Genomic DNA, 72,089 nt, shown 5'->3' with positions numbered 1-72,089 from the left:
ATATGTCCGAAGGAGAGCATGCTTCACGACTTGTGGGGTTGGCTTGCGTGAGTATGCTTGGGGAGGTAGATGATGGCTTCTGATTTGGAAAGCACTATGGACTTTCTAGTTGAGCTTATCAGCATCATTTTATTCTTAAATTACTATCTGATTAATCGCAATAAAAGTTTTTAAAAAACTCCATATCTGACAAAAAGTTTATTGCGCTCTTTGCTGATTCTTTGATGGCTTGAATTCTAGGGCTACAATAAAACAGGTCAAAAAGAAAGCAAAATATTGCCCAAAAATAAAAGAAAGCAAAATATATTATGAAAAATGGTTATCCATTTAGTTCCGTATGAGCTATTTTAATTTGTTTCATAATTATTTGTTAAAAAGGCAAAACAACAAATGGTAAAAAAAAAATCGTAATTGATTAAAAATAAATAAGAAATTAAAATGCAACATCCATGATAGAGGTACTCATAGATCTGGTTAAGGTGATGAAGACGTTTATAGCCCTTGTGGGGTGCTTGTAATGAAATGTCTTGGCTGGGTGTGATTATCACACTAAGGCCATGGATACGAGTCTGTCGAAGACTCTTTCATTAATAAACTCATAATCTGATGGATAAAAAAACAAAATTTAACTTAGATTAGTTGTGGACATGATTTTTTAGATTTGAGTCTGACTAACTTAAGTGTGGACATGATTTTTTAATTTTAAACTCGACTCGACCCTAGACTGTTATTAAATTAATAATTAATATAAAATTTTTATTTTTAATTTTAAAGTGTATTTAAAAATATAAAATATTAATATAATTTTTTTAATATTTTAAACATAAATAGTCAAATTGGGCTGAAATTTTAATTTTTTTCAATATGTCAAGCGGGCACAACCAGCACATAAACATCTCTAAATTTCATTGCAAAACTACTTCGCAACATCTAATTATTAACTTTAGAGTAACTCGTTTTCCTTTCTAATGAAATTCAGCTTCGTATAAAAGAATCATCCATTTTATTTTCTGAAAGATTATAATTAATTTTTAACTATTCAAAATTATTATTTATTTTTTCAAATCTAAACGTCTTTTTGTGTTTTTATTTATTGAAACAAAAATAAAAAATGATAGATTAAACCAAACAGAATTAATAATTTCCTTTAATATATTATTTTGTAACCAAGGCAGACCCTTAGTGATCATAAGAAAGGTAGTGATTGTTTCCATTCTTCCAGATGTTCTCTTTCTTTGTTTTCATGTTTGTCACCTAAAAGGACTCGCACTTTGGGATGGATGTGATGTTGGGGACAAAACCCTTCAAAATTAATCCAAAGGCAATGAGAACAAATTACCTTCGCAAGCACTATAAGAACTCTTTACAAAATATCAGTCAAAAGTTAAAAGCTAAAGCCAAATAAGTATTGACACAATAATAAAAAAATGAATCGTATCATAAGTTGTGGAAATTAGGACAGACAATGGGGAAGAAGATTTGGTTTCACCTACTAAGGAGGTGTCTGATCCTCCAAGATAAGGATTCAAGTTCTCTTTTTCTTTACAAAAAGAAAGCACTATACCTTCATCACCATCTTCTCAGCAATCAATCAGAAATAGCTATACATTAATTAATAAACACATTTGTATAGCTTTTGACCGGCATGCCACACTGACATATATATTTTCTTTAAAATAATTTTATTAGCACTAAGTCATGATATCATCTAAAGTCTTTAAGTATTATTTGCTAAAGACATGTGACACTCACATGTTAACTAATCAATACGGAATGACAGGTCCCATTTATAAATGTATTTTTTAAACCTGAAAAGACAAGGTTGTGATTCGTTTTCCTTTATCAGGAAATTGTAGATTTGTAGACTTGACCTGCCTCAGATTGTTTTCTTTTTGTTTGTGCATTCAGATTTCTTTGTGGTTGTTACTTTTATTATCAGGAAGGAGCGTTAGGCCTTGGAAAGGTGATGATTGCTTTCGTTCCAAAGGATGTAATCTTTATCCTTGATTTTTTCCAATGGCGTCACTTAAGGAAGAATGATGTCATGTCAATGACATGTGTGGTTCTGTCTCATTTCGTGTCTGGATGCAAGAATGGTTTGGACGTGAATTTTTGAAGAGTTGCAATGGAATTAGGTGTGCAGCTTGGCCTTGGAATTAGGACAAGAGACGTTTCTTTGTATAGGTTTGAGCTGAAATTTATGGCTCTCCTTTTGATGAGTAACAATTAGTTGGATCTGTTAGTTTTATTGCAATTTCATTGAAGGAATGCCCAAATTTTTGTTGAGGGGGTTAGACAGATTTCTTTTGCTCTTTTGTGTAAATTGTCTTAGGTAGCTTTCTTTTGCTTTTTTGTGTAAATTGGTGTGACCAGTACCCAATAGCTTTTTGTGCAATGATCACCTTTTAAGTGTAAAGATTATCTATGTCATGATCAGAATTTTTATGTCATAGGGAGTCTTTGACAGACCAACTTGAAACTTACAATAGAATTTCCGTTGAGAGGTTTAATAAAATTATTTTTTTTAAAAAAATAACAAAATAAAATAAAAATATTGACAAATAACTTTTAGTAATATGCTCATCAATAGAGTATTATCAATCTATTTATTTTGTTGATTTTCAAGTTTAATTTTTTTAATTATTTTTAATTAGAAAAAAAAAGGCTAGTGCATGCAAAAGACTATGGTTTGACTTAATAGCTTATAAATAATAATCTTTGCCGACATTGCATTACCATTCTAAAATTCTCTTTGAACCAAAAACATGGGGTATTTACCAAGAGTCTGTCAGTTTCTTTGCCTTGTTTTATCTTTTCTAAATTTTCAAGCTACTCTTTTCTCTTCTTTATCCTCTTCCTCAACAACAACACCAATGTGCTCTCACCAAGATGGTGTTGCCTTGATCCACTTCAAGAACACCTTTTCCATCAACAAAACTGTTTCTGAAAAATGCAAATCACTTGGCACCAAATCTTACCCTAAAACAAATTTATGGAAGGAGGGAACAGACTGCTGCTTGTGGGATGGAGTCACTTGTGACCATTTAACAGGCCAAGTGATTGGTCTTGATCTAAGTTGCAGCTGGCTGTATGGTACCCTTGATTGCAATAGTAGTCTGTTCTTTCTTCCACACTTGCAGAAGCTCAACCTAGCCCATAATCATTTTAAGAAATCCATTATTTCATCTAAATTTGGTTTGTTTACAAGCTTGTCATATCTCAACCTTTCTATGTCAAATTTCTCGGGGCAAGTCCCGCCTGAAATCTCCAGATTGTCAAAATTGGTTTCACTTGATCTCTCCTTGAATGACAGTCCAGCACTCACTGAAAATACTTTCAGTGGACTTCTACAAAACCTAACAGAGGTAAGGGAACTTTTTCTTGCTAGTGTAGATATGTCTTCCATCCGTCCCGTTTCCCTAATGAATATGTCTTCTTCGTTAACATCCCTCAGTCTTAGAGGTTCTGATTTGCGAGGAAACTTCCCAATAACCATTTTCCGTCTACCAAACCTTAAGTTGCTTGATCTGAAGGAAAACAAAAACCTCATTGTCCATCTCCCAGAGTCCAATTGGAGTAGTCCCCTCCAGTATTTGAATCTTTTAGGAACATCTTCCGCTGGAAAATTACCTAATTCAATCGGTAATTTGGGGTCCTTGAAGCATTTGCAGCTTGGTCTATGTAACTTCTCCGGTCCAATTCCAAGATCATTGGGAAATCTGTCGCAACTTACTTATTTGGAACTTTCTAGAAATCATTTTAGTGGTCAGATACCTCCTTCACTCACAAACCTAAAACAACTCCAATTCTTGTACATTTTTGATAATCAACTAGATGGTTCCATTCCAGTTCAAGCAAGTGCTTTCCCTAATCTAATTGACCTAGACCTGTCTAACAACTTACTTAACGGACCACTACCAGCTTGGTTATATACCATTCCATCATTAAAATTCATAACTATCCACAATGACCAATTGACTGGTCATATCAATGAGTTCCAATACAAATCACTCACATGGATATCTTTGGGGAATAATAAACTTCAAGGTCAAATTCCAAAGTCGATATTCGAACTTGTGAACCTGACTGATCTTGATTTGTCATCAAATAACTTGAGTGGCATTGTGGAGTTGGACGCTTTTCTGAAACTCCAGAATCTTGAATGGCTTGATCTTTCATACAACAGCCTGTCGTCCATAAATTCTAATATCAGTGCCACGTATACCTTGCCCAATCTCCGGATTTTGTATCTGCCTTCTTTCAATATCGGTGAATTCCCAATTTTAAGTGGCTCGACAAACTTAGAAGCTTTAGACCTTTCCAACAATAGAATTTATGGTCAAATTCCCAAATGGATGTGGGATATAGGAAGGGACTCTTTGCTCTACTTGAATCTTTCCTACAACTTTCTGACAGATTTAGAACAAATTCCATGGAAGAACATTCAGACTCTTGACCTCAACTTCAACTTGATTCATGGTAATATCCCAACTTTGCCTATCAACTTGCTTTTCTTGTCAATCTCAAATAATTCCTTAACGGGAGAGGTCTCTTCTCATATTTGCAATTTGAGTTCCCTCATGGTTCTTGACTTGTCTCATAATGAATTGAGTGGGAAAATTCCACAATGTATTGGAAACTTCAGCAAATCGCTATTGGTGTTGAATCTAGAGAGGAATAATTTCCATGGAAAAATTCCTACAACGTTTGCAAAGAGCTGTGGATTGAAGAACATCAACTTGAATGGCAATCAATTTGATGGGCCTTTACCACAATCTTTGACAAACTGTAGGGATATAGAAGTTCTAGATTTTGGTGACAATAAAATAGATGGTACATTCCCCAATTGGTTGGAAACATTGCCAGTGTTACAAGTTCTCATTTTACGATCAAATAACTTACATGGCTTCATAAGCAATCCCAATACAAGTCACTCTTTCCCCAAGTTGCGAATATTAGACCTCTCCAACAATGAGTTCGGGAGTACCTTGCCAGCCAAGTTTATAAAAAATTTTGAGGCTTTGAAATATCTCAATGGAAGTCCTGGTTCTGTACAATATATGCAGGAAGCAAAACGTTATGAATGTTTTGTTAGCTTGACAATGAAAGCAGAGGAAATTGAGATCAAGATATCAACGATATTCACAAGCATTGATCTCTCTCTCAACAAGTTCGATGGAGAGATTCCGGAAGTTATTGGAGAGCTAATCTCACTTAGAGGACTCAATCTTTCCCATAATAATCTTGGTGGTCACATTCCGCCATCAATGGGATGTTTGATAAATCTTGAGTGGTTAGACCTCTCTTCAAACAAGTTAACCGGACAGATTCCCCAAGAACTAGAAAACTTGACTTTCCTATCCATCCTCAACCTTTCTCACAACCAACTTGAAGGACCAATTCCCTTAGGCAAACAGTTCAACACATTTGAAAACGAGTCATATGAAGGAAACTTGGGGTTATGTGGGTTCCCGATGTCAAAATCTTGCAGCAATGAAGGGACACAACCTCCTTCGTCAATGACCTTTCACGGTGATTCAAAGCTCACAAATGCCTTCAGCTGGAAAGTTGTGTTAATAGGATATGGATGTGGAATGACATTTGGTTTGGCCATGGGACATGTTGTCTTCAAAACCGGAAAACCTAAATGGTTTGTGATGTTGGTCGAGGGTAGACTACACCAAAAGGCAACACGGTCAAAGAAAAGAGCTCGTACAAGAAATGCAAGAAGATTTTAGACGGTTCAAACAAGTTCCATGTTTATGATAACTTCCATGTTTGGGGAAATGATTTGCTTGATGATAAGGTTACATAAAGCATGTTGTTTTTCTTTGTTGTAACATTGTTAATCCTCTGTACTTTAGTCTTCCCAAATAATAGAATTACATTGTTAGTCTTGTTATGTAGTGGATTGACTAGAATATAGAGAAGGGTTGGTTGGTTGATTGTCTATGGCCTTTGTGTACAATGAATGGAAATTCCATTACACCTGTTCATTCATTTTTTATATTGGATGTAATAGATTGTTATACATATATTCAAGATTGTTCGATTATGATTGTAAATTATATTTATTCATGTAATTTCATCAAAAAATTATCCAACAACAGTACTTTCGATTTGTGACTTTTCCCACAAAAATAATAAATTTACGTTTCTAATTAAAGTTCTAAAATAATAAAAATCTATCCAACATATTGATTTTCATCAATTCTTAAAAAACAAAACCAAACCTAGATTTAGAATTTTTAGATTTTCGATCCTTTTGAGATTTGGAAAAAAAAAAAAGAAGAAAGGACTTCAAGAAAAAATCTATTCCTGTTGAAGAAAAGAGGAGGAAAGGAATCCAAAATTTTCTTTAGGTAATTTTGGTGTCGATAGATGGCGTTGCCAACGACTGGCAAGGAAGCCAAGGGTTGAGGTTTGTCAAATTTTGGGTTTTAGTCACTCTGTTATCATGTGATTACATCGTCAAAACACATCATACATTAGGTGGATAAAAAATACAAGATGTTATTAAATTTTAAAACAATTAATAATTAATTTTCTGTTAAAGTTAAGAATTTATTTACAAATTAAAAATTAAAATTCAATCAGTAATTATTCTAACTAAAATAAGAAATCCTCATTCGACTGCGATTATCCCTTACGGTATCTTTTCATCATATTTTCAAAGAAGGCAACTCGTTCGCGAACTCACTGGCTAGATATCGAATTGAAAAATTAAAACTTCTTTTCTGCACGGAGATGATATCATTTGAAGGTGACCCCAACCTCCTTGGAAAAAGGTGTTCTTGTGCTCTTCACCCGTGTTTAATACTCTCGACTAGACCTAATCCATTCCCATGTGCATTTTTTCCTTGTAATTTACTCCTGCTTTTGTGGCTGGGAGCTGATGTACGACTTGTCTAGGCCTAGCTTTAACCGAGTCAACTAGTCAACAATGGGATATGGGACCTGCATGACAAAATTTTCTGCATGACAAAGAAGTCTCCCTAATCCTTAGCCTACGCTGGCGTGCTACATTCAGCGGGGCATCACCTCATTCAATACTCGTCCCTTTATCTTTTGTTCTTCACGGCTAGACTTGACCAGTGCAATTAAAGGTTACACTCTTAACATCAATGTGAATGATTATAGTTGCCTTCTTATTAATCAATGATCCTTATCATCTTTCGCTAGGGACCGTTGGATTAATATTAATTGAAAGTTATGTGATGTAGAAAATATTAAGTACAATATTGTTGATTGAATGTTGTGTTCCAGCAATTTGCGCGACAATTTCCTTGCAAGACTTTAGTTGACTTGGCAGCTTATAAATATTCATGTCTGCTTTATTCCTCCATATATATTATACCATTATTGATCTTCTCTGAATCAGAAAAATGGAGTGTTTACGTAGTTTCAATCAATTTCTCTGCCTTCTTTTGCTTTACTTGAATTTTCAAGCTACTCTTTCATCCTCCATATCTTCTTCTTTAGCAACACAAGTGTGTTCTCACGAAGAGAGTGCTGCCTTGATTCAATTCAAGAAGTCATTTTCCTTGGACAAAGATGCTTCTAAGGAATGTGGCCATAATGGCATCCTATCTTATCCTAAAACGGATTCATGGAAGGAAGGTACAGACTGCTGCTCATGGGATGGTATCAGTTGTGACAATGCAACAGGTCAAGTGATCGGCCTTGACCTCAGTTGCAGTTGGCTCTATGGTACCATTCCTTCCAATAGTAGCCTATTTCTCCTTCGACACCTGCAGAAGCTCAACCTTGCCTATAATTACTTCTACAATTCCATGATCTCACCTGACCAGTTTGGTCAATTGGAGAATCTACTGCATCTCAACCTCTCTAGCTCAAGCTTTTCAGGTCTGATTCCGAATTCAATATTCTATCTTGTGAACCTTACTTATCTTGATTTATCATCCAATAACCTAAGTGGTTCTCTGGAGTTGAATATGTTATCGAAACTTCACAGTCTTGAAGGTCTTGATCTTTCATACAACACTCTATCACTGAACTCTGATATTGATGTTGATTATACCTTGCCTAATCTTCAGTATTTGCAGCTGGCTTCTTGCAACATTAGTGAATTTCCCCACTTCTTAAGTAGATTTGAAGTTTTGCAGCATTTAGATCTTTCATATAACAAGCTATCACTGAACTCTGATATTGATCTTGATTATGCCTTACCTAATCTTCAATATTTGCGTTTGTCTTCTTGCAACATTAGTGAATTTCCCCACTTTTTAAGTAGATCTGAAGGTTTGCAGCATTTAGATCTTTCCAACAATAGAATTTCTGGTCAGATTCCCAAATGGATGTGGGATGTAGGGAAAGACTCTTTGGCCTTGTTAAACCTTTCTCTTAACTCCCTTACATATTTAGAGCAACTTCCATGGAAGAATATGAAAATTCTTGACCTTCATTCCAACTTGATCCAAGGATCACTTCCAATTCTTCCTCTTGACACAAGATACTTTTCAATCTCAAATAATAAATTGACCGGAGAGATCAATTCTTTCATATGCAATGTAAAATTTCTATCAGTTCTCGATTTGTCTCACAACTCTTTGGTTGGAACCATTCCAAAATGCCTTGTGAAGTTGAGCAATCTTTTAGTGTTGAACCTGGGGATGAATAAGCTTAATGGAACCATTCCTTCAACATTTGCCAAAGATTGTGCACTAAGGTATCTCAATTTGAATGGAAATCTATTGGAAGGGCCATTGACGGAGTCTATCAAAGATTGTAGAAGCCTGGAACTGTTTGATCTTGGCAACAACAACATAAATGATACATTTCCCCATTGGCTGGGAGCACTACCGGGATTACGAGTTCTTATATTACATTCAAATAGCTTCCATGGTTCCATTTATGGTTCAAGGACCAATCATTCTTTTCAAAACTTGCAGATTCTTGATCTTTCCAACAATAATTTTTGTGGCCCTTTACCGGCTAGTTATATCAATAGTTTGAAGCAAATGATGCATCTAGATGAAAACTTTGTGCCGTATATGGAGGAACAAATTAATAACTACAGCGTCATTTATAATTATTCTACTGGTCCTATAAGGGTTAAAGGGTTTGATATGATTGGATCTGCCAAATTTTTGACCATGTACACAGGCATTGATCTATCAAGTAACAAGTTTGAAGGAGAGATTCCAAAAATTTTTGGAGAGCTTAGTTCGCTCAGAGGGCTTAACCTTTCTCATAACAGACTGAGTGGTCATATCCCGTTATCATTGGGAAATTTGATCAGTCTTGAATGGTTAGATCTTTCCTCAAACAAGTTAACTGGGATGATTCCAGAGGAATTGGTAGGTTTGTCATTTCTTGAAGTTTTAAACGTTTCCAATAATCAACTTGTTGGACCTGTCCCATTAGAAAAGCAATTCGCCACTTTTGACAGTAGTTCCTATGAAGGAAATGAAGGACTATGTGGTTCTCCACTCTCTAGACCTTGCATGAATCCTGAGCCACGATCACCACCATCACCTCCACCACCATCACCGACACTGATGAACTCCAACAAAATCAATGGTTACAAAATTGGATTTGGCTGGTTGGACAAAGCTGTCTTCGTTGGTTATGCATGTGGATTTCTATTTGGAGTGCCTGTGGGATACATTGTTTTCCGTAAACCACAATTGATTGTGCCGTCATGATCAATTTCGAGTTGAAGGTGAATATTTTAGAAAGGCAAAAAGGACTGCTTAGAAAAAGTGGTGTAAGAAAGAATTAGCCAGAAATAAGACAGTATCGGAGGGATATCGTTTTATGTATGAGTTTATTGAGCATTTGAGCTTGTAAGTTGTAAGGAAAGAACTTATCCTTGAATGTAACAATACCATTTGTTTCTTCTTCTTTTCTAGGGACTCTTTGATTGCATGTTTCTAGTAAGCTTTGCCAATGGCCTGCTGAAATCAAGTATGTGGGCTTAATTAGGCATCCCAAATCAGATAGCATTCTTTCCAAATCATGTAGTTGACAGCAATTACTAGCTTAACTAGTTTCCAATTCAAATTAATTCAAGTATCAGCTTGGGGGAAGATCTTTACCTTCATCCTTTCTTAATCTTAGACTAGGAGAAAGGCTTGATTTAGTGTGTCAAATATTTAGCATATTATTAGGGTAAAATACCTACATCCCATTAAGTTTTAACAAAAATTTCACGCAGGTCCATTAGTTTTCGAAAAAGATAATAAAATCCAAAAAGTGCAAATACCATTAACAGAAAATATAAAACAATTAAAATACCCTTTTTTTCTATCTCTATTTTTTCTCTCAAACAATGTGGTCAGTCAGTGCGCTCCCATTCGCCAGCCAACCACCTTACGGTAGGTGCTCCCCAAGGGAAGGGATCATCAATCTGGTGCTCTCCATGGGAGGGGAGCACCCTTGGGAGCACCAATATGATGATCCTTCCCTTGGGGAGCACCGATCTTTTTTTTTTGCAAAAAGAATTAAAATTTAAAAAATATAATTTATATAATAGTAATTTTTAAAATTAATATATAGTAAAATTATCTTTTCGATATTATCACATCATCAAATTAACAAAAATATTAACGATTGATTAATGACTAGACCTACGTGTCCAGCAAAAGATTTTTTTTGGACTAACTGTTTATTTCAAAAACTAATAGAACCGCGTGAAATTATGATTAAGACTTAAGAAGTTCTTAATATTTTACCCTATTTATTAGCCTCGAAAATCAGTATGTCATTCTAAGTTTATTGCTTAATCGGCAAGAGACTTTCCATGGCATAAGGACAAAGTATGGACAAAGAAAACCTATACAATTACAAAAGACAATTATCGCTCAAAAAGCTGTTGGCAGTTTTGCTCAAAATCCTATCTAGCTGTCTCAAAAAATAATTTGCAGCTTGCTGCCCCTAAAACAAAAACTCGAGCATTGATCAATTTAGAATAATACCCATGTTAACCTGATCACACTATTATAATTACAAAACCACATTCCTACGTATTCCTAAGAGCCATTTCTTTGCAATCATTTTGCTCACATCACATAGAATATTATTTTCTTTTCAGTTATTTACCCTCACTCAATAAAAGTTATTTTTTTTGTTTATTATATTCATTTTATAACTTATGATTTGGATTAATAAAGTTGAGCTGTTTAGTTTTTATCCGTTAAAAATAAATTAAAATATTATCAAATAGTTTTTTTAAAATGTATTTCTACATTAAGTTTGTCAAATACTAATTTGACTTATTTTTATGAATAAGTATACAAGCACAATACTTCTGATGGAAACCCCAATTGAGGGACACATGAAGTGCCATGTTGAGTTACATGAAGTTGCAGAGAAACTCACAGAAGAATAGAGAGAAAAATCTTTGATGAAAGAATAGGGACTCAAGAAATTTTCAATATATGGGTTTCCCTCTCAACACCAATTCAATTTCCATTTCAATTTTTATACAAGAATTTGAAAAAACTAAAAACAACTGAGCTTAGATCTAACCTCAGTATAAGTACATTGAAAAATAGGATCTAATGAATAGCAAAGATACCAAACATAGTTTCTTGTGCATTTGCAAGGGTAACAATAACAAAAAATTGAAGTAGCTGTTAAGCTAGAAGAAAATGAAGCTCAAAACAACATTGGGCTAAAACGTACTGAAAACTAAAAATAAAACGACACAACCATATGCCGTATAACAAGACTTTATTTAAAAGATTCATTGTCTTACATTTAAGACTCTCTAAACTGACAATGATGAAATGACACAGTATTGCTTCCACCTCTGAGTCTTTTATCTTCCAATGATGGGTAACTCCTGCCAAACAACCTTTCTTCCATAATAGCCTTTCATCCAGATTTCAATCACTCTTTTAACACCTTAATCTTTTCTCCTACAGCAACTTGACATTCAACATTTGTTTTCTTAGCCTTATACGCTTTTTCTACATGTGCTAGCTAATGACAAGCCCTGCACTTCACATTAAGGCAGTACCAATAATACTTGCTGGTATGATTTCTTTTCTTGCAATAAGGACAAGGATTAAACCTATCTCCCTGCTCTTAATTTGAGCTAAAGTAGGATTAGCGTGCCTCTGTACAGGAACTTCTCTAGATTCAACGACCTCCTACATATCAAATGCCTTAAGATAAGACCTCATCTTCACTACCCAAATCTAATAGTTTGAGCTAGTAAAAATAGGTGGTGTCGAAGTAAAGAAACCAACAGTTGCCATTTGACTGCAAAAAAAATGAAGTTTGAAAAAATTTTGGAGAAGAAGATTGAGTCATAGATCCCTCAAGACACTTGCTTTGATACCATGCTCTGTTATATAAAGCTGTAGAGAAACTCAAAGAAGAATAGAGAGAAAAATCTTTGATGAAAGAATTTGGCCTCAAGAAATTTTCAGGATATAGGTTTCCCTCTCAACACCAATTCAATTTCCATTTCAGTTTTTATACAGGAATTTTGAAAAAAAACTAAAAACAAAATGAGCTTAGATCTAGCCTTGGTATGAGTACACTGGAAATAAGATCCAACAAATAGCACAGATACCAAGCATAGGTTTTGTGCATTTATTTAAACGACTCATTGTCCTGCGTTTAAGACTCTCCAAACTGACAATGATGAAATGACACATATTGCTTCCACCTCCGAGTCTTCTATCTTCAAATGATGGTTAAACTCCCACCAAACAACCTTTCTTCTGTAGCACCGTTTCATTCGGATTTCAATCACTCTTCCAACATATCCCCATGATTGAATACTTGGAAAACTCCCAAGCTTGACCTCAAAAACTCAAACTTTTCTCAATTGAGTCCCTTAGTAAAGATATCAGCAAACTAGACATCTATTGGACAATAAATGAGTTGAACTGCTTCTACCTTAACAGCTTCTCTAAGAGCATGACACTTCACTCTAATATGCTTGGTCTTCCCATGCTGCATAGGATTTTTAGCAATAGCAATCAATGACTGGTTGTCCACATAGATTACTGTTCCTTTTTGCTATTTAAAACTAAGATCAGATAGAAATTTCCACAACCACACAGCTTGATTAGTTGCAGCAATTATAGCTATATACTCAGCTTCAGTTGAAAACTGAGCTACTATATCCTACTTCTTAAAGTTCTACATAAAACACCACTAACAAAAGAAAAACAATATCCTCTAGTGCTTTTTGAATCTTCAAAGGACCTTGCTCAGTCACTGTCACTATATCCCACCAATTTACTGCTTTCAGCTCTTGTATATTTCAAACTAAAATCCACAGCACCTCTCACATATCTAAGTATTCTTTTAATGGTAGTAAAATGTAAATTTGATGAAGATTGCATGAACCTTGAAAGAAGACTTGTAGCAAACATGATATCAGGCCTAGTGGCTAACAAATATAGCAAAGATCCTACCATACTTCTGTAAAGTTTTCCATCAGCCTTTTCTGATTCATCTTCTTTGCTCAGCTTACATCCAATTGTTAAAGGTATGTCCACAGACTTGCAAGAATCCAGATTGAATTTCTTTAGTCTATCTCTTGCATACTTTGTCTGATGCAGGACAATCTCTTCAAGTAGCTGTAATATCTTCATTCCTAGAAAGTAAAACATAAGCCCCAAATTTGTCATTTCAAACACACTCATCATCTGTGTTTTGAAATCTTTAAGGTAAATAGTATCAGGTCTAGTAATTAACATATCATCAACATACAAAGCCACAATAAGAATTATTAAGTCTTTTGATTTCTTAATGTAGAGTGTATGTTCATTCAAACTCTTGACAAAACCTTGATCTTTAAAATACTCATCTATTCTCTCATGCAACGCTTTAAGAGCCTGTTTCAGACCATAGAGAGCCTTGACAAGCTTACAAACCTTACTTTCTGTACCCTTCTTCACATAGCTTTTAGGCTGTTCTATATAGATATCTTCATATAGCACCGCTATTTAAGATAGCAGATTTCACATCTACGTGAAAAATTTTCTAGTATTTTTAGTAGACAGAGTAACAAGTAACCTGATACTGTCATGCCTAGCAACTAGAGTAAAAGTCTCAAAACAATAATGCCATACACTTGAGCATAACCTTTTACAACTTACCTGGCTTTATACTTGTTCATTGGCCCATCTGGATTCAGTTTTATCCTGAAAATCCACTTTACACCAATAACATGCTGATCAACTAGTCTGTCAACAAGAATCTAGGTGTTCTTTTCAATCATTTGCATTTCTGCATTCATAGTAGCCCTCCAATTCTTATCAAAATTGGCCTTAATGAAGCTTGAAGGTTCACATATAGCTATATTACGTCTGCTATATATGTCCTATAGTGTCTTGGTACCTTAAACAACATTTCTTTCATCTTTAATATCATAAGAACCATTAGATTCAGAATGCAACTGATCCTCTTTATCAGTGATTACCTTCTCATAACATTCAACTATAGATTTCCATTTCCAACTTTGTCCTTCATCAAACACAACATCTCTACAATTAAAACCTTTTTAACATCATCATCATATAATCTGTAGCCTTTGGAACAATCACTATATCTAAGAAAAACAGATAAGACTAACTTTGCATCCAACTTTGGCATCTTTTCATCTGGTACCTTGGCATAACAGACAAAACCAAAGGTTTTCAAATGAGCAATTGATGGTTTACAATCAAACCACATTTCATAAGGAGTCTTAAGGTTCAATGCCCTGGTATAGGTCCTATTAAGCAGATAATTTGTAGTGTTAACTGCTTCTACCCAAAATACCCTCGGTATGCTTTTCTAGAACAGTAAACAGCCTGCCATTCCAACTACTGTTCTATTTTTTCTTTCTGACACTTCATTCTGCTGAAGATAATAAGCCATAGTAAGCTGATGTTTAACTCTTAACTAAGACAAAAAAGCTTCAAACTTAGCAATAGTGAAAGCAGACCCATTATCACTTCCTAAGATCTTAATCTTCATCTTGGACTAATTTTCAGCTAAAGCTTTAAACTTAGCAAAGTGCTTTAAACCTTCAGACTTTTGCTTCATAAAGAAAGTCCAACAATATCTTGTCAGATCATCAATAAATAGAATACAGTACATCTTATTATTCAGTGACAAAGTCTTCATTTGGCCACAAATATCAGTATAAACCAATTCAAGCTTCTTTTTAGTTTTCCAACTTCTTTCTTTTGGAAAAGGCTTTCTACTGTACTTTTCATATTGGCAAACCTTATATAGCATATTTGGTTTAGTTATGATAGGCAAACCTTCAACCATCACCTTAGATGACATTTTTATCAGTGAACCATAATTTACATGTCCCATTCTTGTATGCCACACATCAGACATATCATGCTCAGTATACATAGCAAAATGTTCAGGATCTTTTAAGTTCAAAGGATAGCAATTATTTTTCATTTCAACTTTCATCATCTCACAATCTGCAAGATCAAACACTATGTAATACTTGTCCTTGAACAATAAAGCGTAATGACAATCTACTAACTGCCCAACACTTCGTAGATTTTGATCTGCATCTGGTACATACCTCTCATTAGATACATACTTTGTTCTTGAGAAAGTCACTACAACTACTCTACCAATTCCATTAATCATAAAAAAATCATCACTACCAATTTTAACTCTAGCTTTAAAGCTAATATCAAGATCAGTAAATAAGTTCTTGTTTCTAGTGATATGATGAGAACAGGCACTATCTAACAACCAAACATCTTTATTACTTGAACCATCAGCAGATTTGGCAACAAACAATAGCTTTTCACCTTCATCAGTCTTTTTTGCTACAGCAGCTTGATCTTTAGTATCTAGCTTCTTAGTCTTTACAAACTTTTTCTACATGTCGTAGCTGATGACATGCCCTGCACTTTACATTAAGGCAGTACCAACAGTACTTGCTGGTCTGATTTCTTTTCTTGTAGTAAAAACAAGGATTAAACCTGTCTCTCTACTTCTTTTGTTTTTCATCTCTAACTTTACTCCCTTTACGTTCATTTTTCTTTGAACAACTAGCTTTGACCTTCAAATTCTTAGTCTTGTCTACCAGTGCATTCTCAACAACATTTTGATTTCTCAAAGTTCTCCTTTACTCTTAAGCTGATACTGCATTTATCAACTCATTAACAGATATCTTTGTAAGATCTTTTGAATCTTCCAGATAAGATATCTTAGCCTCAAACCTCTCTGGTAGACTAATTAAGAACTTATTTACTATGCTTCTTTCAGTCACGTTTTCCCTCAGCAATCTAAGTTGATTAACTACCCTTAAAACTCTATCAAAATATTCAAAAATACTTTCACTCTCCTTCATTTTTAGCAACTCAAATTCTCTAGACAAACTCAAAACCTGAATCATCTTAGTCCTATCATTTCCCTAAAATTCTTCTTTCAAAGTAACTCATACAGTTTTTAGATCATCAAAATTAACAATCCTAACAAAGATAGTATAAGAAACTGCAGATTGAAGGCAAGATAAGGCTTTATATCTCTGAGTTACCTCCTCTCTATGCTACTTAATCTAAGCCAAAGTAAGATTAGAGTGCTTTTGTATAAGGATTTCTCCAAATTCAACGACCTCCCATAAATCGAACGCGTTAAAATAAGACCTCATTTTCACTGCCTAAATCTGATAGTTTGAGCTAGTAAAAATAGGTGGTATTGAAGCAGAGAAACTAGCAGTTGCCATTTGACTGAAAAAGAAGTGAAGTCTGAAAAATTTTGGAGAAGAAGACTGAGTCACAGATCCCACTAGAAACTTGGGAGTCAAGATTTAATATTTGAAAGTTATATTTAGTAAATCAATTATAAATACATTAATCTATTAATATACAAAAATAAAAAAATACTGCATTTAACTTATTAATTATCTTTTGCAAAATTTTATGTTTGTTTTGTTTTATAAAAATTATAATCTTTATATATTTTTTTAATCATCCATAACGCTCAGTCATAGTTATGAAAATATATTAAATAAATTTAATAAAAAATGCATAAACAATACATGAAAGTAATATACATCTTAAGTTCGTAATACATAAGTGAAGAATAAAAAACTAATTACATAGATATAAAAATTTTATTAATTAATATCATGCATACATAAGGCGTTACAATTACATTGCATTGATTCTTGAGAGATTCCGTTTCTTTACTGCTCCTTCTTTTTGGATTCCCCTGAAACTTTTTATTTGTTTTTCCTGTTACAGTTTGGCATTGTAATTCTGTTTTCTTGCTTCGGCATTCTGCGATTGTTTCTACCTTTTGTTCTGCTTTTAAGTCATACCAGCGTAACAGACCAAAACGCAGGTTACCTTTGTTCTCAAAAGGAAAAAAAAAAAAACAAAGAAAGATGTACTCTGATGGCAAAAAGCAGAGTATCACCACGCAACTACACAAGGAAGCTAGTTCTTTTACAAAAAACACATCAAATCTCAAATCGAATAGCTCAGCATCTCAACATTAACCGCTTTAACTAACGCATTTAATCCAATATTTCTCTTTACGGGCGATTGGTTGCTTTACCAATTGGGAAGAATGGGAGGAAATCAGTGTAAGGGAGCGCGGTCAATCGGCCTAAGAGAAAGGAAAAGAGTGAAAAAAAAATAATAATAAAGTGTTTTAGATATTTCACATTTAAGCATCAACGTCATTTACACGTTTAGAGTAGAGTGTTCATTTTGAAAACTAATGGATTATATGTAATTATGGTCAAAGTTTTAGGTGTCAATGTATTTTAACCTATATATATTCTTCACAGCAAAAATAATTTTTTTTATTTCAAATACACTAATATTAAAACATGTGCACTGCACCTGCATTTATATACATATAAGACTAAATGATAAAGCATTATTTGATGATAATGATGTAAATTCATAAATTTTAGTTAGATTCATATTTTCTTATAAGTTTATTTAAATGTAATTGTAATTATATCTAAATAATGTTAATAAAATTATAATTTGTCATATCATGATTACAAAATAAGTTTTTAAATGCTATAAAAAATTTACTTAAATTTATCAAACACTATCTCAAATTTTATTTACAAAATTTATCAAACAACTATTCTCAGATAACATTCTTATAAAAACTCAAATTGAATAAAAATTGTTTCTTTATGTACTATTTAATTGTATATTGGTGATTTTTTAAAATTATATATAAATTGTCATTTCATAACAATTAAATTCTAATAGTTATGAAGTTTAGAATCATTAAAACATCTAATTTTCACAATATGATTAGAAGACAAGCTTTTCAAATTATTAACCGTTTTAATAATAACAATATTAATCATCATGCCTCAGATCTAGCCCCAAGCACTCAAAGATCGGCCTCTTAACCACCTAAAAACCTTAACCCAATAGTTGTTTTCACCCAAAAAACAATACCTACTGATGCCTTACACTTGAATTTTGGGTATGGTTAATGTTGTTTGGGTACAGGTTGCAAATGTAAATGGAAATATTATTTGTTGTCTGTCTAGTGTTGAAATACTGTGGATACTGGTTGATTTTTATATCCAAGATGCCGATTGGGAGGTCAGAGCTGACTTCTCTTTCGCTCTTTACTTGTTTTGTAAAATTTGTTGGGTTTTTCCTTTTTGAATGAAATATCTTGATGATTAATCTTAAAAAAAAAAAAAACAAAACAAAACCTTAATCCTTGAAAACCCCTTAATTAAAGATCCACACAATCTAAAACAAGAAAAATATTAACAATCTCTTTATCTTAAAAAATCTCAAGCATCTCCATTTGAGTGAGACTCTTTCTTTGGGGATCTCTTGCATGATAATGCTTCTTATCCATGCACGCTTGAAACGCTTGATTTGTCATTCAATAGTTTATCAAAGCCTAGCCTAAAGCGTTTTTTGATTCTTGTGATCATTTGACTTCTTTAAATCTTTTCCCTAACTCGATCTATAAAGGTAGTTTTTACATTGGAAGCTCTCTCTTAGAGCTTGATCTTTCAAGCAATCTCATTTCAGATTTTTCAATATTGAAATACTTGTTTTCAAATTGTGAGAATGTGAAACTTCTAAATCTGTCATTTAACAAATTGTTTGAAAAAGTTGATAAGCTCTCCTCTTGCAAGAATCTATCAATTTTGAACCTTACTTGTAACGATCCCTCCTCAGTCGTTATCGGCGTCTGAGACCTCCGGAAGATCCCGCCAAGTCTCGAAAAAGCCTAAAAGAAATTTCTCCATAACTCATTGTATACCTTTACTAATCCGTATTAATGTTTGAACCATATATATATTTTTATGACTTAAAATTTCACAAGAAGCATAGTCATTAAATTTTTGACTTTAAGTCATGATATCACAATTAAATACATTGAGTTCAAGAATCTAAACTTTATGTTTTTATCAAAACTAATATTTGTTTACATAGTAAAATCAAAGTACTACAACTCAATCTCTAACCGCGGAGCGACTCGGGATAAAAAGCTATAAGAATGCCTTTACCTATTTGCGGTGGGCTAAACGCGCTGATGATTATTCGTTAAGTCGATCATTGTTTGCAAAAGAGGAGTGTGAGTCTCACAAACTCAGTGATCATCGACTCCGTGAGTAGGGCGTAGATGGAAAATAAGCAAATAGCAGATCAGTTGAATATAAAAATGCAGGATTACAAAAACAATTTATTTCAAATGGGAGTTTGTGCCTTATATGAAAAATCGAGGATTTCTTATGCATTGTAAACACTTCAATTGGTAAATCAACCAAGGTAGATAAAAAATTTTGCTACAAAACAGATCAATAACCTTATTCAAGTCAATCTTTGAAATATTAAATTAAAACAATTTTACATAAAGAAAATTTCACTGTCAAGATCAATTGACATTTTACTCAAATCAAATCAGTATATTCGACAAGCTCCCATGAAATCGAATGTTAATCAAACTCATACGTAAATCACAAATCACCTCGCACTCGAGGAGTTAAAATTCATTTCACCAAAAAAATAAGGGGAGCTGCAGAAAAATCGTTAAATTTCGTTTTCATCATGCAGAGAAATATGAGTTTGAAAACCCAGAGATACCACTCTCGAGTAGGGAATGAAAATAAACTCGTGGTCCCGCTACCACGTAATAACATCCGAGGGCATCGCTTCCACTGGATTCCCATATGCCATGGCAGTCTCACGATGTTGGCCGACATCGGAGAATCAAGCGGTCGCAACCGCGTAATCATCTAGTGGCATAGCCACACATACGTATATCAAAGGTCATGGTCCCCGCCACGCCTAACTGCCTGTCGGTGACTCAAAGGTTCTCTAGCTAGAGCTCACTCGTACACGAGGGTCACACTTAACTGATGTGACATCCGGCCTACTCTCGAATCTCTCAGTTTAAAAAAAATCATTTTAGAATCGCTTTATGTCCTTGAAATCTCGTCTCAAAATTATTTCCAAAGTATTCAACATAGGATATGATAAAATCTATCATTTTCTCAAAATATATTTATGTATGAATTTCAAAATAATAATTCGCATGGTGAATAAGCAATATAACCATGAATACACACTGCACAAATATAAGGCACAAATTTTGATGTAAAACAGTATAAAGGTCTTGTGTCTCGTTTTTCTAAACACTTTACATATAATTTATACATATATATACTCAAACCGATTTCTAAACGTAATTTGCAACCATAATTTCCTAAGATTGCTACTAACATATGTTATCCACAATTTTCGCACTTAAAATAAGTCATACGTATAGGTATATATATTTACGAAAATTTTAAAATTGACACCCCCTACTCACCTCACAATAGCGAAATATTACATCGCTATTAATTCAAAGACGTATCAAGCTACTCCTTCTTACCAATAGTTCATTATTTCCATCAGTCTTTCACCACAATGCACCATTTATTTATTTCTCCTAAATATTAAAACCCACTTAATTAATATATCTTATTTTATTATAACATCATTATTATACATATTTTTATTATTTTCTTACCTTTCTTTCCTGTTTCTTCCTCTCTCTTCTACTCGTTTTTCTCTTCCTTTCTTCTCCCTCATTTCACGCACCAATCGGTTGCACGTTTTTTCCTCTCTTTCTCTCACCGTCGGCAGCACCCCAATACTCAGCTTTCTCTCTTTTCTTTCCTCAAAATCCAACAACAACTCAGCTTTCTTTTCCCTTAAAATTTGCAGCAAAACTCTCCTCTTTTGACTCCTCTAAGTGGCATCACAAAATCTCTCTTTCCCAACTCTCTCTTTCTCTTTTTTTCCTTCCTCCTTTATTTCTCTGCTTCTCTAGTTTTTGGCCGACCTTCTCTTCCTTTTTATTTCTCTCCATATGCTGCTGGTTAGGAAGGAAGAAAAAGAAATGACTTTCACGTGGAAGGGAGAAAAGAACGGACATGACGACTTTTTGTCCTTATCTCCCTCCTTTCATTTAATCTTTCTTTCTCTTTTTACTCCTTGCCGGCCGCTACCATCTTTCATCATAAAAAGAGATAGTTTTTTTTATTATTTTACTATTACTTTGACTCTTAATAAGTCACATGGCAGATGACATCCATTCTTATCTTCTCTCTTTTCATCTTTGTTTTTTTTTTTAATTATTCTATTCTTTCTTTCCTCTTTTGAAATGGCCAGCCCCCATTCTTTTATGTCTTCCATTGCTTGTTAAATCACTTCACACTAATAAATTTGCTTGAATTCCCTTTTTACTTAGTTGACCGGCCTTTTCAACATTTGTCTTCATCATCACCCTAATTTCACTCTCAACTCCTTTTGTTCCTCAAAGGGTCGGCCCCTACTAACCCAATTCATTACTTAAAAATATATTCTTACTATTATTATATTTTTTTATCTCATAATTTAATTATTTTATTTTCTCAAAATAATAAAGTTTACATATAAATTCTCTCCCACTTAAATTAGACATGTGCCCATCTTTCAGATTAATTCCCGTAATTGATGATATTTTATTTTAAAATATTCTTTTCGTCCGTGATCACTTTTCGATACTTAAATTTACATCAATTGTCCCTTCGTCTTATTGATAAGTCTTATTGACGATTAAACGAGGACACGAAGTGTTACATTACTAATAACTTGTTGTCGAGAGATATCCTTGCTCTTCTTTTTGTCGATTTACCTTAGTCCCTCAAATTTTTGAACATTTCTCACAATAATTTATCTGTTAATTTCTTTATGATTGACTTTGGAGGCTGTTTAATTTTTTGGTATAGGTACTCAAACCTGTTGAATAATGCTCTTTATGGCTCTGGATTCCTCACCGCTTGATCAACTACCAGCTGCTTAAGAACCTTGACCTCTCCCATATCCAGCTGCAGGATATAATCCAAGCTGCATTGGGAAATTTGGGAAATTTGAAGCATCTAAATTTGGCAGACAATGACTACTTTGGCAATATTCCCCCAGAATTAGGGTGGACTTGTGGCACTCTAGTAGAGCTTGATCATTTCAAAAACAAACTCTCTGGTGCGTTTCCTAAGACATTTAAGTCCTGTGATTCTTTGCAAAGCCTCAATCTTGGAAACAATCAACTTTCCGAGAACTTTCTCACAACAGTTATTACTTTTCTTCCCAGACTACAAATCCTTCAAGTTCCATTTAACAACATCGGCGCTTCTATTCCTCTGTCTCTAAAAAATTGTAACCAACTTAAGTCCTTGACCTTAGTTCTAATGCCTTAACTGGAATATACCTTCAGGGCTTTGTTCTTTTTCGGCCTCCTTCTCTTCCTTACAAAAATCACTGTTTGCAAGAAATTTTCTATCGAGAACAGTACCTTCAAATATTGGACATTGTAAGAAATTGAGGACAATTGATTTAAGCCTGAACAATCTACGTGGATCCATTCCACCAAATGTGGGGATGTTACCACATCTTTCTGACTTCATCATGTAGGGAAATGGCTTAGGTGAAATTCTGGATAGGGATGTTAATGGGTAAGGTATTCAAATCCTATAATTACCTAAATATTTTTTAAATTTACTATCTTAACCCCAACCCTAATACATATTCACTATCTGATAATTACCCAAATCCGTTTAAAAACCTGATTATGTAAAAAATTTATTAAAATTCTCTTCATGGATACCCAATTACCTAAGCCTGAATTCGTACTTATATCTATATACAATAATATTTCTACTCATATTCCAAATAATTCACTAATAATTAAATATAGAAAAGCACACAAACAATAAAATTTAAATTTAAATAATTAAAAACAAATATCTCAAATGTCAGCTTAAATAACTAAAAACAAATATTCAAAAAACAACTTAAACATTACAAGTTTAATTAAGTATATGGGTTTGTCCATACAATTAAAAAAATAGTTAAATTCTAAAACTATTCTAATCTCACAATTTCTTTTTAGGTATATATTTTATAAGTTTATATAAATAAAGGCATATATTATAATTAATAATTTTATAAGTTACAATTTTTGTAACGTTAACACAAAATAAAAAGTAAAGATGTTTATATTTAAAATATATATACTAAAAGTATATATATAATAGTAATTTTATTCCTTATAAATTAACACAATATATAGAGTATATGTATTAAAAGATATTACAAGTTAATTGATAATCATAGTTTCATGAATTAAATTAATTAAAAATATAAGTTTGTCTTTAATTGTATGAAATTAAAAAAAACATAATCGGGGTTTGAGTATCGGGTACTCAAAAGGTGATACTTGAACCCTACATGAGCCCCATATGGGTAGTGAAATCACAACCCGAATCCTACCTAAACTCGATTATAAAGTACCCTAACCCTATATAATCGGGTCAAGTACTCGCAAGTTTTTTATAACAAGTTATCCATTACCATCCTTAATTCTGGAGGACATATGCTTTTGTCATGCCACGAAACCGAGACATGACATGATCAGATTAGCTCAAGATTAAGAACCAAAGTAATATGAAATTTTTCTATATTTTATTATTCTAGAAGTCCTCAAATGAAGTCATATTGCTAATTATATACTTACATTCTCTTCTATGTAACTAATACAATCCCAATAAAGTCTCCAACATAATAAATTAGACAATTAAAACTTAAAAATCAATTACACATAACAGGAGTTTCAACAAAACTAACAATATCTTGATATTAAGGTAGACTTCCCAAATTATTCTCTTAGCTCCCATAACTCTAAAGCTCTCAATCTCTAGTCATCTGCAAAATTGTAAGTGAAGAAATGAGCAAACCACAACTCAACAAATATAACCACACACATCCTACCAGATCAAGTATCGTTTTCAATATATCATATAGTTCATTCAAAAGCATTTCACTAAATCATGCTTTCAAATAGTTAAACAAATCATTATGTCCAAAATGAGGAATTTCGTAAGTTCACAAATTATTGATCATCAAATGTCATTCTTAAAATATCATTCAAGCAAATCATAGTTTGAATCTTTGAAACTCATAAAATTTCATTATCGTAGCTACGGTCACTATGATATTCCATGACAAGGACCGTATCGGCTAATTATTCCCATGATCATTTCTAACTATTATATCTCATTAGCAGGGCTATGTGTTAACTATAATATACAGTTAGTAGGAAGGTAGAACTAGTTCTGGTGTCCATTATCCCACTCCCCAAGAATTACTTCATAGCCCTTAAAACATTCTTTAAAGATGATCAAAGATTTCATTTTGTTCATAAATTAACATTCATCATATAAATCAACCAAAACATTTATAAAACAATGTTCATCGTATGTATAACTCAAATCATTTGTAAATCCATTTTCCATCACATGAGCAAACCAAATCATTCATCAATCATTATTCATCATATTATTAAGCCTAAAATAGAAAATAATTATATACTTGACCCTATTTTTATATACTGAAAATAATGAAATAAAGCGTTTGATTCTTTAACGAAATATATATACTATAGTTTCAAAACAAGCAAGGTGTGTGATGATATACTTACCTTTCTTCGTTCTAACAAACTTGCTTCCTCCCAAAATAATCAAAAGCCTAATAGCAATCATTTAAACATGTTAAAAACAATCTAACTTTCTAAAATCTATTTATCACCTGAAACTACAAAAAATAACCCAAACCTTCCTAAATCAAAAATATGGGCAGCTTGCACATCATTCCCTAAAATGACCATGTCTTAAGCTATGAAACTCGAAACTGAGATTTGTTTAATGCGTTGGAAACTAGAATTAATAAGCTTTCTATCCATATAAATTTCAACACTTAATTCATTATAGGAAAAGTGCAGAAAATTTTTGAAATTGCCCCTGACATTGCTGTTAGGCAGTTTGTACTGTCTTTACAAAAAAAAATCATATCTTTACATAGGAAACTCGAAATCCACTTCCGTTTAGTTTGCTAGAAAATAGACTCATGTAGATTTCCAACCATATATAAATCAACTAGTGAAACTCCATAAATCATTTCAAATCAGATTTAAAGTGATAGGACAGTACATGATACATGATTTTACACGTAAATTTTCCTTTTCAATTTCAATCCAAATTCTTCTAAATCAATGAAATATTTTTCTTTGATTTAAAACAGGATTTTACTCTCCTTGTAATGATGAATCCAACAATGACCTTTAATTTTTATTCTCCAAACTTCTCTTCAAAATCCCCAAATCTTGTCACAAAGAAAAATTTTTGTGAAATTCACTTTAAAGCATTTGTTTTCTCAATCAAATGAAACGTGGCTACTAAACTTAAGTAACCTATTTATATTAATCCTAGTTTATATTCTAATAAACCCTAGCATAAGACTATGATTTTGGGCTCAATTATATTTAATTAACTTAAAAGGCCTATTTGTCATATTTTAATGCAATGTTGATGCGTTAGCCCAAATGTCATTTGGGTCTGGGTGTTACAGCTTAGTTGGAAATAATTTGGAAACGCTTCTTCTCACCAACAATCTCCTCACCGGAATAATTCCAGCATCACTCAGCAACTGTAAAATCTCACTTGGTTGTCACTTTCTTTCAATCAGGTAAGAAGAGAGATTCCTATATACTGACATTGGAACTCTTCCAAAACTCACGATTCTGCAGTTAAATCATAATTCATTTATTGGAAGGATCCCACCAGAGCTTGGCAGTTGCCAGAGCCTCTTATGGCTTGATTTGAACAATAATCATTTAACCGGTAACATTCCATCAGACCTCGCCAATCAAGTAGGCTTAGTTTTCGAGAATAATCTTAAATGTAAGTAAGCATATTTGAAAATTAGAGGTGAAAGAGATTACAATCCAGCCAACTCTTTGTAGTATGTGGAAGGAATCGGACTAGAAAAGTTGTATAATTCTGTTGGATTCCAATTCCTGTACAACCGTCAGACTTTATTATGGCTTGACAATGAAATTTTTCACTAGCAATGGCAGCATGATATACTTGAATCTTTCTTCCAATTTATTGTCAGGACTAATTCCAGATAGCTTGAGCTTAATGTCCTTTTTATTTTCTCTGCCAGAAGTAATTATAATTATCAATGAGAAATTATAAGTGGATGAGCAGGCCAGTCCTGCCTCTTAACAAGAAAGAAACAAGTAGGCTGGCTGGGAATGTTTTACTTGATGATTCTTAATTTGGACATTTTTCGAAGTCTGAAAGCATTGAGCATTCTTGACCTTTCTCATAATCAACTTCAAGGCACAATTCCAGGATCATTGCAGTTTCTCTCACTTCTCATTGACATAGATTTCTCAAATAATAATCTCAGCGGCGCTATATTATTATTAGCGTCTGGGGGGCTTGAATTTCCGTTGCGCTTCGTGGTTGGTTTTCAACTTGGAAGCTGCTTTTTCCCTGTTTACCCGTATGTTTGCCGGTTTCAAAGGGGGGCGAATTTCATGCGATCATCATTTTGTTGTCTAGAACAGACATGCACAGATGGTGACCTTGTTGATAAAATGGGAAATATTTCTTATCGTCTGCTCTTTTGTTTAATGCCCCTTCCTGCAAAAGAAACGTATTATTGTGTGGTAAACGATGGTTGCATACGTTACAGCATGATTCATCTCTGCATTATTTTTCTAAAAGACTGTTGTCTCTAATGGTAATGGTTAGAAACCAAACGGAGGAAAGATTTGTGGAAGCTTTTCCTGAATCTAACAACCTTTTCTTTGGTGCTGTACTGTTGTTCTCTTCTTGTCACTTCCCAATGACAGAAAAAAATATAAAAATTTAATATTTTTTTTGGGAGGGTTTTTGTTCTTACATGCTTTCTAGGACATGCTCATGTTGCATGTTTCCCAATTAATTTTGGCACATAATGCCCGCTGCTATGTTTTCTCTTTCTTTGTTACATCCCTACTTACTCAAGTTCTGACACAATGTACCCCTCTTAACATTTTTTTTCTCAGCCAAAAAAGGAAAGATTATATTAATGAAAAAAGATGTACAAAAGATGGTGTCCGCTCACGGGAGCAACAGCACAATTTGCAGAACACATCCAATGAAAACCAACAGAAACATAACGAAAGCCCTTGACTGGCAGAGGCAAAGCCAACAAAAAAGCACCCAACGTAATGACAAAGTCCCCGCAGGAACCGCAGACCAGATTATAGACTTAAGCTGCATAGGAGAAGAACACCAAAACAGTAGAAAACCAGCAGAAAACCCCATCAGGGAACGCAGAGCTGAAGAGAGCAGAAACACCAGAGGAGCGGAGCAGAAGACTCAAAGAAGCAGCAATGAACACAGCAATAGCCCATCAGAGAACACTGCAGAAAATACAACACAGAACAGATAAGAAACAGCAGTGGTGGAAAAGTGTCATGACCAGGCAAAATGGACAACACCACCAGCCAGAGAACAAAGCCAGACTTTGGAACATAAAAACAGGAGGAGTGGGAGAGAAATTACGTACCCCTTTTAGCTGCCACATTTTAACTTAAATTTGGATTCAATTTTTGAAGCAGAAGCTCTAGACCTTGAACTCTTTTTTAAATCTTAACTATAGTTTTAACGTAATTAAGATTAATTATAAAGCAGAAGCTGTTATAACTTTGGTTTTCTTTTTTAGAGTTATTGCTTTCATATTACTCTTTTTTTTTTTGAAAATTAACAAAAGGAACTTCAAATTTCAAATTCAAACCATGAGTTAGAAATCACCAAAGCAATAAAACTCTACGCAAATTATAATTTCTAGTAATCCCAACAAAACCCACCCTAATTATAAGCACTAACCCAAACCCTAAGCTTAAACATTCTTGCTTCCCCAAACTCTAATTCATTTAACCACTGAATCCATACAAAGTCCTACCCTGCCCTCTTCAGTGTATAAACCACATCCATTGAAGTCACAGTCTTCCTCCTCGCGCTCTGTTACTCTTATTATGGGAGGTACTCGGAGTTACTCAGCTAACCCTAGAGATTACCAGCTTCTTGAAGAAATCGGCCATGGAGCCACTGCTACTGTTTACAAAGCAATCTATCTTCCTTCAAAGGACGTCGTGGCTGTCAAGTGTTTGGATCTTGATCGCTGCAGCGGTACTAATCTGGATGACGTACGTCGGGAAGCTCAAACAATGAGATTGATTAATCACCCTAATGTTCTTCGGGCATATTCTTCGTTCGTAGTTGACCGCAACCTCTGGGTAGTCATGCCGTTCATGTCGGAGGGTTCCTGCTTGCATCGCATGAAAACGGCCTATCCCGATGGATTCGAAGAGGCTGCTATCGCTTCCATTCTTAAGGAAACTCTTAAGGCTTTGGATTATCTTCACCGACAAGGACATATTCATCGGGATGTCAAGGCTGGGAACATACTGCTTGATAACAATGGAACAGTTAAGCTCGCCGACTTTGGTGTTTCAGCTTGCATGTTCGATTCAGGAGACAGACAACGTTCGAGAAATACCTTTGTGGGGACTCCTTGCTGGATGGCACCGGAGGTCATGCAGCCAGGAACTGGATATAACTCCAAGGCAGATATATGGTCATTCGGCATAACAGCATTGGAGTTGGCCCATGGTCATGCACCTTTTTCCAAATATCCACCCATGAAGGTTCTCTTGATGACCATACAAAATGCTCCTCCACGACTTGATCAAGATCGTGATAAGAAGTTCTCCAAGTCTTTCAAAGATATGGTTGCGATGTGCCTGGTGAAAGATCAAACAAAGAGACCCACTGCAGAGAAATTATTGAAGCACTCGTTTTTTAAGCATGCAAAGCGTCCTGAGCTTTCTGTGAAGAAATTATTTACTCCTCTGCCACGGCTGTCGAATCCTGCGAAACCCCTTCAGCTTAACGATGCTGCACAACTCGCTCTCAAGAATATGCCTTCAGCAGAACAAGAAGCTACATCACGGAGTCAGTATCAAAGAGGAGTTAGCGCCTGGAATTTTGATATTGAGGATTTGAAAGCGCAAGCATCTCTGGTGCATGATGATGATGATATTCACGAATGCAAAGATGCTGATCGAAGCATGAAATCAAGCCTTGGTGATAAGACTGCAGCTTCCTGTATTAGTTCTTCTTGTATTGTACTTTCCAATGATCAATGTAAGAGCTGGGTCATAATTCCAGCTTAGTTAGTTAGCTGCTGTTTTCTGGGTGTTTCCCCAGCTTGTAAACATTTTCACAGAATTCCTTCTTCCTTTGGATGCTGAAATAAAAACTCAATTATCTCAAAAAATAAGGCTGCAGCTTACTGTGAAAAATATGACTTATAAAACTTATAATTGCACATCATATACTGGTGTAGTACTAACAGAATGTGCCGTCGTGTAAGAATAAACAGGACATACCTGGCAGAGATGCATCAAGAACCTTTGGTTCCAAAAACGGCGAGCATAACCAGCGATACAAAGGATATTTGTATACAGAAAATATAGCATCATGTTGACAATTCAAGGTCAAAAAAATGCTGCTGTGGTAGATGGTTGTCTTCTAGATGAATTATCAGTATCAAGATATGTATACTAGAAGCTACAATTGGGGAGCCTCTCAAGATCCTTGCAGGTCCATGGTAAGAAAGGAGGATCAACACAGTATGTTTGCATGTTTCATATCTGACAAGTGTAACAACCCCTCCTCAGTCGCTACCGGCGTCCGAGACCTCCGAGAGATCCCGTCAAATCTCGAACAAGCCTAAAAAAAAAATTTCTCCATAACTCATTGTACATCTTTACTAATCCGTACTAATATTTGAACCATATATATATATTTTTATAACTTAAAATTTCACAAGAAGCATAGCCATTAAATTTTGACTTTAAGTCATAATATTACAATTAAATACATTGAGTTCAAGAATCTAAAATTTATGTTTTTATCAAAACTAATATTTGTTTACATAATAAAATCAAAGTACTACAACTCAATCTCTAACAGTGGAGCAACTCAAAATAAAAGGCCATGAGATGCCTTTACCTATTTGCGGTGAGCTGAACGCACTGATGATTACTCGTTAGGTCGATCTTTGTCTGCAAAAGAGGGAAAAGAGGGGTGTGAGTCTCACAGACTCAATGATCATCGGCTCCGTGAGTAGGGTGTAGATGAGAAACAAGCAATAGCAGATCAGTTGAATATAAAAATACAGGATTACAAAAACAATTTATTTCGAACGGGAGTTTGTGCCTTATATGAAAAACCGAGGATTTCTTACGCATTGTAAACACTTCAATTGGTAAATCAACCAAGGTAGATAAAAACTTTACTATAAAACAGATCAATAACCTTATCCAAGTCAATCATTTGAAATATTGAATTAAAATAATTTTACATGAAGAAAATTTCGCCGTCAAAATCAATTGATATTTTACTCAAATCAAATCAGTATATTCGGCAAGCTCCCATGAAATCGAATGTTAATCAAACTCATACGTAAATCAAAAATCACCTCCCACCGGAGGAGTTAAAATTCATTTCACCGTAAAAATAAGGAGAGTTGCAGAAAAACCATTAAATTCTGTTTTCACCATGCAAAGAAATATGAGTTTAAAAAACCAGAGATGCCACTCTCGAGAAGGGAATGAAAATAAACCCGTGGTTCCGCTACCACGTAATAACATCCGGGAGCATCGCTTCCACCGGATTCTCATGTGCCATGGCAGTCTCACGATGTTGGCCGACATCGGAGAATCAAACAGTCGTAACTGTGTAATCATCTGGTGGCCTAACCACGCATACATATATCACAGGTCGTGACCCCAACCACGCCTAACCGCCCGTCGGTGACCCAATAGTTCTCTAGCTAGAGCTCAATCGTGCACGAGGGTTACACTTAACCGAAGTAACAACCGGCCTACTCTCGAATCTCTCAGTTTGTAAAATCATTTTGAAATTGTATTATATCTTTAAAAGTTTGTCTCAAAATTATTTCCAAAGTATTCAACACAAGGTATGATAAAATCTATTATCATTTTCATAAAATAAATTTGTGCATGAATTTCGAAATAATAACTCGCATGGTGAATAAACATTATAATCATGGATGCACATTGCACAAATATAAGGCACAGATTTTGAGGTAAAATAGTACGAAAGGCTTGTTTTTCCATTTTGAAAACACTTTACATATAATTTATACATATATATTCAAAACAATTTCTAAACATAATTTGCATTCACAATTCTCTAAAATTGCTACAAGCACATACTATCCACAATTTTCGCATTTAAAATAAATAATACATATAAATATATATTTACGAAAATTTTAAAATAGACACCCCTTACTCACCTCAAAATAGCGGGATGTTACGTCGCTATTAATTCAAAGACGTATCGAGCTACTCTTTCTTACCAGTAGTTCGTTATTTCCTTCAGCCTTTCACCACAATGCACCATTTATTTATTTCTCTTAAATATTAAAACCCACTTAATTAATATATCTATTTTTTATTCTAACATTATTATTATATATATTTTTATTATTTTCTTACCTTTCTCTCCCGTTTCTTCCTCTCTCTTTTACTCGTTTTTCTCTTCCTTTCTTCTCCCTCCTTTCATGCACCAATCGGCTGCACTTTCTTCCCCTTTTTCTCTCACCATCGGCAGCTCTCAACCTTCACTACTGGCGGCTTGAATTCTCCTCTCCACTTCCACCGTTGGTCAGCTCTAGATCAGTCCAAAGAACTCAAATTTTCTCTCTTTTTATTCAGCCATTTTGTCACCAAAAACCAAGCTCTCTCTCTTTTTCCGTCAACCACCACAACCCAACTCTTTCTCTTTTTCTTTCCTCAAAATCCAGCAGCAACTTAGCTTTCTTTTCCCTTAAAATTTGTAGCAAAAATCTCCTCTTTTGACTCCTCTAAGTGGCAGCACAAATCCCTCTTTCCCAGCTCACTCTTTCTCTCTTTTTTCTTCCTCCTTTCTTTCTCTGCTTCTCTCGTTTTTTAGCCGGCCTTCTCTCCCTTTTTATTTCTCTCCATTTGCTCCTGTTAAGAAGGAAGAAGAAAGAATGATTTTCACGTGGAAGGGAGAAAAGAATGGACATGACAACTTTTGTCCTTTTCTCCCTTCTTTCACTCAATCTTTCTTTCTTTTTTGTTACTCTTTGCCGGCCCCTACCATCATTCACCATAAAAATTTTACTATTACTTTGACTCTTAATAAGTCACATGCAGCCATCCATTCTCATCTTCTCTCTTTTCATCTTTGTTTCTTCTTTTCCTTATTCAATTCTTTCTTTCCTCTTTTAAATGGCCGGCCCCCCACTCTTTTATGTCTTCCATTGCTTGTTCAATCACTTCACACAAATAAACTTGCTTGACTACTATACGGGATTATGGGGTGTTACAACAAGAATCCTCAGGTTCTTGAGAATGGCACTTGATGCAAACTGAAGCTGATGAAGACTATTAAAAGCCCCCAAAAAAAAGAGCACAATCAGTTCAAGAAAATAAAATATAAGGGCCATAAGAATGCAAAGCAGTGCCAGTAAGACTAAGCATTTAATAACAATGGATGATATGTAAAGTAGCAGTGGCGGCAGGGAGTTCAGGATTGCAAATTTCAACTTTGCTTGGCTCATTATTGCAAGATAATGATCAACTTTTCACATCTATTTGTAATGCAAACAGTTTTGAGTAGACAGAGGATAAAGGTGCTTCTAAATGACTAGCCTTGTTTGGATAGCTTCAACACCAATTTGACATTTGAACATCTCTTGAAAAAATTGTTGCGCCATGAACCATACAAAAAGAAATGGCATCAACTCTTGATGATAGACTTTTCACTTCATGGTACCTATATGTGCACGCAAGTGTGTGCATGTGCACATTCGCATGTCATCACTGTCTTTGCCCCTTGTGTCCTTTCGAAACCTCTATCCCATCTGGTTGTCTTTTTCCCATCAAATTCTCATCAAATACATATCATAAAGTATTTTATTTCATTCTTCTTTTATGCACATTGACAGCATACATGTTAAGAACAGAATGATAAGATTTCTACCCATCTAACCATAGAAAAAGGAGCCGTAGCCACACTAAGTTGGCTACACATTTTGACACTGGTTGAACCAAATCTGAAAATACAATAACAACCAATGTTAGTTACTAACACTAGAAAAGAAAAGAATAAACAGGAAAATGTAGCCTTTTGTTCTGATATTTTGCGATTGAATTCTTCAGAATGAAGAGTAATTTTATAGGGTTTAAAATTTTATATCATGAACCAAGACTTGTAGCATTTGTTACTGACCAACTGTTGTGGAAGGGATAAATTTATTTTCACAATCTTTATTTTGAGTTAATTTAATTAATAAAGATAAAAGTACTCAAATATTTAGCCGATGCTCTGTTGTTTTGTTACGTTATAGCTCCAAAATGTTTCTTTCTCGCAAAGCAAGTTCAGTAATATACGAGCTTATCTCCTTGCAGGCCGAAGACTTGGTTATTAATTGTAGATTTCTTTCCGGTATCTTCACAAGTCACTCTTCCTGAAATACTGATTACAAGCGTGATAGATATGAATTAACAGGGAAATAGCTCACTACAATAGGAGCTCCTTTGCCTTTGGATTGGGATTTGGTTTCAGGTTTCTCCGATGACGACTTCTTCATGCAGGCGACCTGTGCATCAACAGAAACTCGTGAGAACGCTTTGGGCAGAAAGCAACTCAAAAAAGCTGAGACTGAGAAGCGAGCCATTGGGATGTGTGTCTTGAATGTTTACTTGTTGAATTAACTGATGTCGCTTTGATAAGTTGGGTGCTTTGTTAAGCTGAGAAAAAGCTGGAACGAAAGACTCAGTTGCAAATAGCTGAAGGGTAACGTGAAAATAAAAAGTGGAAATTGATGAACTAAATGTATAAATAAATTTATAATAATCTAAAAAATCTATCATAATAGAAATGTAGAACATAGAGCGTACTTTGATTTCTGATTCATAATTTAATAACGAAAATAATACTAACCATTTATAATTTATACAGATCACATTAACTATTGGTACACATTGTATTAAGAAATTTATCTCTTTTTTTAGGACTCTCCATGAGTGAGAATTTATATAGACGTAAACAAAAGATGAGACTTAAGTTTCTTTTATATAGGAAATCCCTGGTCTCACCCATCATAGAATTTTATCCTATCCTGCATAGATAGGTAACAATCTTAAATAAAAAAAAAATACTTTTATAGGATTTAAGGTTTCTTCCATAACCCTTTTTTTTTTTAAGTCCACATATAATATCGGAGTCTAACCACTTTATTAGATGATAGTATAGACTATAATATTGTCATTTTATCAAAAGACCAAACTATCTTAAAGATGCTGTGAAACCCTTCAACTTAAAATGCTGCACAACTAGCTCTAAAGAAAATGCCTTCAGCAGAACAAGAAGCTACATCGCAGAGTCAGTATCGAAGAGGAGTTAGCACCTGGAATTTTGATATTGAGGATTTGAAAGCGCAAGCATCTCTGTTGCATGATGATAATATTCTCAAGGGTAAAAATGACGATCGAAGCATGAAATCAAGCCTGGGTGATGAGGCTGTTGCTTACTGTATTAGTTCTTCTTGTATTGTAGTTTCCAAATTGATCTATGTATGAGCTGAGGAATAATTTCAGCCTAGTTAGTTGTTAGGTGCTTTTTTTTTACTAGGTGTTTCCCAGCTTGTGAACATTGTAGCAGAATTCCTGCTTCCTTTAAAAGAAGAAATAAAAATTCAATTATTCAAAAAGAAGAAGATGAGGCTTATTCAATTATTCAAATTCTTTAGAATGGATGGAATCACTCATTACCTTTTTCCTATCCAATCCAGATGAACTGGTCTCCAGAAAGTAGCATCTACCACTATAACAATTTTCCTCTTTCGAAGATTTTCTAAATGGTGTAGATTTCAATTTAGAAGAACAACCTTTGATTTTTTTTAAGAAAATAAACAGCAGACTTCTTAAGAAAATAAACAGTTGACTTGGAGAAGGAATAATAAGGAGTTCGTTGAATGTGTCTGTCATTTATAGAATACAAAAACATATACACATATATCTCAATCAATTCTACCTAATTCTAAGTCTTAGAATCTGTGATCCACTTTTAGTGGAATTTGATTTACACTAACTTAAAAAAGTAAATATATGGAGAATATTACAATTTCATTTCTTAACACTCCCCTCGAGTTGGAGAGTGAATATCATGAAGTCCCAACTTGTTACGTAGTGTCACAAATTGATCTTTTCCCAATTCTTTTGTAAATACATCTGCTAACTGGAAGTGCATAGGTACATATGAAAGATTAATCATTATGACTTGTAGTTTTTCTCGAACTATGTGACAATCTGTTTCAATGTGCTTTGTACGTTCATGAAAAAGGGGATTCGTTGCAATGTGCAAAATTGCTTGATTGTCACAAAATAATGGTCTATGAGCTACTTACGGGACCTTTAAATCTTATAATATAAAGCGTAGCGAAGTCAGCTCCAAACATGTGTTAGCCATAGCTCGATATTCAGCTTCTGCTGATGATCTAGAAACATTAGTTTGTTTCTTAGACTTCCATGAGATAAGAGAATTTCCAAGGTAAACACAATATCCCATAATTGACCTTCTTGTGGCATGACAACCTCCCCAATCTGAATCACAAAAAGCTTTCAAAGCAAGATTGTTTGTTGAAGGAAATAATAAACCTTGACCTAGAGTACCTTTGATATATTTGAGAATCCATATAGCTGCATCCCAATGAGGTTTTCGAGGCCCATGCATGAATTGACATAGTGTTTGAAAGGAATAAACTTTGTTAGGTCTGGTAATGATAAGGTAAATCAATCTACCAACCAATCTTTTGTATTTAGTTGGATCATTCAGTAATGTTTTGTCTGTAGAAGTGAGCTTCAAATTTTGTTCCATTAGGAACTTGTGTGGGTGCACACCAAGAAGTCTAAATCTTGTAAAATGTCTAGTGCGTATCTCCTTTGAGACATAAAAATGCCTTTCTTTGAACTGGAGAATTCAATAGCCAAAAAATATTTCAAGGTTCCCAGATCTTTGATACAGAAGCATTTGGGAAGAAATTTTTTAAGATGTTCAATTTCTTGAAGATCATTTCTTGTGAGAAATATGTCATCCACATAGATAAGGCTTGCAGTAAATGAAATACCTTAGCCTTGGTGAAAAGAGAATAATCAGCCTTTGATTGTTGATAACTAGCTTTCTAAATGGTATCTGAGAAAGTGAGGAAACAATTTTTGATGCATGTTTGAGACCATAAATGGATTTGTTAAGCCAACATACAATGTTCTCCCCCTATCAACGAAAACTAGGAGGAGGCTTTTTGTATACTTCTTCCTGTAGGTCACCATGGAGAAATGCATTCTGAACATCTAATTGGTGGGCGAACCAATGTCGAGCAACGATGAAAATGAAAAAACAATAGAGTGTGGTGAGTTTGGCTATAGGAGAAAAAGTTTCTTGGTAATCGATGCAGTCAACTTGAGTATATCCCTTGGTGACAAGACAAGCCTTATAACGCTCAATGGTGCCATCAGACCTATATTTGATTTTGTAAACCCATTTGCAGGTTTATAACCATCAGGAAAGGGGACCAAGCTCTAGGTGTTGTTTTGCTGTAGTGCTTCTAATTCTGCATTAATGGCCTCTTACCAATGTGGATCAAGGATAGCCTAAACATAAGAGTGAGCCTTAGTGTGACCTGAAATGTTAGCTAAAAAGGTACAATAGGCAGAAGAGACACAGGAGTAAGAACGAAAATGGGAAAGAAGATATCGAGTACCTGATGCAGAACTTGGTGTCATGGTAGAGTGATTGACTTGTGCGGACAGTATGGAATCTCTATGCCATGCCAAAAGTTGTTTAAGATGAAGTGATTGTCGCAAAAGAGGGTCAGAAGTAGCTGAAGGGTTGGAAGTAGTTAAAAGGTCTGAAGAGGTGGAAACAGGTTCAATGGGTTCTGTTGGAGGTGAGTAGATGGGGGTCATGGGCTCATGTATGTTAAGCGGCTCAGTGGGCTGAGATTGAAAAGATGGAATGTTCATGGAAAAGGATGGTGGAGAGTGCCAGTCCTCCATGACGTTAGGAAAAGAAAATGGCACCACTAAATTGGGATTTGGTGTAGTCGAAATAAAAGGAAATGTGGTTTCAAAAAATTTGACATCACAACTTACCAAAAAATGTTTAGTCTCCAAATCAAAAAAGTTTGTAACCTTTTTGACCAATTGGGTATCCTACAAAGATGCAACATTAGGCACGGGAATCAAATTTATGGGTAAGATGAACAACGGTTGCATAACACAAACAACCAAAACTTTCAAGTGATCAAGTGATGGTGGATGATTGTATAACAATTCAGAAGGTGATTTAGAAGATAATAGTGGTGATGGTAATCGATTGTAAGGTAGACAGCGGTCAATACACATTCTCCCCAAAAGATGAGGGGTAAGTGAGATTGAAAACATAATGCTCATGCTACAGTTAGAATATAGTGATGCTTGCATTCAACTACTCCATTTTGTTGTGAAGTGGAAATACAAGTGTGTTAATATTTGATGTTGAGAGATTGAAAGAAATTTCTCATGGACAAGAATTCTTTGCCATTGTCTACCGAAATGGCTTTAATCGAGGGACGAAATTAAGAATGAGCAAAAACAATAAAAGACTATAAAAGATTTTGAGTTTCAGACTTATACTGCAAAAGAAATACCCAAGTGCACCTCGAAAAATCATCTACAATGGTAAGAAAAAAACGAGCCCCTGAATGTGTGGCCACTTTGTGTGGACACCAAATATCACAATGTAATAAATCAAATGGGGCATGAATTGACATAGAACTAGAAGGAAACGGAAATCTAGTTTGTTTAGCCATAGGACAAATAGTGTAATTATTATCAAAAGAGATATTAGGAGAAGACAATAATGGGGAGACTAATTTAAGATGAAAGGGTGACGGATGTTCAAGACGCATGTGCCACAAATTTAAGGGTTAAGAAACATGATAAGAGACAATTGTTTGTTGTAGTGAAGACATGTACTACAGGCCACCATGCTGTATACTCAAGCCAATCATCTTCCTCGTAGCCAAGTTTTGCAAAACATAAAAAGTCAAAAACAAAATGGCAGAACAGTTTAAAGCAGTAGTAAGTTTGCTTACAGACATCAAATTTAAACAAAAAGAAGGAATGCATAAAACGTTATTGAAGGTGATATCTGAGTTGAAAGATATGGTGCCAGTAGAAGTGATTGAAGCAGAAGATCCAGTGGGTAAATTTACAATGGGTATTGATGAGGATTTTGTGTGAGTGAAAAATGTGGAATCAAAAGTGATGTGGTCAGTAGTACGCTATCCAAAATCCAAGGCTCAGTAAATATAGAATTAATTAAAGTATTTGGAAAACGAGACAGACCTGCAGCGTTTGCATAAGCATCATTATTACTAAGAGCATATTTTGGGTTATCTTAGACAAGGCACGAACAATTTGTTGAAGTTGGTCTATGGAAAACCCATGTGGAAAGTTATCAATGTCTTGTGAATGGACCCCTTGTGTAGATTGAGAAGATTCTATTGCATTAGCAATAGGAAATGAATTCAATGCACTTCTTTGGGACCCCCGTTGCTGCTGTCACGAATGGTTGTGTCGATTACCTTGGACTTCTGTGTTGTTGGAAGCCCATGTGCCATTTTTAAATTTGCACCTATCTTAAGTATGACTTTTTCTGTCACAATATTTGCAATGAAATTTTAAAGTCCAACAATTTTCAATTGTATGACCTTTTCTACTGCAATGCTCACAGTGCTTATCTTTGGATTTATTCAAAGGGTTATTTGGATGACTCTGAATTGCAGCAGTGATGGAAAAACTTTCAATTGGTTCAAATGTCATTTGCTGTTGCGTTTCATCTTGAATAACAAGAGAATAGGCTTGATGTACATTAGGTAGTGGCAACTTCATGAGGATGTTCGAACGTAAAACATTGAAGTTGTCGTTGAGGCCCATGAGAAATTGCATCAAACGATCTTCTCCCCTTTGTTCATTATGTGCTTTCATCTGGTTGCAAATGGGAAGAGTTCAATATGTATCTAATTCGTCCTAAAGCACTTTGAGTTTTGTGAAATAAGTCAAGATTGTCATGGTACGTTGTGAGAAAGAAGCCAATGATTTTTGGATCTGATAGATTGCTGGTGCATTCTTTTGTGAGAACATCTTTGAAATCTTCCCACACTTGTTGGGCGGTACTTGCATGAACAACCCCTTTGGCTAGATCAGGTTCCATCGAGTGAGTAAGACATGATAAAATCATGTTGTCTCATTGATTCCATAGAGCATATTCTATTGGTTGATTTGTCTCTGAATGAGGCTCAATAGATCCATTAATGAAGCCAATTTTGTTCTTGGCTATGAGAGCATGAATCATAAATTTACTCCAGGACAGATAACTGGCACCATTCAACTTGATTGGAACAATCAAATGATTGGGATGATATGAATGATGAATAAAATACGGGTTTGATGGATCTATATCGAAACAGTTGTTCGTGCTGTTTGAATTTTTGGAATGGGATTTTCCTGATGAAGTTTGATCTTTACCTGCCATTTTTTAAGAAATCATGTAAACAAGCACTAAAACATATGCTCTGATGCCATCTTAAGAAAATAAACAGCAGATTTGGAGAAGGAATAATAGGGAGTTGGCTGAATGTGTCTGTCATTTACAGAATACAAAAATATAGGCACATATATCTCAATCAGATCTACCTAATTCTAAGCCTTAGAATCCGTAATCCACTTTAAGTGGAATTTAATTTACACCAACTTAGGAAAGTAAATATATGGAGACTATTACAATTTCATTTCTTAACATCACAAGCCCTGAAAATAGATTCTGCAAAAATATAAGTATCAGAAAAACATATAAAGATCAAGAATCAATACTAAAAAGCTACAGAAAAATGCTTTTATCAATGCTTTAAAGCAGAGCTTTAAAATAAAACAAACACAAATCTATGATAAGTGCTAACACTATAATGCCTCTTTTAAGCAAAGCTATCAAGCCACTAAATATTATTTATACCTAAATTTAATACGTAATATATACAGATCCTTACAACTCAAAAGTTCAGAACTCAACTAACAAAATATTCCCCCTTCGGATTCCGTCCATTCTCACATGCATGCACACATGTACAAAAACCATCAAAACAAAGCTTTCAAGACGCAAAATTTAACTTAATTAAGTTGAGAAATTGCATTGAAGCTTTGGATAAATGTCTTGAATGAGCCATCTTGCCATGAATTTGTAAGCCTGTTGTGTCAAATGAGAACCATCGCAATTAAGACTCTTACCAAGATTGAAACACACCAATACTCTAGAAACTCCACATATATGCATAAAGCTGAAGTTATAATCTCCTCCAGTTCCACAACAAGATTTTTGTATCGATTTGATATTGAAACCTGTTTAGACTCAAATGATATAATTAAAGAAGTCAGAAATAATTATGAGCTTAATGGTGATTTATAGGATTAAAACATTTTGAATATATATCTATGCGTAATGGCCGAAGAAATTAAAATTACCAAGTAGTTTAGCGTTGCTTAAAAGCTACTGGTAAGCTTGATAATAGTTGCCATAGACTATAATCACATTGGGATTTTCTTTTTGTAGCTCTTCAATGGCTTGTTGGAGATGATGATTGTGATACATTGACAAGATATTCAAGTCCTTTAGGCAATGAAATTTATCTTAAGCAATAGTATCACTGGTTTGGAATACTGTAAGAAAGATAGGCAAACAGCCTATTGGTAAGTTTCCAGGAACAATTAATTGTATGGCACCATAGTCAATGGTTCTCTGCAAATCAATAAAATGACCCAGATACTGATAATTAGCTAGCAAGTTGACAAGCAGAAAAATGACTGTATTTGTCATGTTTGTTAAGTTATGTGTCATTGAGATTTTACAACTCATTTGAAAATGACCTTATAAGAGTTAAAAGTACTTAAAATTTCAATTGCATCAAGTAGTTTTAAAATTATACATTTAATTGGTCATTTTCAAACAAATTAGAATTAATAGTAAAATTTTGATATTATCCCATTTATTGATTAATTAGGAAACTTACTTTGAGGGCTTCTTTTATGGCTAGGATAACATGGGGTACTAGGGCTTTAACCTCTTCATGGGTCTTGCCTTCAAATAAGGCATAAGTATAGTCATTCGTTCCAATCTCTCCAATCATGAAAAGAGCTGTTTTATGTTTCTTGAAGCAATCTATCCAACACCAAACATAATAAAGCCATTAATATTGTTATATGTGTGCATTGGATGTTAAAAATTATTCTTTATGATGATGTTAATTATTAACTTTAAGTGGATAATAGGATGACAAATAAATTATTTAAATGTGTCTTAGTATAGGATATGATCCAATCTCTATGATTTCTTTTACACTACTAAAGGGATATCTTTTAAAAATTGTGTTTAGTATTTTCATTTGTATAGAGAGAGATAATATTAGAATTTAATTAATCATTCACTTTAAGCGGAGAATATATAAGATGACAAACAAAGGATGACTCATGTTTCTAAAATATAAAATACTTCAATCTTGTTGAAAATGGAAGGATTATTTTAATCCTATGGTTTATATAGGATTATGGGTTAGACATCCTTACTAATTTTATGCCTATTTTTTTACCTCTACAAGGTTACATAATTCTTTTAAAATTTTATATTTAGTATTCAATGCATAGATATGATTAAGTTTAATCAATGAAAAGAAGAAAACTGTTCTCTAACTATACCAAACAAGATATATAAGATGAGAATTATCTTATTTTATATATTATTAATTTTACGCACATGAAATACATGGTAAAATAAAATCATCTAACTTACCCACTTTCTTCTCTTTTTTTATTTTGTTTCTATATAAATGCATTCGTATTATTCCTTGTAACTAATCAATGAACTAATGTCCATATAATTGTTTATGAATCAAAAATATATTTAATTCCTGGGATATTCTTAGAATAGGTAGTTAACCATCATTGTGGCCTCGAAATGTCTCATTGTAATGGTTAGACATAGAGTAAAGTTGTTAAATAAGTATTTATTCATTTTACTTTGTTTAATCAAATGTTTATATTTTTATTTTAAGTTAAATAAGATTTAGAACTAATCGTCAACTTAATTAAAATGTCATTTGTCATTTTATACTACATAATGCTGATATGACATACTGATATGTAACAATAGATGATGGCGTGGTTTGCTGATGTGATATGATTGACATGGCCATGTGATAATTTTTACTTTCTACATCAACATCATGTGCATATAAAATGACAAGTAACAATTTAAACTAATGACAATTAGTCAATTATTAATAAAGAATTATTCGATCTAAAATAAAAATAAAAAAATTTGATTGAATGTGATAGAAGAATAAAATATTATTTGAATTTTTTAAATTATTTCTTGAGTTTAATTTTAAAGTATTATACCAAAATTAAACTACCACTTATAATATCATGATTTATCCCTAAATAAAGTAATATTCTATTATGTACAATTAAATGTACTCAAATATCTAATACAAATTGAAATGATCTTTCTTTCTATTTGGTAATGGCTTCTTATAGTTGTTTTAGAAAATATTTATAAATAAATATCTTCTATTTATCGGTTAGAAAATTAGTATATTAATATACCAAAACTAAAAAACTACATTCAACTTATTAACTCATTTTGCATAGTGACTCATTTTTATTTATTTTCTTATTAATATTGACATCCTTATTAAAGTAAATTGATAATTTGGTTATTAAATTAAATATTGATTATTTTTATCTATTTTTTTTCTTATTAACCTTGAATTAAAAAAAATTAAATTTTAAATTAATATAAACGAAAGTAGAGTCCTACTTAAACTGATGTAATAAACGCAAGTTAGCTCACACGAATCCATGACTTTGCCAGCAAGGCGGTGAAGGAGGATTGAAACAACTTCACCAAGTCAACTATAAAAACAGAAAAGACCAGCCCTTTTAATATTCACAAGGACCATTCTGTTACTCTTTCTTGCTGTTTTGTTTCTGTTGCTTGGTTTTCCAATGGCAAGAATGGATTGGACTCACCGAACTCTAGCGATTACAAAGCAATTGTAATCTATCTTCAAGAAATTGGCCACAAAGCAATCTATCTTCCTTCAAAGGATGTTTGGCTCTCAAGTGTTTACATCTTAATCAAATAGCACAAGTATGGTTTGATAAAAGTCATTGCACTGGTTGAAGTCTTTTTTTTATTTATTTGTTTAAAAAATTATTTAAATATATAAAATTTTTATTAATTAATGTCAAATTTTTAATTATTTATAACAGCAAGGATACACGATCAAGACAACTTCACCAACTCAAACTATAAAAACAGAAAAAGCCATCCTTGAAGGACTATTCTATCACTCGCGATTGGCTGGTTTTCCGATGGGGAGAATGGGAGGGACTCGGAGTTACTCAGCGAACCCTAGCGATTACCAGCTTCTTGAAGAAATCGGCCATGGCGCCACTGCTACTGTTTACAAAGCAATCTATCTTCCTTCAAAGGACGTCCTGGCCGTCAAGTGTTTGGATGTTGATCGCTGCAGCGGTACTAATCTGGATGACGTACGTCGGGAAGCTCAAACACTGAGATTGATCGATCACCCTAACGTTCTTCGGGCATATTCTTCCTTCGTAGTTGACCGCAACCTTTGGGTAGTCATGCCGTTCATGTCGGAGGGTTCCTGCTTGCATCGCATGAAAACGGCTTATCCCGATGGATTCGAAGAGGCTGCTATCGCTTCCATTCTTAAGGAAACTCTTAAGGCTTTGGATTATCTTCACCGACAAGGACATATTCATCGGGATGTCAAGGCTGGGAACATACTGCTTGATAACAAGGGAACAGTTAAGCTCGCAGACTTCGGTGTTTCAGCTTGCATGTTCGATTCAGGAGACAGACAACGTTCGAGAAATACCTTTGTGGGGACTCCTTGCTGGATGGCACCGGAGGTCATGCAGTCAGGAACTGGATATAACTCCAAGGCAGATATATGGTCATTCGGCATAACAGCATTGGAGTTGGCCCATGGTCATGCACCTTTTTCCAAATACCCACCCATGAAAGTTCTGTTGATGACCATACAAAATGCTCCTCCACGACTTGATCAAGATTGTGATAAGAAGTTCTCCAAGTCTTTCAAAGATATGGTTGCGATGTGCCTGGTGAAAGATCAAACAAAGAGGCCCACTGCAGAGAAATTATTGAAGCACTCGTTTTTCAAGCATGCAAAGCCTCCTGAGCTTTCTGTGAAGAAATTATTTGCTCCTTTGGAACCACTGTCGAATCCTGCGAAACCCCTTCAGCTTAAAGATGCTGCACAACTCGCTCTGAAGAATATGCCTTCAGCAGACCAAGAAGCTACATCACGGAGTCAGTATCAAAGAGGAGTTAGCGCCTGGAATTTTGATATTGAGGATTTGAAAGCGCAAGCATCTCTGGTGCATGACGATGATGATGATGGTGATATTCACGAGTGCAAAGATGATGATCGAAGCACGAAATCAAGCCTTGGTGATAAGACTGCAGCTTCCTGTATTAGTTCTTCTATTGTACTTTCCAATGATCTATGTAAGAGCTGGGTCATAATTCCAGCTTAGTCAGTTAGTTAGTTAGCTGCTGTTTTCTGGGTGTTTCCCCAGCTTGTAAACATTTTCACAGAATTCTTCCTTTGGATGTTGAAATAAAAACTCAAAACTCAATTATCTCAAAAAATAAGGCTGCAGCTTACTATGAAAAATATGACTTATAAAACTTATAATTGCACATCATATACTGGTGTAGTACTAACAGAATGTGCCGTCTTTTTAGAATAAACAGGACAAATCTGGCAGAGATGCATCAAGAACCTTTGGTTCCGAAAACGGCGACCATAACCAGCGATACAAAGGATACTTAAATACAGAAAATATAGCATCATGTTGAGAATTCAAGGTCAAAAAAATGCTGCTATGGTAGATGGTTGTCTTCTAGATGAATTATCAGTATCAAGATATGTACACTAGGAGCTATAATTGGGGAGCCTCTCAAGATCTTTGCAGTGAATGCAGGTCCATGGTAATAAAGGGGGATCAACACAGTATGTTTGCATGTATCGTATCTGACAAGAAGATCCTCAGGTTCTTGAGAATGGCACTTGATGCGAACTGATGCTGATGAAGACTATTAAAAGCCCCAAACAAAGAGCACAATCAGTTCAGGAAAATCATGCTGTTGCATTGATTCCATAGAGCATATTCTACAGGTTGATTTGTCTAAAAAGGTGGCTCAATAGATCCTTTGATGAAGCCAATTTTGTTCTTGGCTGTGAAAGCATGAATCATAGATTTACTCCAGGACGGATAATTGGCTTCATTCAATTTGATTTGAACGAGCAGATGACTGGGATGATCTGAATGATGAATAAAATATGGGTTTGATGGATCTATTTTGAAACTGTTGTTGGTGGTGTTTGAATTTTTAAAATGGGATTTTTCTGATGAGGTTTGATCTTTACCTGCCATTTTTTAAGAAATCAAGTAAACAGGCCATCTTAAGAAAATAAACAACAGACTTCTTAAGAAAATAAAAAGCAGACTTGGAGAAGGAATAATAGGGAGCTGGCTGAATGCGTTTGTCATTTATAGAATACAAAACTATACACATATATCTCAATCAGTTCTACGTAATTCTAAGCCTTAGAATCCGAAATCCACTTTTAGTGGAATATGATTTACACTAACTTAAGAAAGTAAATATATGGAGACTATTACAATTTCATTTCTTAACATCACAAGCCGGAAAATAGATTCTGCAAAAATATAAGTATCAGAAAAACATATACAGATCAAGAATCAGAACTAAAAAGCTGCAGAAAAATGCTTTTACCAATGCTTTAAAGCAAAGCTTTAAAACAAAACAAACTAACACTATAAAGCCTCTTTTAAGCAAAGCTGTCAGGGCGCTAAATTATTTTTTAGACCTAAAGCACACACTTATAAATTCATGTACAAAAACCATCAAAGCAAAGCTTTCAAGGGCATGCACAACAAATCCACAATTGAAAGCAAAAAAAAAAAACATTTATAGAGTTACTGTCTTTGGGACAGAACAGAGTTACTGATTCAACTGTGTAGTGGCATCAAATCAACTGACATACTTTACTATGAAATGTAAAGGGTACCTCACCTCATTACCACTATTGTTGCTTAAAATTCATTGATTGACATACTGGTTTACGACAATAAGTAAAATCATTTGGTCCTTTCGTACAATGATTCTACCTTCGCTACAAATTGGTCTCGTATTAGTTTACAAGTCACTATATCAATAGATCTATAATAAACAGCTCATTATGCATTCATGAAAATGAAACAATCATCCGAAAATGGTACACCATCAATCAAAGATCTTTTTAGTTGTATAACTGAAAGATGCATTATGTATCTGGACAAAGAATTTGTATGGGGTGTGTACTAAGAGAAATAAAGCAAGAAAATAGTGAGGGAGGGAGAAAAGGCAATGAGGAAGAGAATTTTATGCAATTACCTCATCCAACAGTGCAGATTTAGACCAACCAGATAATCCAGAACCTCCATCGCCAACATCAATTGTTTCATATCTAACATCATCATGAACATTGGATTTGTTTGAAAACACTTTACATATTTTGGTATCATCCCCTTTGCAAGATAATGGATGGCCAACAACAAAAGGGATCCATGACTGCAGAATCATATCAAACCCAGCTGCTCGTGTAGGATATTAAGAATAATTGAAGGAATGCTAGCTATAATATATATGAAATTGAAAGGGAAGAGCAAATAAAGGAGATGAAAAGAATGTGTACCCTGTGGTCAACCCAATCCTATATACATGAATAACAAAATAAGTGTCCACAAGCAAAACCTCTATTGTTGAACTAAACTCAGTCCAATGTATAAGACATGATAATTCCATTGAAATAGGTAATCTGGAAGCAAGCTCTATATGACCAACATCTTGGCTCTCTTTCTCACCATCAGAGCACCTATCTGGTGAAGTTCTTTCTGAAACAAATAATGATCCTTCCCGGGCAAAGAATGTAGAGAAGTAACACTTGCATGCATGCAACACATGTTTGACCCTTAACTAAGTTTGCTTTCTTAGTTTGTATCATTTTGCTTTGTTGTACTATAATTAAAGCTTTAATGTTTGTTTTGAGCTGTCCCTTTACATGTGAGTGTCCTGTAATCTTGTTTTACATTTGTTAAACATATTTACTTGTGTTCTTCATGTAAACAAGGTATATAAGCCTTGTTTTATCTTCTTAATGAAAGAATATCAAATCCTATCTTCATTCTCTACTCTCTTCTTTTTTCATATACTCTGTTCTCAAGTCTCTTTTGCATTAACATGGTATCAGAGCATTTTTAGGATCTTAGTTGGACTTGAAGAACCAAGAATCTTTCTTCTTTCTTTGTTGTTTCATCCTCCAACCTCTTCAGCATGTCTTCACCTTCAGCTTCTCATATGTCTCCATCAATGTTTGATGGCAAAAATTATCAAGTATGAATTGTCAATATGGAGGCTTTTCTCAGAGGTTATGACCTCTAGACAACCATTGAAACTGAAGAACAACCTACTGCACTGAGGGATAATGCAACAATTAATCAGATCCAATAGTACTCTAAAGAAGTAACAAAGCGTTACAGGGCTTTATCCTTCATTCAAGCAGTCGTGTCTGAGAAAATATTTAGTAGAATCATGAGTTGCAAAACTGCAAAGAAAGCATGGACTAAGCTTGAGGAAGATTATATACGCACAACTAAAACCAAGCAAATGCAAGCTCAAAACCTTCAAAGAAAGTTTGAACTTATCAAGATGAAGAAGACACAATCTGTTTAAGATTATATTGATCAAGTCAGTCATCTGGTAAATCAAATGCAACTGCTTGGGGATGACTTGTTAGAAATTCGATTTGTTTAGAAAATACTCATCAATTTACCTAAGAAATTTGAAGCAAAGATCACTTCCTTAGAACAAACTAAGGATCTGTCATAACTCACAGTATTTGAGCTAGAAAATGCACTCAAAGCCACAGAGCAAAGGAGAATAGCTCGATTGCAGGCTAATGTAGAGAATGCCTTATTTGCTACAAGGAAAAGGAAAACAAATGCAAATACTCATAACAAGAAGATTACTAGAGACAAACAGAAAAAGCCTTTACATGCAAGTTAATCTTCAACTAGGAAAAGTAAGTACAAAGTTCATTGATACCTCTTTAATATAGAGTTATTGGAACTTAATTTTGATATTAATTTAGCTTAGTTCTTATAGTAATGCATAGAAATTAGTAAATTTTATTTAATTATTTTAAATTAGTTAATTTAGGTGAGTCAATCCAATCTTAGTTAATTTTATGTTCAATTTGGTGTTAATGTTATTAAAATAGGTTGTTATTGATTTATTTGTGCTTTTGTAAGTGTTTGATGAAAGAAGAATTTTAGTGGAAGAAGAAGAGCAATTTCAAGGTGTAAATTTCTACCGCACATGGTTCGTTATTTGGACCATAACTCTCTTTACAAAGCTCCATATAAGATGAGTTTTAGACCATTGGAAAGATAAGAGAAAAAGATACAACTTTTATGTTTACTACTTCAGTCAATTCGGCTTGAAAAGTGGTCAAAAATCTTGTCGAATTTAGAGCACTACAGCAGTCATAGAACAATTACGATTTCCACTATCTAAATGGTCCAGGCCACAGCTTTGGAGGTAGTAGGCTGCGGCCCACATAGTCTGATGAGAAAATCCTAATTGGAATTGACTTTTTTCTTCACCCAACTTGGCCTAACTTCAAAACCCTGTAAAAATAATATTTAGGAGGAATTTTAGGAGAGAACGAAACACCAAATTGACAATTGAGAGTCAAGCCACAAAGTCATTAAAGCTAAGAAGAATTTGAGGGATTCAAGGAGATTTGGAGATCAAGAATACAATTCTTGGATTTTTTCTATCTTTATGTTATTCTCTTATTTTCTTGGTTTTGTTTTTAATGTTTAAATTTTATTTGATGATGATGTGTGACTTGATGGGGAACTAAATTATTAATCTAAGATTATTATTGAACTTAATACATAGTCTGATTTATTTATCTCTCGTTTACTTATGTTTGATAGAATTAAGTTGTTTATTTGATTCTATTCTTAATGCTTCTGATTGACTAGCCACCAATTAGATTGAATTGGAAACCTAGGTTAAACTTTGACGAAGAAGATTTAGGTAAACCTTGAATAGAATAGCATATGATTGAATACACTTAGTTGATTAGGTGATTTGATTTGCATGTAAGGTGGACATATACCTATAAGCCATACGTAGCCAAGATTAGAGTACGAACTTAATGAATCTTTCTTCAATTTAATTTATATAGACATATAGTAAATTAATTGAGAGATATTTTTATGAAAAACACGACAGAGACTTGTAAATAATTTAAAACTCTAGGTTAGCAACTTAATCCATTAAACTGAGTTAAGAGAGAGAGATAATATTCAGATGAAGTATTGAGGGATATCATAATCTTAGGTCTAGTAATCACTAGAAGTTAATAAAATAATTTTGCTAACATATTTTAGATTAGCTATTATTTTATTAGTCTACCATTTTAATTTTAATTATTTAGATAAAATTAGAGTGTTTTAATTTTAGTAGTTAACAGTAAGAATTAATTCAATTCTTTGTGGAATCGACACTCTACTCATCACTATATTATCTTTACAATACGTATACTTGCGTAGGTAGAAAATTGAACAACATTTGTACTTACTGCAAAAAGAAAAATCACCTTGAAGAATAGTGTTGGTTTAGAGCTAATGCTAAGTGTAAAGCTCGTAATGAATTGGGGCATATAAAGAAAGTTTGCAAGAATAAGACTACTATTACTACAGATAAAGCTCTTCAAACAGTTGAGGCTACTATTAAACCTGAAGAGACTCTATTCATGGCTTTGGAAAACTCAGTATATGATGTTGATAATCATGAGCGATTGATGGACAATAGGCGTTCAAACCATGTCACTTCAACTAAAGCTGTCTTTGTTAACTTAGACAAGAATTACCAGTCGAGGGTTAAACTAGGAAATGGAGTCTACCTTCATGCTATTGGCAAAGGTAGTGTTAAAATTCATACATCCACAGGTCCCAGGTACATATCTGAAGTTTTGTTAGTACCTTCAATCACTTCAAATCTATTGAGTGCTGGATAGTTAGTTGAAAACCATTATACATTACTATTTAAAGATAATGCCTATGTTATTTTTGATCCTTCTAGTTCTTATTTAATAACAATTCCAATGCACAAAATGTGTTTTACAATGGATGTTGATCAGTTTTGTTTGCAAGCAAAAGAAACTGATTCAAATATAACAAATCTATTGCATAAATAGCTTGGTCACCTTAATTACAAACCTTTTAAACAGGTTAGTAATTCTGGTCCACTAAGAAGCTTACTAAAGTTAACTAGTGAAGAATTTGTGTGTAATGCATGTCAATATGGGAAGCTCTCCAAGAAGCCCTTTTCCCTATGCAATCAGTTATAGAGCCAAGAATAGACTTGACTTGATTCATTTTGATGTAGTAGGACCAATGAAGGTAAAGTCTTTGAATGGCAGTAGATTTTACCTGATTTTTATTGATGACAAAACTCATTGGTGTTGGATATATTTTATGAGAGCTAAATTTGAAGTCTTTAAGTTATTTCATAGATTCAAAGCTAAGGTGGAAGTTGAAACAAGCTCCAAAGTTAAGGTTCTCAAAATAGATAATGGTGGAGAAGATGTCTCCAATGAGTTTCATGTACAAGGTAGTAGATAAACAGCTTATGAAGGGGATTAGAGTTGGTTCTTCTAGCTTATTTGTTTCTCATCTTCAATACATGGATGACATAGTAATTCTATGTGAACCTAACCCTCTGTTCCTCTTAAATAAAAATTTGTTGTGATGTTTTCAAGTAGTCTAGGTTTGAAAATCTATTTTCAGAAAAGCTCCCTCTTTGGTATTGGAATTGACTACAATTTGGTGAACTGATGGGCTAGCATGATCCACTACAAAATAGGTAAGTTACCTTCCATTTACCTTGGTCTTCCCTAGGGCATTACTTCAGATTCAGTCAATGTTTGGCAGCCAATCATAAAAAAATTGGAGAGTAGATTATGCTCATGGAAAACTAAAACAATATCCATGGGCGGCAGGATCACACTCCTAAAGTCTATCTTGAGTAGTATGTCACTATTTTTTATGTCCTTATTCCAAATACCAACCAACGTTAGACAGACGATTGAGAAGATTCAATGAAGATTTTTATGAGGAGGCCCCAATCTCGTTTGCAAAAAGCATCATGTTAGTTGGTCCATTATATGTAACCCCCATGATCTTGGTGGTCTTAGAGTTGTGAAACTTGGCTTGAAAAACCAAGCATTCCTTAATAAGTGACTCTGGCATTATGGTAATGAGTCGGGCAATCATTGGCAACGTATTGTGGATGCAAAATCTGATCTTGATTAAAACAGCTTCATTCTTAGGCTTGGTAACCCTATCAAGACCTTTGGAATTTGGAAAATTATTACTAGGCCACTCTTTAGGACATGTGACTATTGTCCGAATGTGATGGAAGGAATGGGAATGTCGCTAGGGAATGGTTCCTGTACTAGTTTCTGAGAAGATGAATGGGTGGATGGCGCTATTCTTAAAAAAGCCTTCTTAGAATTTATACTTTGGCCATTAAAAAGGTGGGATGCATTGCTGATTTTGGAAAATGGGTTGATAGAGACTAGAGTTGGAAGATTAATCTAAGGAGAAATGTGTTTAGCTGGGAGCTTGATCAATGGGAGTGCTTCAACAACCTGCTCAATGATCAACATCTCCACAGGGACTTCAATAACAAGCTTGTTTGGAAAGGGACTTCCGAAGGTGAATACACACTCAAATCCTTCTATCACCGAGTAACCCTCTCTAAGCCTTCCACTAATGACCACTGAAAATTCATTTGGACTAGTCTTGCCCTTTTTATAATCGAAGTTCCATGCTATCGAATTCTACATGATAGATTGGCTGTTAAAAGCACTCTTGTGAACATGGGGATTATAAGCGATGAGGTAACCACATGCCTTCTCTGCAAACAATAAGTTAAAATGGTATGACATTTATTTTTTACCTATGTCAAAACGTGAAATTCGTGGCTACGATGAAGTCCTATGTGAAATATTCACTAGGTAATAATGATCCCTTAGTCCGTTTCTTGTCCTGGTTGGACATTATTAGCCCTTTCAAGAATGGGTCAGTATGGAAAATGGCTTGCTATGCCATATTATGGACTATCTAGATGGGTAGGAATGATACTATTTTTAGAGGCAAATTATGGGATGGCGAGCACCTCTTGAAAGTTACTAAAATTAGAGTCACATGGTGGATGAAGGCTAAATGGTCGGAGGTTAGTGTCCCAATATGCAATCCTGCTAGGCAGCCTAATGAAGGAGCTATTCCTCAAAAAATTCAGACACTTAAAAAGTAAAATACTTAGACCATCCCTATTTAAATATGCCTCAAATTCAACACAGATGGGGATTTAAAGGCTGCTCAGGAGATTCAGGCATTGGGGAAATCTTAAGAAATGAATGTGGTGAGGTGCTTATTCTTTTCTCCAAGTTCAGTGGAGTGTTAGACTCCAACAAGGCTGTAACACCCCGTATCCTCGTTTAATCGTCAACAAGACCTATCAATAAGACAAAGGGACAATTGATGTAAATTTAGGTGTCGGAGAGCGATTACGGACGAAAAGAATATTTTAAAAATAAAATATTATCAATTACGGGAATTAATATGAAAAATGGGCATAGGTTTAATTTAAGTGGGGGAGAGTTTATATGTAAACTTTATTATTTTGAGAAAATAAAATAATTAAATTATGAGATAAAAATATATATATAATAATAGTAAGAATTTTTTTTAAAATAATGAATTAGGTAGTAGTGGCCGGCCATTTGAGGAACAAAAGGAATTGAAATTGAAATTAAAGTGATGATGAAGACAAATGTTGAAAAGGCCGGTCAACTAAGCAAAAACGAAAGTCAAGCAAATTTATTTGTGTGAAGTGATTGAACAAGCAATGGAAGACATAAAAGAGTGGGGGGCCGGCCATTTTAAAATAGGAAAGAAAGAATAGAATAATGAAAAGAAGAAACAAGGATGAAAAGAGAGAAGATAAGAATGGATGTGGTTGCATGTGACTTATTAAGAGTCAAAGTAATAGTAAAATAATAAGAAATTATCTCTTTTTATGGTGAATGATGGTAGGGGCCGACAAGGAGTAAAAAGAGAAAGAAAGATTGAATGAAAGGAGGGAGATAAGGACAAAAGTTGTCATGTCCGGTCTTTTCTCCCTTCCACATGAAAATCATTCTTTCTTCTTCCTTCTTAACAGCAGCATATGGAGAAAAATAAAAAGGGAGAGAAGGCCGGCTAAAAACGAGAGAAGCAAAGAAAGAAAGGAGAAAAGAAAAAGAGAGAAAGAGTGAGCTAGAAAGAGAGATTTTGTGCTACCACTTAGAGGAGTCAAAAGAGGAGATTTTTGCTGCAAATTTTAAGGGAAAAGAAAGCTAAGTTGCTGCTGGATTTTGAGGAAAGAAAAGAGAGAAAGCTGAGTATTGGGGTGCTACTGACGGTGAGAGAAAGAGAGGAAGAAAGTGCAGTCGATTGGTGCATGAAAGGAGGGAGAAGAAAGGAAGAGAAAAACGAGTAGAAGAGAGAGGAAGAAACGGGAAATAAAGGTAAGAAAATAATAAAAATATATATAATAATGATGTTAGAATAAAAAAATAGATATATTAATTAAGTGGGTTTTAATATTTAGGAGAAAAAAATAAATGGTGCACTGTGGTGAAAGGCTGAAGGAAATAACGAACTACTGGTAAGAAGGAGTAGCTTGATATGTCTTTGAATTAATAGCGACGTAACATCCCGCTATTGTGAGGTGAGTAGGGGGTGTCAATTTTAAAATTTTTGTAAATATATATACCTATACGTATAATTTATTTTAAATGTGAAAATTGTGGATAGCATGTGCTGGTAGCAATCTTAGGAAATTGTGGTTGCAAATTACGTTTAGAAATCGGTTTGAATATATATATATGTATAAATTATATGTAAAGTGTTTAGAAAAACGGGAAACAAGCCCTTTATACTGTTTTACATCAAAATTTGTGCCTTATATTTGTGTAGTGTGCATTCATGGTTATATTGATTATTCACCATGTGAATTATTATTTTGAAATTCATGAATAAATATATTTTGAGAAAATGATAGATTTTATCAATTCTTATGTTGAATACTTTGAAAATAATTTTAAGACGAGATTTCAAGGACATAAAGTGATTCTAAAATAATTTTTTTTTTTAAATCGAGAAATTCGAGAGTAGGTCGGATGTCACATCGGTTAAGTGTGACCCTCGTGCACGAGTGAGCTCTAGCTAGAGAACCATTGGGTCACCGACAGGCGGTTAAGCGTGGTTGGGGCCACTGCTTATGATATATGTATGTGTGGCTAGGCCACCAGATGATTTCATGGTTACGACCGTTTGATTCTCCGATGTCGGCCAACATCGTAAGACTGCCATGGCACATGGGAATCCGGTGAAGCGATGCTCTCGGATGTTATTACGTGATAGCGGGACCACGGGTTTATTTTCATTCCCTACTTGAGAGTGGCATCTCTGGATTTTCAAACTCATATTTCTTTGCATGGTGAAAACGAAAATTAACGGTTTTTCTACAGCTCCATTTATTTTTACGGTGAAATGAATTTTAACTCCTCGGGTGCGAAGTGATTTTTTATTTACGTATGAGTTTGATTAACATTTGATTTCATGGGAGCTTGCCAAATATACTGATTTGATTTAAGTAAAATGTCAATTGATTTTGACGGCGAAATTTTCTTTATGTAAAATTATTTTAATTCAATATTTCAAATGATTGACTTGAATAAGGTTATTGATCGGTTTTATAGCAAAGTTTTTATCTACCTTGGTTGATTTATCAATTGAAGTGTTTACAATGCGTAAGAAATCCTCGATTTTTCATGTAAGGCACACACTCCCGTTTGAAATAAATTATTTTTTTAAATCTTGCATTTTTATAATCAACTGATCTGCTATTTGCTTGTTTCTCATCTACGCCCTACTCACGGAGCCGATGATCACTAAGTCTGTGAGACTCACACCCCTCTTTTCCCTCTTTTGCAGACAATGATCGACCTAACGAGTAATCATCAGCGCGTTCAGCCCACCGCAAATAGGTAAAGGCATCTCATGGCCTTTTATTCCGAGTCGCTCCGCTGTTAGAGATTGAGTTGTAGTACTTTGGTTTTACTATGTAAACAAATATTAGTTTTGATAAAAACATAAATTTTAGATTCTTGAACTTAATGTATTTAACTGTGATATCATGACTTAAAGTCAAAATTTAATGGTTATGCTTCTTGTGAAATTTTAAATTATAAAAATATTTATGGTTCAAATAATAATACGGATTAGTAAATGTGTACAATGAGTTATGGAGAAATTTCTTTCAGGCTTGTTCGGGACTTGGCGAGATCTCTCGGAGGTCTCGAACTCCGGTAGCGACTGAGGAGGGGTCGTTACAAAGGCTGAGCTGCTAGCGGTTAAAGAAGCAACGATAATCTTTGCTACGTCCAAGTGGTGCTCCTCTCACACTCTCCTCCATGAATGTGATAATTGTAATGTTGTTAATTGGATCTTCAATCCTCATGATGTTCCTTGGAAATTAAGGAAATTGGTTATCCAAACTTGCGTTGTTCTTGGCAAAATTAGTACGTGGGAAATTACACACATTCCCCGTTCTGCCAATGAAAAGGTAGACTCACTGCTAAAAAAGGTGTTCTTAGAACCAAAGAGCTTTTTTGGGTCAATCATGCAGACTGAACCATCCTTTTGTGTTTCTTGCTTGTTTTGTGCTTATGTTTGCTCAATCTGGTCCTTTTGCATTTAGTCTGGAGGTTTTGTGGTTCATAGCTTACTTGTTCTCTCATTGGTTGCCTTTGTAGATAGATCTGCTAAGTACAAGGTAAAGGCTTCATGTTATGATTCAATGCATAGTCATGTCTTGTATACGTTGATTCACTGCGGCATTTTTTCTTTTTTTGGATGGTTGGGAATCTGTTACTTGGTACAAGGATATACTTATCCCCTTCTTTTAATATAGTTATATAATCATTATCTTTGCTTCTCGAAAAAAAAGAAAGAAAAAGAAAAGGTCACCCCCTTCCTACAAATCTAATTAAGCTAATGACTACAAAAAGTTTAACTGAACTAAGTTGAGAAATTGCATTGAAGCTTTGGATAAATGTCATAAATGAGCCATCTTGCCATGAATTTGTAAGCCTCTTGTGTCAAATGAGAACCAAGACTCTTATCAGGATTGGAACACATCGGCACTCTAAAAACTCCACATATTTTCATCAAGCTGAAGTTATAATCTCCTCTAGTTCCACAACAAGATTTTTGTATCGATTTGATATGGAAACCTATTTAGACTCAAATGATATAATTAAAGAAGTCAGAAATAATCATGAGCTTAATGGTATTTTATAGAATTAACACATTCTAAATATATCTCTATGTGTAATGGCCAAAGTGATTAGAATTACCAAGTAGTTTAGCATTGCTTAAAAGCCACTGATAAGCTTGATAGTAGTTACCATAGACTATAATCACATTGGGATTTTTTTTTTTTTGTAGCTCTTCAATGGCTTGTTGGAGATGATGATTGTGATACATTGACAAGCTATTCAAGTAAGGCAATGAAATTTATCATAAGCAGTAGAATCATTGGTTTGAAATACTGCAAGAAAGATAGGCAAACTGCCCATTGGTAAGTTTCCAGGAACAATTAATTGTATGGCACCATAGTCAATGGTTCTCTGCAAATCAATAAAATGACCCAGATACTGATAATTAGCTAGCAAGTTGACAAGAAGAAATATGACTATATTTGTCATGTTTGTTAAGTTATGTGCCATTGAGATTTTGAAACTCATTTGAAAATGACCTTATAAGAGTTAAAAGTATTTCAATTTCAATTGAATCATGTATTTTTAAAATTATACATTTAATTGGTCACTTTCAAACAAATTAGAATTAATATCAAATTTTTGATAATTTATTATAAGGCTCGTAGTGTAATTATCCCATTTATTAATTACAAAACTTACTCTGACGGCTTTTTTTATGGCTTGGACAACATGGGGTACTAAAGCATTAACCTCTTCATGGGTCTTGCCTTCGAATAAGGCATAAGTACAGTCATTCGTTCCAATCTCTCCAATCATGAAAAGAGCTGTTTTATGTTTCTTAAAGCAAACTATCCAACAGCAAACAAATTGCCGGTGTCCGATATTGAATCTCCAAGCTGATATATGGCATTGAACGGGCAATTTTCGTGAATATGTGCATTACATGAAGGAAGAAGTGCAAGGGAGAAAGAGATGACAATAACATCCTAATTAGTTTTATGTCTATTTTTTTTTTACCTCTACAAGGTTATATAATTCCTTTAAAATTTTATATTTAGTATTCAATGCATAGATACAGTTAACTTTAATCAATGAAAAGAAGAAAATCATTCCCTAATTATACCAAACAAGATATATAAGATGAGAATTATCTTACTTCATATATTATTAATTTTACGCACCCGAGCATTTGTTTCATTGGTTGGTGCATAATCTTCTTGTCTAAAAAGTAGGATTCGAATCCCCCCTCTCTCAATTATAAAAAAAAAATTACGCACATGAAATACATGGTGAAATAAAATCATCTAACTTACCCACTTTCTTCTCTTATTTTATTTTGTTTCTATGTAAATGCGTTCGTATTATTCCTTGTAACTAATCAATGAACTAATGTCCATAAAATTGTTTATGAATCGAAAATATATTTAATTCTTGGGATATTCTTAGAAGAGGTAGTTAATCACCTTTGTGGTCTTGAAATGTCTCATTGAAATGGCTAGACATCTAGTCAAGTTGTTAAATAAGTATTTATTTCTATTGTGTTTAATCAAATTTTTATATTTTTATTTTAAGTCAAATAAACGTTTATAACTAATAGTCAATTAAGTCAAAATGTCACTTATTATTTTACACTACATGACGCTAATGTGATATATTGATATATTACAATAGATGATGACGTAGTTTGCCGATGTAACATGATTGGTATGGTCATGTAACAATTTTTACCTTCCACATCAACATTATGTGCATATAAAATGACAAGTGACAATTTAAATTAATAACAATTAGTTAACCATTAATAAAGAATTATTTGATCTAGAATAAAAATAAAAAAATTTGATTGAACGTAATAGAAGAATAAAAAATTATTAAAATTTTCTTAACTATTTCATGACTTTAATTTTAAAGTATTATACCAAAATTAATCTACCACTTATAATATCATGATTTATCTCTAAATAAAATAATATTCTATTATGTACAATTAAATGTAATCAAATATTTAATATAAAATTGAAATGATCTTTCTTTTCATTTCTTAATAGCTTCTTATAGTAGTTTTAGATTATATAATTTCCTTATCTAAAGAGTAAGATTGGAATCCTTCTTCCTTCAATTATAAAAAAATATATCTTTTATTTAGCAGTTCGAAAATTAGCATATTAATATACCAAAACTAAAAAAATATATTTAATACACTCAAGGCGGTATATAAATATGCCAACTCAACTATAAAAGCAGAAAAGGCCAGCCCTTTTAATATTCACAAGGACCGTTCTATTACTCTTTCTTGCTGCTTTCTTTCTCTTGGTTGGTTTTCCAATGGCAAGAATGGAATGGACTCAGCGATTACAAAGCAATTGTAATCTATCTTCAAGCAATTGGCCACAAAGCAATCTATGTTCCTTCAAACGATGTTTGGCTCTCAAGTGTTTAGATCCTAATCAAATAACACAAGTATGGTTTGATAAAAGTCATTGCATTGGTTGAAGTCTCTTTTTTTAATTTAAAAAATTATTCAAATATATAAAAGTTTTTTTAATTAATGTCAAATTTTTAATTCTTTACAACAGCAAGGATACACCATCAAGACAACTTCACCAACTTAAACTATAAAAACAGAAAAAGCCAGTCCTTGAAGGACTATTCTCTTAATCTTATTGCTCTTTCTTAAACAGAAAAAGCCATCCTTGAAGGACTACTCTATCACTCGCGATTGCCTGGTTTTCCAATGGGGAAAATGCAAGGGACTCGGAGTCACTCAGCGAACCCTAGCGATTACCAGCTTCTTGAAGAAATTGGACATGGCGCCACTGCTACTGTTTACAAAGCAATCTATCTTCCTTCAAAGGACGTCGTGGCTGTCAAGTGTTTGGATCTTGATCGCTGCAGCGGTCCTAATCTGGATGACGTACGTCGGGAAGCTCAAACACTGAGATTGATCGATCACCCTAATGTTCTTCGGGCATATTCTTCCTTCGTAGTTGACCGCAACCTTTGGGTCGTCATGCCGTTCATGTCGAAGGGTTCCTGCTTGCATCGTATGAAAACGGCTTATCCCGATGGATTTGAAGAGGCTGCTATCGCTTCCATTCTTAAGGAAACTCTTAAGGCTTTGGATTATCTTCACCGACAAGGACATATTCATCGGGATGTCAAGGCTGGGAACATACTGCTTGATAACAATGGAACAGTTAAGCTCGCCGACTTCGGTGTTTCAGCTTGCATGTTCGATTCAGGAGACAGACAATGTTCGAGAAATACCTTTGTGGGGACTCCTTGCTGGATGGCACCGGAGGTCATGCAGCCAGGAACTGGACATAACTCCAAGGCAGATATATGGTCGTTCGGCATAACAGCATTAGAGCTGGCCCATGGTCATGCACCTTTTTCCAATTATCCACCCATGAAGGTTCTCTTGATGACCATACAAAATGCTCCTCCACGACTTGATCAAGATTGTGATAAGAAGTTCTCCAAGTTTTTCAAAGATATGGTTGCGATGTGCCTGGTGAAAGATCAAACAAAGAGACCCACCGCAGAGAAATTATTGAAGCACTCGTTTTTCAAGCATGCAAAGCCTCCTGAGCTTTCTGTGAAGAAATTATTTGCTCCTATGCCACCTCTGTGCAATCCTGTGAAACCCCTTCAGCTTCAAGAGGCTGCACAACAAGAAGCTACATCGCAGAGTCAGTATCAAAGAGGAATTAGCGCCTGGAATTTTGATATTGAGGATTTGAAAGCGCAAGCATCTCTGGTGCACGATGATGATGATATTCACGGGGGCAAAGATGATGGTCGAAGCATGAAAGCAAGCCTGGGTGATAAGAAGTTGATACAACCTCCTCATGATCCGATGCTGGTTCTTTAATTTTGTTTGATTCTTTCTTTTGGTTGCAGACAAATAAATATTCAAGTTTGGTATTGAAGATTTGAAAGCGCAAGCCATCTCTAGACCATGTATTAGTTCTTCCTTATTGTACTAGTTCTTCTCCTATTAATGTACTTTCCAAAATGATCTATGTATGACCTCCTAGTTAGTTGTCAGGTGCTTTTCATTGGGTGTTTCCCCAGCTTGTAAATATTGTAGCAGAATTCCTGCGCTGAAATAAAAATTCAATTATTCAAAATAAGAAGACAAGGGTGTTGCTTACTGCAAAAAATTGACTCATTATTGCAAGATGACCATATATCATGCTGTTATGCCAGGGTGATATAACTTTGTTTTCTGCTCAAACAAGTTCATATTATTAATAAAGATAAGCTTACAGCAGCTTCACAGTTGATATTAATGAACTGGACAGGTCAGACTAATCGCCAATGACGCCAAACCATCAGAGAAAAAATACAAAACTACAATCCGTTCATAGATTCTAATAGTTCCAGTGAGCCAGAGGAAAAATACAGTCTTTCACATAGCCCACAGCCATTACTGTCCCTAAGTACGCCACCACAACCCGCCGGGTTTGCCTCCCGCAGAGCCATCAACGTGATATTTTAATTCATCGTTACTCGGGAGCATCCATGAAATACCACTTCTGGGCTCCTTTGCTATCTGCTGCCCTGTGGTCATCCAATGCATTGTCCACCAACCCATTTCTTCTATAGCCTTCAAAAGTCCCCCGGATCTTCCTATAGACAGTCCAAATACCCAACCAAAAGTATTATCGCCCTAGAATCTCCTTAACCGTCCGTCATCCAAGGATTCCATTCTGGTCTCTTTGGACCAAAACCATATCTGACTTGGTGCAGTTGACAATTCTTCTAAGAGTTACTTATTTTTACTACACTGTTAAGGCAACCTAACATTCCAATTCAGAATTCCCATACTAATCCAGCAAAATTCCCAACTGTTCAAGAGGGTTCAATACAACAGGAACCACAGCCAGCAAATGATAACCAAACATGTCTCACGTGTATCACAACCAGTATACCACAAACACAAAATATCACACAGGCAAGACAGGCCATGCATCTAGCATCATCAACACAATTAATTCATCAAAAACAGGGCAAAAAGGGTAAAAATGGAAGATGTTACCCATTCATTAAAAACAGGGCGATATAACTCCTTGCAGCTTATTCCAAAACTTATTATCGCACATCATGCTGATGTGGTACTAACAGAGAATTTGGAGATTCTTCCAGTTGATGTGCCATCGAGTAAGAATAAACAGGACAAATCTGCCAGACATGCATCAAGAACCTTTGGTTCAAAAAACAGCTAGCATAACCACCATCACAAAGGATTCTTTTTTACAGAAAATACAGCATCATGTTATAGACAACTCAAGGTAAAAAGAATGCTGCAGTAGTAGATGATCATCTTCTAGATGAATTATCAGTATCAAGACATCTATATTAGAAGGAATAAGTGGGGAGCCTTTCCAGATCCTTGCAGTGAATGCAGGTCCATGGTAATAAGGGAGGATCAAGACAGTATGTATGGACGTTTCGTATCTGGCAAAGATGACAGCTGACAAGAAGATCCTCAGGTTCTCGACAACGGCACTTTACACAAACAAAAGCTGATGAAGACTATTAAAAGCCCGGAAAAAAAAAAAGCCACAATCAGTTAAGGAAAATCAATTATAAGTGCCATAAGAAAGGAAAGTAATGCCAGTAAGACTAAGCAACTAATACCAATGGATGAAATGTAAAGTAGCAATGGTGGCAGGGAGTTAAAGACTGCAAATTCTAACTCTGCTGGGCTTATTATTTGCAAGATAATGATCTTACTTTTCACATCCATTGGTAATGCAAACAGTTTCCAGTATACAGAGGAAAAAGGTGTTTCACAAGTAGAAGACTTGTTTGGATAGCTTTGACAACAATTTGACATTTTTGAACATCTCTTAAAAAAATTCGTTGCGCCATAAATCTCACAAAAAGAAATGGCATCAATTCTTGAAGAGGGGCATTCACAGAATGGTACCTAAATGTGTATGCCAGCATGTGCATATGCACATTCGCATGTCATCATTGTCTTTGCCCCTTGTGTCCTCTCCAAACCTCTATCCCATCTGGTTGTCCTTTTTCCAACCAAATTCTCGTCAAATACATATCATACAGTTTTCTGCTAGACTTCTTTATGCACATTAATAGCATAAATGTTAAGAACAGAAAAATGGTACCTGCGATTCCCTGATTTCTGTTTTTTTTTTTTTCCCGGATACAAGAGGAGAGCATTAAGCTTGAAAATCTAGGATTTCTACCCATCTAACCATAGAAAAGGGGGATTCTACTCAAACTTTCAAGCCCCACAGCCACTCAAGTGGCCTATTTCACTAATTCCAAAGGGCTATCACGCAGAGCCACCATTCCAAAGAATAGCGTCATGATTTACTTCCACAAAAAATGCAGAAACAATGACCAAGAGTTAAAGCCTAAAAGAGATTTTCTAGTATTAGAGCTACCTGAACACCAAAACTAGGTCTTTCTTGATCAGGAAGAATAGAAACATCCATTGTTGATGTGGCACGTGGAATGGTTTGGGAGAAAATTTTTTGATCACAGATGGCCGCATCCTCCACCTTAGTGATGCTCATGAAACTTGCCTTGCACAAAGGACAGGTTGAAGTTTTTCTCCTTGAAATCTGCATGCATCATAGGAAAAAAATGATCATGTGAAACAAATAATCATGATATAAGATTCAAGCTAACGACACTTGAAAAACAGCAAGCTGTTTGTAGTTCCAAACCATAAAAAGAAAAGAATAGGCTTCTTTTCTACTTCTCTTATTCTCCAAAAATAGTTGGTAGAAACAGGGGAAAAAAGAAGGACCAAGAGATTGATAAATCAAACACTTGATTCCATTGGAATGTTATTTCCAAATAATTGTCTCAAAAGATCAAGAGAATGCACAAATTTGCAGTATTTACTTCTTAATTTGGAAACAAGCAAGATATTTAGGGAGTAGCAAACTCAAATGTCTAATTATTAGAATCAGCTTTGAATTAGCAGGCCAGTGTGACCTGGACCACCATTTTTTCAAAATAAAAAATGAACAAACATTAGTGTAAATGGCGAATGCTTGGACATAGTGACAAAAATAGGACCATAATACCCAATTAAGAGAATGGTCAAAAACATGAACAGAATGGATTGCATACAGCAAAGATGATTGTTTACAACACAAGATAGAAAATAAGCTAATCAAGAAGAGATTACAACGTCATATAGTATATATAATAAACAAATTATTAAACAAAGTATAATCATATCAAACCCAGATTCTCATGAAGGATATTAATGATAATTGAAGGAATGCCAGCTATAATATATATGAAATTGAAAGGAGGAGCAAATAAAGCAGATGAAAAGAATGTGTACCATATGGTCAGCCCAGTCCTGGATACATGAATAGCAAAATCGATGTCCACAAGGCAAAACCCCTCTTGTTGCACTAAACTCAGTCCAACATATAACACATGATAATTCTGTTGAATTGGGTAATCTGGAAGCAAGCTCTATTTGACCAACATCTTGGCTCTCTTTCTCAACATCAAAGCACCCAGCCGGTGAAGGTCTTTCAGAGACGGATGGTGCATCCTTTACGGGCAAAGTTGAACTTGTGGAAGGAAGTTGATGGTTCCATAATTTGATCTCCTCAACTTCTTCAATTTCTTCATCCACTCCCCTATGCTTACTGAAGTCATAACTAGATGGTGCTCCAATTTCAAATAAACTAACAGTCCTTTGATCAAGTGAGTGATCAGATGGATATATAACTCCACTGTATTGCTCATGGACCCTGGGTGGATAGCACTCTTGCTCAGAATCTGAAAGGCCAGACACAACAATTTCTCTATTAACATTCTTCACGAGCCTCCGTCCATTTCTCTGAGAAGATTCAGCCAAACAAGTGCCTCTGCTACCATTATGAATGTTTCTTTCTTCCCTCATCAAGTGAGTGGAATAATGAGCATTCAGCTCTTTGTTCTTTGAGATCTTCCTTTTGTTCCTCATAGGAGGCATAGAAGCATCAGAACTTGACTGTCCATGCTTTTCAACCAGAGAAAAGTAAGAAGCGAAGACAATAAAATCAGAGAAGAGAAATTATTCCTTAAAAGTCATACAATCACATACAAAAGTTCAAGCTCCGCTTTTGTATAAAATTTAAGCTAAAGCCAAGAGAATCTAACTGGTTGTCTCTAGAAAAGATTAAACAACCAATGCTTAAACTAGAAAAGAAACCTATAACAAATAATAACCTATCAATATATCTGAATAAGACATGGCTTAGTTTTATCACCTACCAAGACCCATATCATCAGAGGAATAATCAGAACTAAAGTTAGTATAGGATTCAAGAACTGAAAAATTATAGCAAAAGGAAATCCTGTGATTTTATCTTTAGATGACTTTGCATGCCGAAGATATATAGTGAGCAATTTAGAACGAGAAGATGTTAATAGAGTCATAATCAAGAAGATTTTGAATTTTGAAATATTCTTATATAATCTTATCCAGTTAACAAATCAGTTGCATTTATGTGAACAAAAGAGCCACAGATCTACATATCATAAGGTCCATTTTTCAAAATCACTTTTAACAGGACAATTTGTGCAGTAACTTATGCTCAGAAAATACTCTTGAACAAAAAATTTTCAATATCTCTCATTAGGCACTACCTCCCCTTGTCCAAATTGTCTGTTGTATGATGAGTATTTCCAAATGATATTAGTGTTTAATGCTCACCCAACAAAGAATGGCCAACCACGGATCCAAACAAATTTACTCATTTGTTAATTGAGATATCCTAAAGTCCCTTTTATTCCTTTAATTTGTCTTCAATAAATTCATGTACATACTTCTATCTATTAACTGTGTTCACATAATCATGGATACAGTGATGAAAGCAAGTGCAGAGAAGCTAGTCTAAGAGACAGTACTCAGTATGTTGGAAATGTTGCAGTAAAAATGACTTCTTTTACCCTGTTACATTTGGAACTTGCATAAGGTCAAAGATTAATGAGTGAGAGCAAATGCTTTATGTGAACAAGTTACAACGATAATTAATGAATACTGCATTTTCTAATAATGGCCGTGAAAAAAGTTAAAATAACAACTAAGACTATAAATAACCCTGTAACAAAAAAGTCAAGTTTAGAAAATATCCTGAAGAATTTGAATACAGAAAAAACAAGATAATATCACTCATTACCTTTTTCCTATCTAATCCATATGAACTTATCTCCTGAAAGTAGTTTCTACCACTAAAACAATTTTCCTCCTTCGAAGATTTTCTAAATGGTTTAGATCTCAGTTTAGAGGAACAACCTTTGATTTTCTCAAGCCCTGAAAATAGACTCTGCAAAATTAAAAGTATCAGAAAAACATATAAAGATCAAGAATCAGTACTAAAAAGCTGCAGAAAAATGCTTAAACCAATGCTTTAAAGCAGAGCTTTAAAACAAAACAAACACACATCCATGGTAAGTGCTAACACTATACAGCCTCTTTTAAGCAAAGCTGTCAAGCTGCTATATATTATTTATACCTAAAGTTAATATTCAATACAGATACTTACAACTCAAAAATTCAGAATTCAACTAACAAAACATTCCCCCTTTTGATTCCATCCACTCTCACATGCATGCACACACTCATAAATTCATGTACAAAAACCATCAAAACAAAGGTTTCAAGAAGCAAAATCTTCTTTAGTCTATCAACTAGACAAACACGTAAATTTATAGTTCTGACAAGGACAACTCAAAAGCCCTTAATCAATTTAATCCTGAAAGGGCTTGTGCAACAAATCCACAATTCAAAGAAAAAAAAAAACATTTACAGAGTTACTCTCCTTCGGCCAGAACAGAGTTACTAATTCAACCATGCAGTGGCATCAACTCAACTGACATACTTTACAGTGAAATGTAGAGGGTACCTCACCGCATTATTACTGTTGTTGCTTGAAATTCATATCTTGGATTAATGAAGTTTATTAAATATAAAAAATTTAAACCACAGGCCCACAACAATCTTACAAGCAGTATATACAAAATTACATTGATTGACGTACTAGTTTATGACAATAAGTAAAATCATCTGGTCTTTTTTGTACAATGATTCTGCCTTTGCTACAAATTGGTCTCATATTAGTTTACAAGTCACTAATGAAGACCTCATCATGCATTCATGAAAATGAAACAATCATCCAAAAATGCTACATCACAATCAAAGTTCTTTTTAGTTGTCTATCTGAAATAAGCATTATTTATCTGGACAAAGAATTTGTATGGGGTGTGTAATAAAGAGAAAGAAAGCAGGAAAAGAGTGAGGGAGGGAGCCTTTCACAAAAAATAAAAAATAACAAAAGAGTGAGGGAGGAAGAGAAGGCAATGAGGAAGGGAATTTTATGTAATGACCTCATCCAACAATGCAGATTTGGACCAACCAGATAAGCCAGAACCTCCGCAGCCAATATCAATTGTTTCATTTCTAACATCATCATGAACATTGGATTTGTTTGAAAACACTTTGCATTTTTTAGTCAAGGCATCCCCCTTTGCAAGATCATGGATCTCCAGCAACAAAGGTCCCTTTTCTTTTCCACTGCAAAGAAAATCAAAACCTACAAGTATGACTCCAACACCATCTCATTTCAACCATTTCTGACACTTCAAATATTATTAAGCAGTGACCAACTAGCACAATCATAAAAAATTTGACAACTTCTATTAAGGACTGCTTAGGGGAACTGATTTAAGGTGCAAACTTGAGAAATATGCTTTCATTCAATGCATTGCTCTCACCAAATTCTAGGCCAAACAATCCATTACATACAAAAATATTTCTATAAATGGAAATCACCTTAACTGGTTAACATAGCCACTCCTTAACATTTTCCAATTTGAAAGTAAATTCAGGCATTTCATGGGTCAAATAAACAAATGCTTACACTACATTTGAAAGGAGGAAAGAGGGATAAAGGAAAGGAAATGGAAAGAAAACATAAAAATAAAAAAGATATTTTCCCTCATTTCCTAGAAAGTAAATAGGCAGAAGTAAGGGGAAAATGGGCATTTTCATTTCCTAAAAATTCAATTCATCCGTAATCAAAGAATGAAAATGCTCATTCAGCTAAAATCAATCATTTTATGTACGATTTTATCCTCAATTATTTCCTTTCATTCTTTTTCCATCTCTTCTACCGTCATAGAAAGCTAAAAACAAATTTCTTTCCTTTCCTTCCCTTTTCCCTTTTCCCTTTTTAACCCATTTTTTTCCTTCCACCACTTTCCTTGCTTCCTACCAATCACAGCCTTAATACCGATCCCTCCAGCACAACCACCCAATCAAACCAGAATAATTCCACACCTCTGAACTAAAACAATCTACTTTTATAGATCTACAGAGAAAAATGTTCTCAAAAATTAAAAATCAAATAAGTAAAAACCTTTGCAACATATACGGAGCCTCAGGCAAACGCTTCCCTTCCTTTATACAATCTTCAAACCACCGATGATTTACGATTATCGTCTTTAACTTCTTAGCAAGTTCATATTTTCTTCCTTCGAATCTCCAACATACCTAACAATCAAATTTTTTCAATTTTTCGACTTTTTCCCATCAAATTAAAAGCAAAAAGAAAAAAAAAAGAAGAAGAATAAGGAAACGAACCAAATGGGTGGTTGATTGAGACAGAGAGCCAACATAATTGGCACCGGCATGAGAGATGAGCTTGATTAGATTGAACCGCTCCGAGCCGTGGTACCCACTCACCGTCGCCACCACTGATTCCATGCTTCTGTATTTTCTTTTCCCTTTTTTTTTTTGGTTTTAATGGGGAAAATTGGAGAATGTGAAAGTAAATTTGGGCAGATTCGGAGGAAACCCAAGTGAGAGAAAATTAAAGATCGAATTTCAAAAGGAATTAAAGAGAAAAATAAAGGAACACTATTTTTTAGATGAATTTTTCTTGTTCTTTCCACGGAAACGGTGTTTGCCGGGAAAGAAAGTTTTTTTGAATTTTCTGAGAGGGGGATATGGAGGGGGGAGGGAAGAGACAGCCAGGCCCATGAGCCCAGAGCATGTGGGCCGAGAGAGGCACAGTCAGGCCCAACATGATTTGGGTCGTGCCTGGAATAGCCTATGGCCATGAGCTACTTTTAAATTTAACAATTTGACAAATTATGTAATAAATTAAATATTCAAATTTATTGTCATAAACTTTACAAGGGCACCATAGCAATATAAGTAATTTTGATTTTTAATTTAATTTTTCATTAATTAATGATAAGTTCTTTAACTCATCTTCAAATTGTAAGTTCAATTTTGAAAATTTTAAAAATAGTTTTATTTTCTATTTAACAACTTCTATCGATCAATCTTCAGTTGGAACTTATTTCAAAATTAAAAGTCACTCTCATATATATATATATATATATTAAATCCAATAAAAATTAGTATATCTTATTAGCAACAATTTTATAATAACATTCTTTTAGAATTAAAATTTTGTAACATTCTTTTAAATAATTCCTAGGATTTGTGCACATCCACTGTGTGTGAATAAGAGAGAAGAAGGTGAGAGACAGTTTTTGTGGAGCAAACAAGGGTACGTTTTTTCTTTTTATGTATATGTCAAATAAAAGAAAAAAGCACAAATAATAAAAAAACAATTTTAAAAAATTTTATATGATGTTTAATTATTTTATAAAATTTTATGTAATTTAATTAAATTTGATCATCTAAATTGATATCACTTGACTCACAATATCAAACTCAAAAACTGATTTTAATAATAGTATTAATTACTATTTCTTCCAATGCCCTTAATCTAAATCCATCTCTAGGCATACTTTTTTATCTCTCAAAGTGATGGTACTAAAGTCTAATAGCTTCCATTGCCCTACTCTAAATCCCTCTTATAACCCATTTGATTGAATTGGGCATACTTTTTATCTCTCAAAGTGATGGTATTTAAGTCTAATAATAGCTTTCATTGCCCCTACTTTAAATCCATCCCAAACCATTTGATTAAATTGGCATACTTTTTGTCTCTCAAAGTGATGGCAAATGGGACAGAGAATCAAGCAAATAACATACAATTCAAGCTATATAATTTTAAGTATGGTAATATTTTACAGATTTTGAGACTTTATTCTCACATGGATTGAAAATGTTATAATTTGTCTACCTAAAATCACATACTAGCAATCCAGTCTCCTCAAACAAAAGCCTTCTACACTAACATGTCCCTTGGTGGCAAATTTAGTCTTAATTTATTTGAAAGAGTATGTACCTTACTTGGTACCAACAACATAAAAAGTTAGATTAAGCACTTTGTGTGGTTTTCTTATGCGTCTGTCATCAATCAATTAAAATCATTGTTGTTCTAATATTCCACCTCATTTGGAATATGAATGTAACTTTCTAGAACTATATACAAGTTCAAGTCAATTGTTCATAATAATAAAAATTTAAAATTTTTAAGGATAAAACGATTTAAATTTGAAAAATAGGATCAATGGTACTTAAATCTAAATTAATACAATTGGAATCAAAGTATATATGTACTCAAAAGTGAGTCAAGATGATTGAGTTTCTTACTTTTGGATAATATAAAGTTATTAAATGATAAGTTGCAACAAATAATAAATTACAATTATTCTAATAGTTATTACTACTAGGATTCAATTTCCTGTTCAAATATAAAATTAATCATGAAACTAAAAACATAATGCAATGGACAAATAAAATATGTATTTAACCAAAGAAACAGTTGAATCCCATAAGATCAATGTTTATGTTTTTCATGTAGTTTTCAAATTAATTATGAACATTCTTAAATTTAACTATTACATAATATCGTAATCAAGAGCCAATTAAATCTAAAAACGCTTGTGATGAAGCAAGTAACCCAAAAAGAAAACAAGATAGTCTAAAATTCTGCAGTCAAAATGTTCTCTTTTAGGATTTGTCAAATCTTTAGCCACTTAAGTGTTTGGTCTCTAATAGTAATCCATACAGTGACCAAATAAGATATTCTCAATGATAGGATTTTACTTGTGCTGGTAAATTTTATTTTTAAAATAAAAAGACCAAAAGTTCTTACTGAATCTTATTTCTGTCAAACAAAATCATAATTTTAGTTGGCTAACTTAACATATTTATATAGTCAAACTAAATTGTAACATTAGATACAACATTTGTATTTTTATTCAATTAAGTCATTATGAACTTAATTAATTTTTCCACTTTATTTTGATATATTTTAATGAAGTCCAACTTAATTGATTACCCTTAGTTAATCTCAATCATGTCACTTAATGTATGTGACCCATTAGGCCATTAGGCTTCTAACATGTTGATAATAAATATAAATCATAATTAAATATCAATTTAATAATTTATTGATATTTATAAATTATGAGCAGCAACTAGCAATACATCATAACCACTAAATATTAGTGAGTCGACTAAAGAATTTAATAAAACCCTTTAGTAATAAGCCTTTTAGTGCAATATAGTCATTTCATCAAATATCTCGGATATGTCATAAAGCATGGTTCAATATCTACTTATGATATTCCATATTAGTTCTCATAATTCATGACTATCCTTATGAATTTAAGAAACTAACTTTCCTCAAATTAATCATGCTATAACTAAAGACTTTATACAAGTTATTCTAGAATTGAGAAAAAGTGATATACATCCCCTCATATCACTTGGGGTAATGAATCTTTTCTTAATCACTCATCTACCTTCGCATGCTTCATGGCATATCTAAAAACACCCTATTTAGGCATTTGGTCGCCTCTAGATTTGTAGAGGTGAAATCAAAGTATGTAATTCCTTACACAAAATGACCTGGTGTCTCAAGTCCGAGGATGAGTTGCACGACTATCACATGAGAACATATTCCATAAACATTTAAGTGAAATACCAAATGAAGTTCTTATAGTAGGTCATATTCAGTGAACTTGTTCTTTAACAAGCACTCACCTACCATCCTCAAGTATCTTATATACTTCAATCTATGAGATTGATTGCTTACTTCCCAAGTAAAG

General features: G+C 34.1%; 7 protein-coding genes, 1 long non-coding RNA gene and 2 pseudogenes across 8 annotated transcripts; 6 read left to right on the top strand and 4 right to left on the bottom strand.

Annotated features, from left to right (window-relative positions):
- On the top strand, window positions 2,874-5,738 carry LOC18594272 (receptor-like protein 12). The gene has a single exon (XM_018124296.1). It carries the CDS (start codon window positions 2,874-2,876, stop codon window positions 5,736-5,738), a length of 2,865 nt encoding a protein of 954 aa, XP_017979785.1.
- LOC18594271 (receptor like protein 30) lies at window positions 7,378-9,920 on the top strand. The gene has a single exon (XM_007021778.2). The coding sequence runs from the start codon at window positions 7,386-7,388 to the stop codon at window positions 9,666-9,668; it is 2,283 nt and encodes a 760-aa protein (XP_007021840.2). The 5' UTR covers window positions 7,378-7,385; the 3' UTR covers window positions 9,669-9,920.
- Window positions 28,336-29,550, top strand: LOC18594270 (serine/threonine-protein kinase fray2). The gene has a single exon (XM_018124295.1). The coding sequence runs from the start codon at window positions 28,351-28,353 to the stop codon at window positions 29,548-29,550; it is 1,200 nt and encodes a 399-aa protein (XP_017979784.1). The 5' UTR covers window positions 28,336-28,350.
- Window positions 33,918-34,115, bottom strand: LOC108662755. Its single transcript, XM_018124294.1, has one exon. The coding sequence runs from the start codon at window positions 34,113-34,115 to the stop codon at window positions 33,918-33,920; it is 198 nt and encodes a 65-aa protein (XP_017979783.1).
- On the bottom strand, window positions 40,652-42,722 carry LOC18594268 (annotated as a pseudogene).
- Window positions 43,906-45,120, top strand: LOC18594267 (serine/threonine-protein kinase fray2). The gene has a single exon (XM_007021774.2). It carries the CDS (start codon window positions 43,906-43,908, stop codon window positions 45,118-45,120), a length of 1,215 nt encoding a protein of 404 aa, XP_007021836.2.
- Window positions 55,765-56,666, top strand: LOC108662888. Its single transcript, XR_001928744.1, has 2 exons — window positions 55,765-55,826; window positions 56,103-56,666. It is a non-coding gene; the product is annotated as an uncharacterized LOC108662888 (long non-coding RNA).
- Window positions 56,860-58,565, bottom strand: LOC108662754 (annotated as a pseudogene).
- LOC18594265 (serine/threonine-protein kinase fray2) lies at window positions 59,797-60,936 on the top strand. The gene has a single exon (XM_007021772.2). The coding sequence runs from the start codon at window positions 59,797-59,799 to the stop codon at window positions 60,934-60,936; it is 1,140 nt and encodes a 379-aa protein (XP_007021834.2).
- On the bottom strand, window positions 61,405-69,042 carry LOC18594264. Its single transcript, XM_007021770.2, has 7 exons — window positions 68,695-69,042; window positions 68,471-68,604; window positions 67,440-67,626; window positions 66,233-66,379; window positions 64,399-65,070; window positions 63,482-63,661; window positions 61,405-62,603 (listed from the first exon to the last, which is right to left on the bottom strand). Exons 1-7 carry the CDS (start codon window positions 68,815-68,817, stop codon window positions 62,427-62,429), a joined length of 1,620 nt encoding a protein of 539 aa, XP_007021832.2. The 5' UTR covers window positions 68,818-69,042; the 3' UTR covers window positions 61,405-62,426.

This window comes from Theobroma cacao, chromosome 7 (genome assembly GCF_000208745.1).
Source record: "Theobroma cacao cultivar B97-61/B2 chromosome 7, Criollo_cocoa_genome_V2, whole genome shotgun sequence".
Lineage (NCBI taxonomy): Eukaryota > Viridiplantae > Streptophyta > Magnoliopsida > Malvales > Malvaceae > Theobroma > Theobroma cacao.
The sequence above is the reverse complement of the archived record's forward strand: the minus strand, read 5'-3'. Positions and strand labels throughout refer to the sequence as shown.

Excerpts from the sequence above, each read along its gene's own strand:
- LOC18594267 (XM_007021774.2), top strand. The coding sequence starts at position 43,906 with ATGGGGAGAATGGGAGGGACTCGGAGTTACTCAGCGAACCCTAGCGAT.
- LOC18594272 (XM_018124296.1), top strand. The coding sequence starts at position 2,874 with ATGTGCTCTCACCAAGATGGTGTTGCCTTGATCCACTTCAAGAACACC.
- LOC18594265 (XM_007021772.2), top strand. The coding sequence starts at position 59,797 with ATGGGGAAAATGCAAGGGACTCGGAGTCACTCAGCGAACCCTAGCGAT.
- LOC108662755 (XM_018124294.1), bottom strand. The coding sequence starts at position 34,115 with ATGGCTCGCTTCTCAGTCTCAGCTTTTTTGAGTTGCTTTCTGCCCAAA.
- LOC18594271 (XM_007021778.2), top strand. The coding sequence starts at position 7,386 with ATGGAGTGTTTACGTAGTTTCAATCAATTTCTCTGCCTTCTTTTGCTT.
- LOC18594264 (XM_007021770.2), bottom strand. The coding sequence starts at position 68,817 with ATGGAATCAGTGGTGGCGACGGTGAGTGGGTACCACGGCTCGGAGCGG. Across the intron at positions 66,380-67,439 it reads AATCTGCATTGTTGGATGAG|AGTCTATTTTCAGGGCTTGA; the intron begins GTCATTACATAA and ends TTAATTTTGCAG. Across the intron at positions 65,071-66,232 it reads ATGGATTAGATAGGAAAAAG|CATGGACAGTCAAGTTCTGA; the intron begins GTAATGAGTGAT and ends CTGGTTGAAAAG.
- LOC18594270 (XM_018124295.1), top strand. The coding sequence starts at position 28,351 with ATGGGAGGTACTCGGAGTTACTCAGCTAACCCTAGAGATTACCAGCTT.